A 72,089-nucleotide genomic window follows, 5' to 3' on the forward strand; every position below is an offset into this window, starting at 1 on the left:
TAGCTTCCACAACCGACGAACCGAGCAAACGTACGATTCAATCTTGGAAAGACATGTTACAGACTGGTGTTGTCACCTTTAGTAGTTCCTTTTACGATGACAGCTATCACTCGTATATTAACGCAACACTTCCAAAACCCTATATGACCGCTAATGTCATACCCCTGTTCATTTAACCAAAGCATGCGGCAAGCAAATCGCCGAATCTGAACTCCATCAAGAAACAACAATTGAGATCGTTCAAGTCCGAGGAGGGCTCGAGGCAACCCATTGTCGCCAGAAGAGTTATACCAAACTTAGATGAAAACCCCACAAATCCCAGTGTGTAATCGCGTGATATTGAGAAACCGCACCTTGGAAAGGTGAAATCCATTTTAGGAAATCGAGAAAGGCTATATCTGCAACATTGAACCTTTTGAAACCTTGGGGTGTATTGGAACCGCTTCCTACCGTTTAGAACTTCCGATGCAATTAAGTTTCTGTTTACCCTACATTTCGTGTAACAAACTTAGAAACGTGTCCTGCGGAACAGGAACGTGCAATCCTGCTGAATACATCAACTATCAATGACAAACTTCTCTTCATAGGAAAACCAGTTGAAACCGGGGATCGTAAAAACCGAACCTTAATGCAACGTAAAACCCTGACAATCCAAATTCATGAGAACACTCAAGGACGTACCTTCACTTATTCATAGCATTGACATCTCCGGTCTCGAGTGAGAGGCATCGATTATTACTTCCAACTAAATTTCGGGACGAAATTTCTTTTGAGGTGTGGATAATGTAACATCCCGCATTTTTCCGTTAAATTATTTTAACGCCCGTCTTTTTCTTTTTAAATAATACCCTTCGTATCTAGATTCGTATCCTTTGTTAAGTAACATTTTAAATATTCTCGTTATCGGAATTTAATATCTCCCGTACTCTCGTGAAATTTAAAATAATTCGTTCGGTTAATTCCCGCACCCGATTCATAGTTGAGGGACTAAACTTGACAAGGGATCAAACCCTTGAGTAGGTCAAAGGGTCAAACCCCTTTCACCCATTCATTTCCACCTCCATCTCTCTCTCTTTCTCTCTAGCAAGAACACACACTCAAAAACCAAATCCATTCATTCATCATCTAAATCCGGATTAGGGAGCTAGCAACCAAATAAATTACATATTCGTGATCCTCTCTTCATCCTCTTCGTTTTGGTACCAACTTCATCTCATTTGGGTAACTTTCTAAAATCACTAGATTTTGTGTTCTTGATGCTTTTAACTTATAAAAGTGTTAATTAGTGTCTATGGCTCAAGTCTAACATGAATATATAATTTGTATGCTCGATCTCGTTGTTTTAGTGTAACTAGCATGAACTTGAATTTTGTTGTGTTGTTCTTGAATTTTGGATGATCATATGTTGTTAGATGTTAAAAGTTCATGTTCTAATTGTGTTCCTAGTATCATTAGCTTCGTTTTGATGTATAGGTTGATTAAGGAAACTCCAAGAACATGATTAGTGATTTTGTGAACTTGGATTAGGGTTTGATAAGCTTTAGATGAACTTTTGATGCGCCAAATGCTATGAAATATTGTAGATAATAATTTTGTTGCAATGTGTGTATGATTACCTTCGAAACGGCATATCATACATGTAAATTGGTTGCCCGAATCATGAAATGCATATTTGGAACTTGAACCTTGATTATGGACGTTTAAATGCGGTTTTGGGGTGTGTAAGTGTTGAATTGCTTGATGAAATGTGTCTAGGTGTTTTCCTCGTCAAATTACCTTTCCGGTGATATAAAACACATGTTCTAATTGTTTGCGGTTTGTAATTTGGGTTGGTTTGATTGTTAGTTCGTGCACTTAGAAACAACAGGGCCTGGAAACCAGCCGGGACGCCGTCTAGCTTCTCGGGACGCCGTCCCAGCCTTCAAGCCGGGACGCCGTCTAGATTCTCGGGACGCCGTCCCAGCCTTCAAACCGGGACGCCGTCTAGCTTCCCAGGACGCCGTCCCATTTAGCTAAAACTGGCTGTTCGCTTGGTCATTTGACATGAAAATGTTTGCTATGCTACGGACTTCCGATTAACATGAAAATTGGCCAACATGCTCATATATGATTATGTAACTTAGAAAAATTGTCGGATATCCAACCCGACCCCGTTGACTTTTCTGTTGACTTTGACCCGACCAAGTTGACTTTTAATCAAACTTAACCAAATATTTGTGCAATCGTTCTAACATGTTTTTATACTTGTACCTTGCATGAAACATGACAATTTGATTCACATGCTATTATGATTGAGTCGTAACGAGCCATAGGACTAATTGAACATCTTTGACCTATCGTGTTTACCGTTATTGATACAACCTATTGTTTAGGTCAAGACTAGCATTGTTCTTTGCACACGTTTACTTGTTGAAGTACTTTACTACTCGTGCACTCAAGGTGAGATCATAGTCCCACTTTTTACTCTTTTGAACTTACTTTTGGGATGAGAAAACATAAACGATTCTTTTGAACTAAGTGAACACAAGAACGGGAAAACAAACATTCTACATACGAGTTTAGAACGAAAATCCTCAATCCGATTATCATTAGTTACATCAGATGGTGTAAGCGAGAACTTATGTTATATGGCCATATGGGTTTGACAAACCCTCATTCAAACGGTTCGCTACCGTTTACGAATGAAATATATTTTCGGGAACAGTGTTGTTCTAGCACTAATTGATGGGGTATTCAACGGACGGAACGTTAAGCTTTGATAATTGGGTGCTCGTGAATATTAACTTTTAGAATGTACTATGACTTTATCAATATTGCAACTCTTGTGGTTCAGCTTGCTTTTACTCATTTACTTATTTAAACCTATGATTTCACCAACGTTTTCGTTGACAGATTCTCTATGTTTTTCTCAGGTCCTTGAACCTAGGTGATACATGCTTCCGCTCATACTATTTGATACTTGCATTTGATGTCGAGTATACTTGCTTACGTGGAACGTCTTTTTGGACTACTTTTAATCGTGTCGCGCGTGTTTCATACCAACTTTAAACATTGTTATGTACTTGTTATGGAAACTACTTTTGTAAACTTTGAAACAATCTTTATTTTGAAATGAAGGCGACATATTTTGGTCAAACATTATCTTAAAGACTTATAATCAGGTAATGGGACCCACGTAGCCGACGCCGTCACTTGACGATTTGTCGGGGTCGCTACAAAAACAACCTCTTTTATTGACATTACACATGCATACACAATCAAACAAAGTTCAATTAATTATTTTGATATCATATCAAAATACACTTTTCACTAAATAAGTTTTCACTTCGAAATTGAACCATCAATGTTAGATGTTGAATAACTAAATGATGAAAATATAAATGAAAATGAACCACCATTTTCCACCAACTTCTACATGCATGATGATTGCAATTTCATAAATTGAGTAAAAAGTAATCGCATGAGTTGTTGGTTATCGACAACATCAACATATTTTATCTCATAATATTTTGCATTTTCCAGGAAATATAGTTTTAGATATGATTAAAATAATCCTCCATGTATTTAAGCGGTTTCAATCGCAATTGAGGATAACAATTTAAATATTATCCACAAAGGATTGTTGCCCAGCAACAAAACGGTGGATTAGTATCATATTCCAAGTATGGCATCCATCCATACATATTTCGATACTTACATAAATTAATATATCCATGATGGTTACCTGTTAAACTTGATGAACATCACCCATCATATTAATTCGCCCCTTTTAATTCCACCATACTTGTTCGCGAATCATTATTATAAATATATAATAACATGCAATTCATGGCATAGGATACTAACATGTACAATAAACTAGAGAAAAGCAGTAACCGTCAAATTCATGAGAATTGTCACAAATTTGATATTAATTTCTCTGATAAAACGTACATGTAGCAACCATATATATATTTATCAAATAACATGATATATTTCAATCCGTAAATGTAAGATTCGTGAAAAATATATATACGGAGTAGTATATTCAGAACCGTAATCCACCGCTTCGTACACGATATCTCAGACACATATTTGAAAAACGTACTTATGAGTATATATTTATGAATTTAAGGCATACGATTCATGGTATATACATTTAAAGCTATATTCCATTCTTGAATCCATATTAAGAAATCCATACCATTAATATGAGTAGAAAAGGCGTACCTTTTTGTAGTATTATTCAATTGTTAATGAATCTCACTAGGCCAATATCCTGTCAAACGTTCTGAAACTCCTTCATACGAACCAGCCTTTTCGTTTCCACATATTTAGAAATCTCTTTAACGATTCACCATCATGATTATCCCAAAATACTTTATAGATTTGTTAGAAATAAGGGTTAGAGTTGACTGCCGGATTCGTTCTTGAATCGTGTAATCACTTTCTCTATAAAGTATTTCGACCCTACGATTGCCTCGGTTGCACGAAATCTTTACAGGGATAAGACAAGAACGCAATCAGTATTTTTGGCAATGAAATCACTGATTAAATTGTTAGAGAATATGTGTGTGTTTTCTGTTTTGTTAAAAAATGAAAGCAAAACCATATTCCTATATTTATAGGAAGCGAAAAGGTGCGAGTGAAAGTACGCAACCTTTCAACCAAAGGATGTAACCCTTCAACGAAAAGACGCAACCCTTCATTTACATCTTTTAGAAATAACATCACTCTTCATGAAGAGATGTAACCATTCGTGGTTACCTTTCCATGAAAAGATGTAATTTCTAATACCTTATCGAATTAACCCGAACGAGCGTGCACTCCGCACTCTCCAAACTCGTCATTGAGCTTAATTCGATAAGCCTTTGCTTTCTAGTAAATCCCAATTAACTAAAATGACTGTTGATAACACTAAAATCACCAACAAAGAATGTGATGTTTGATGATTATTTTGGGCTCTGATGATCGTCTTTCACTTTAACAATCAAGTGATCAACCAGCCCGACCCGGTCTTGATTGTTAATTAGCATGATTCACCTTGACACGATGTAAAAGTTTCTTGGGCAAGATCACAAGAGAAAATTACAAAGGTCCGGGCAAATGGCAGAAAATCAACAACCTATAAATGAGAGGCCAAACTCCCTATTTATAGTATTCAAAATATTTTCAGCGAATATTCCAAACATTTCGAATATACTTCGCGTAACTTCTACTTTTAGCCTTTAGTAAATAAAATATACATATACAATGCTATGTATATGATCAAGTCCCCCCAGTTTATTATGAGACATCTTGCGGAGTAAATGTGTCATGATAAACTCTAAAAATTCGCAGTTATCTTGACCATTATTCGCACTAAAACTTTTTCGCCTTGCCCTTGTTACCGTTACAGCAAATAAAATTACCGTTTGGCGAAAATATTACCGTTTAAATTATCACAACTGATACTTAACACGATTGATTAGCACCTTTAGTTCCCCTATATATATATATCAGCGTCCATAACCACTAATTTCCCACTCGTTACTCTGAAATATCTCGCAATTTAATCAAATATTCATTCCACCTTTTCAACTTCTTTCTTTCTCGTAATTCCCTTACATTCTACAATGAAGATTGACGAGGTTGATAGAAAAGTTAACCCGAAGACACTAATTACGAAGCTATTGACTAGCCCGGAGTCTAAAGCAACAACATCTTCTGGTAAAGAAAAGCAATCAATTCCAGTCGTCGATTTAACTTCCAAATCGCCGCTCACCAAACCAAGCTTCACCAAACGACCATACCAGACACCACCACCATCGCAGAGTAAAAAGCTAAAACAACACGACACCACCCTTTATGATAATCCGATCGTATCGGATTATGAAGGGGATCAGGAAATGGGTAAGTTATGAGCATTATTTTATACTTACAACATTCGCGATGTTTATATTTCTCCAACTAATTAATTGCTTTATTTTGTCGGCGATTCATCTTTTGACACTGTTTATCCCAGCCCAAACACTGTTGAGCAAATTACTGAGTTATTCCGCACTCCACCCGACTCTTATGGGGTGAGAGTTGACGGTTTAGCGGGATACACTTATGCTTCTTCTTCTGCGGCACTAGATCAACGCCAACAGATGAAGATGGCAATCCCAAACGAGCTTCGCTGCGAATTCTCGAAGCTCTCTGCGCTTGACGCACATAACAGTTTTGTGCAAAATTTCTACATGTCTTTCAATTCTGGTATGACATGATCTGCCGCCAAGAACAGTTCTTCAATGTTCTTGAGGCTGAAAAAGCGAAGTATCATACTGAGAAGGCCAAAACTGCAGACAGCGAAAAGCGCTGTGTTGACCTCTCTTATGAACTCACTGCAGCAAAAACAGCAGTTGACGATTTGAAACAACTAGTTTCCACTGCAGCTGAAAAAGAAAACAACCTTCAAACATCTGTTAAATCATTAACAGAGGAGGTTGCAAAATTGACCGCAGAGCGAGACAACGCTCTCACTGCCAAAGCTGCTGCGGAGCTTGAGTTTACAAAACTTCGCCAACATTTACCAGAGTTGGCGAGAAAAATTCTTAATTCGCAAACTGTTTCCACTCAACTTTCCACTTATGCAGCTGCGCTACAACTGCGCGAAAGAGTGGAATTCATGGATCAAATCGCTGCCCATTGCTCCCTACCAGAGCCACTACCATCTGCAATAGACGACCGCTTATGTTCTTTAGCAGATGCTCGAGATGCATGTGCTACTGCAAAAGAGAACATAGCGGATATTCCAATTTCAAAAATTACGACGATAAGCGAGCAGGATGATGCCACTGCAGATGACATCATAGCACTTGATTTATCTAAGTAATAATTGTATTGTAAAAATTATCACGCAGCTATCTCTGCTTTATTATTAATAAAATTTTCGCATATATTTGCAAGTATTTTTATTTATATAGCGCTTTCATTAGTAATATTCGTAACACGGTCTTGTCCTTTGCAATTTCCAACTTTTATTATCGTGCACATAATAAGTATGTACTTTTGCGAAACAATCTGTATGCGTGTATATTTGTACGTTACGAATCTTCTAAGTCCGCCAAAGCGATCCTTAGGCAATCAATTAGCATCGCGAAGCATCTAAGTATGGCAAAATCAAACACTTAGGTTTTTAAGTTCCTTTCGTAATAATTATTTTCTGCGTAAGTGGGCAATTTCATCACTTCGCCACTTTATCTTCGCGAAACATATCAGCAATATGAAACAAAAAATTATAGAATATTTCATAAACGTTGAGTATTTCGCAAACAAACTTTTTGCATATTCTTACAAGTGTTTCTTTTTATACTCTTACAAGTGTGATCAAGACTTGCAAAAATTAAAAATTAAAACACATAGAAAAAATATCAAGTATATGCCTCGCATTTCACTTTTCTCGTTGAATACATATGCATATTGATCAACTCATTATTTCCGCAAAGCTATGCATAATATCGCTTTAATAAAGCAGCATGCCACGCATTAGGGAGAGTTCGCCCCTCTACATCTGCGAGCTTATATGACCCTGCTGCATTGATTGCCACAACTTGATAAGGACCCTCCCAATTAGGTCCTAGCTTACCAAGTTTTTCTGCTCTACTTGCATCATTGTTCCGCAGTACCCATTTGCCTACATCAAAAGACAAAGCACGTACTCTTTTATTGTAATACTTGGCGATTTGTTGCTTATTATTTGCCTCTCTAATAGCAGCCATTAACCTTACCTCTTCTATGAAATTCAAATTTTCGCCCAATGCATCATCGTTTGATGCTTCATCAAAGTTAGCGACTCTATGCGTTGGCACAAGAATTTCAGCGGGTATTACTGCCTCAGAGCCATATACTAAACTAAAGGGTGTTTCCCCGGTACTTTTCTTGGAAGTAGTGCGATGTGCGCACAACACATTGGGCAATTCATCCACCCAACCAGTTCGCTTTTCGCATAACCTCTTTTTAATACCATTCATAATGTCGCGGTTGGTTACTTCACACAAGCCATTAGCCTGTGGATGTGCCACTGATGTAAACTTTTGGACTATATTTAAATCAGTGCACCATGTTTTAAAAAGATCTTTAGCTATTTGGGCACCATTATCGCTAACCAGTTCGCGTGGAATACCAAATCTGCAAATAATATACTCCCATATAAAATTACGCACTTGCACTCCAGTGATAGTGCAAACCGCCTTAGCTTCAACCCATTTTGTAAAATAGTCAATTGCCACAATTAAGAATTTGACATTGCCGGGACCTGCGGGAAATGGTCCTACAATGTCAATAGCCCACTTGTGAAATGGCCATGGCGAATTAACAGGGATCATATCGTGCCTTGGCATCCAATTCTGCGGAGCATGCCTTTGACAACTTTTGCAACGCTTAACAATATTTGCAACATCGCGGTATAAGGATGGCCAAAAATAACCCATCCACATAATTTTCGCCGCAATAGTTTTATAGCCTGAATGCAATGCGCAAGAACCGTTATGCACTTCATCAATTATCATTTCTGCTTCAATTGGGCCAACACACCACATCATTGGTCCGCAATAGGACTTGCGATACAATATGTCATTTTGAATGATGTACATTGGTGCTCACTCTCTGACTAAACGAGCTTCGCGCTTATCACTCGGCAAAACATCATTGCAGATATATTGTAAAATTGGTTCCATCCAATTTGGCTGTTCTTCTACAACAGACGACACCATTAAATCATTATCTATTGATTTGCTTGGCAACTCCTTAACCCAAACTTGTTTTTAAAAAGTGCGAAAACGTTAAAGCGGCCAACTTACTCAAAGCATCCGCCTTCTTATTTTGACTCCTTGGAACTTGTGCAAGTTCAAAATGCTCAAACCGCACAGCTAATTCTTTCAACAACTGCAAATATTTTTGCATTGAGGAATCATGTGCTTCAAAAGAGCCATTAAACTGATTTGCCACTAACTGCGAATCTGTAAATGCTCGAAACTTGGTGATATGCATTTTACGCGCAATATTTAAACCAGCAAGCAACGCTTCATATTCCACTTCATTATTTGTTACATCAAAATTGAAACGTAATGCGTATGTATGCTCCTCACCACTTGGGCTTGCTAACACTAAACCAGCACCAGCGCCTTCTACACACGAGGCTCCATCAGTAAATAAATCCCATATTTCGACAATCACTGGCTTTAATTCTGTTCGCTCATTAATCACCTCCAACTCCCCAGTCATTTCGGCGAGATAATCTGCCAAAACTTGGCCCTTTACAGCATTGCGCGGAAGGTAAGAAATTTTATAAGCTCTTAACTCTACTGCCCACAACGCGAGCCTACCAGATATCTCTTGTTTTGTTAAGACTTGCTTGACTGACATATTAGTTAGCACATGAACTGGATGCCCCTGAAAATACCTTCTTAACCTTCACGATGTTAATATGAACGCATACACAAATTTTTCAATGGGCGCATAGTTTATTTCGCTTCCAGTAAGAGCTTTACTGACAAAATACACAGGTTTTCGTATTTTATCCCTTTCTGCAACTAAAACTAAGCCAAAAGCTTCATTTGCTACCGATATATAAAGGTAAAGAGTTTCGCCATCAATTGGCGTTGTTAACATAGGCAAAGTTTTCAACAACTTCTTCATTTTCTGAAATGCGGTCTCAGCCTCACTTGTCCAAACAAAACTTTTTTGTTTTAAGCAACCCTTTAAAGTTTTGAAAAATGGTAATTGTCTTTCAGCGGCTTTTGACAAAAAACGCGTTAATGCGGCTAATTTTTCCGTCAAACTTTGCACTTCTTTGACTGTCTTAAGCGCAGTCATATTTTCAATAGCCGTAATTTTCTTTGGATTAGCTTGAATACCTTGCTTAGTGACAAGATATCTCAAAAACTTCCCTTCAGTTTCACCAAAACTACACTTTAGCGGATTAAGCTTCATGTTTATTTTGCGCAATGTATCAAACGTTTCCCGCATATCAGCAATAATACGCTCTTGCATTGTACTTTTAATTACCAAATCATCCATATAAGCCTCGAGATTACGCCCAATTTGGTTTTCAAACGCAGTGTCAATTAAGCGCTGATATGTCGCACCCGCATTGATTAAACCAAAAGGCATCATTATGTAGGAAAATATGCCTTTACCTGTATGGAAAGCGGTTTTATCTGCGTCTTCCCTAGCCATTAGGATTTGATGATATCCTCTCGCCGCATCCAAAAAACATTTATATGGAAAAGCATGCAATGATTCCACTTTCAAATCAATTTCTGGAAGTGGATAATTATCCTTAGGGCTCGCTTTATTTAAATCCTTGAAATCAATGCACATTCGCCACTAGCCATCGGACTTTTTCACCAAAACTGGATTTTCAATCCATGATTGGTACTGAACTTCGCGTAAAATTCCAGCTGCTACCAATTTCGTTACTTCTTTGCATAACCATTTAGCGTGATCTGTAGCCATGCCTCTACGCTTTTGTACTACAAGTTTTAAAGCAGGGTTTATATTAAGCCCGTGCTCCGCAATATGACGTGGAACACCAGTCATATCGTTTTCGCACCAAGCAAAAACATCCATATATTGCACAAGTAACTGCACAATCTGTTTCTTGGTATCCGCACTAACATTGCATCCCACTTTAATTTTTTGATCGGGATATGCAGGATTAACCACTACCATGTTGTCCGTGGCATCTGCGGTTTCTTGAACTGCACTTTTCACATTAACAGCCGCACAAATAGGCATGATGCTTGCTGAACTGATCGTCGCAACACCTTTATGCGTTGTGAATTTAATCATACCATGAATGATAGATGGAACAATTCCGAATTTACCCAGGGCAGTTCTACCTAACAACGTGTTATAGCGAGAAGAAGTCCGCATAACATAGAAATCTAGCCGCGCTTGCCGCACTAAACTATCATCATTTTCGTCAAAAAGCTCAACATCCAACGGCAATATTCTCATAGGCAACGAAGATTCTCCCGCAAAACCAGTTATGGAGGCTGCGGTTGGCTGTAATTTGCTCTAATACCTTCTGGCAGTTGAACAAAACATTGCTCATAAATGAAACAACCCAACCCGTATTCCATACGATAAATTTTTTTTTTTAACATAATACACATTTATGCGCCAATTAAATATGTAAATCATTCCACACGTTTCGTTAAAACATACAACAAGTTTAGTGTTTACAAAAGGCACGAAGGCCATTAATAAATGTGATACAAGTTTGACCTATCCAAATACGATAGTTTTAATCCAAACAACACTTCGAGCATGGTTTGGGGATAAACTATCCAAAACGCTAGGCCAACTTCAAAACCTCCAACGAAACATCATCAAAGGACACCTAGTGCCCAACAACCCCTTTTCACTTATTCACACCTGCATCTAAAAAGATAAACAACGAGAGGGGTAAGCTAATGCTTAGTGAGTGCAACAATTATACGATTACATATACAACCTACTTACTTGCAATCACTTACGCATTTACCGCATACATGCTAGCAATATAAATAATCATACCATCACAAGTATAATACTAAACCTTCCACCATACGAGCTAGCATAACACCTCGTACACTAACCCCACAGGTGGCATCTTAACACATCGATACTTTACCCCGGGTGGTGCCTTAACACTTCGACACTTCACCCCGAGTGATGTCTTAGCACATCGATACTTCACTCGTTACATCTCTCGAAGTGGCATCTTAACACATCGATGCTTCACTCCCGAGTGGTATCTTAGCACATCGACACTTCATTCGTCACGTGAGAAGTGGTGTCTTAGCACATCGACACTTCACAACTCATACTACACAAATAAATACATCATATATGCATGCATATAATTATTCCACTCACCTTAACACTTCGGTGATGATTAAATGCTTCCGTATGCTTCGAGCAAAGTACCTAATACATAAGTACACATTCAATACACAATAAGTGAAATTAACCACCTTACTCACTCTTGATCATTTAATGACCCAATTTGCATTAAATGGCTCAACTACACCAAAACCGCCCATAAATGGCCAAGACTCAACTTTAATCACTAAAGCTAGTGAATTAAAGTCTACTAACTTCAACTAACACAAACTTGGGGTATTTCCTACCCATTTCACCCAATTAGGTCAACTAGTACTCATTTGACCCATTTTAAATACTTAGACTCATAATCGAGTCAAACTTACCCATTAACACTTCTTTCATCAATATAAAGGTGTATTAGTGACTAACAACACCATTTAACACTTACAACCTCAAATCATAAGACCAAACCCTAGGTTATAGCCATTAGGGTTTACTTTCATCAATCTAACCCCAAAACCCACCCATTTAACCCTCAAATTGGTCATACAAGTTCCAAATGAACAAAACCCTAGCATAAACTAATTAAAACTCAAACATAGAGTTAAAACTTACCAACACTATCCACTCGTAGCTAAGAACGAGGAGAACAACTTTAATTCTTGCTCCAAAGATCAACTCTCAATTCTTCACTCACAAATCTCACTTGAATTCAAATGGGTTTTTATGTTTGAGAGTAAAATGGAGAAAGAAAATGGAAAAGAAATGAGGAAAGTGGATAAGTGGTGGAGATTAAATGCTCCCATCAGATCTATATGCCAAATTACCAATTTGCCCTTAAAATCACTTAAAATGAGCTAAATCCGGAATCAGTCCAGTAGAACTTCCGCGAAGCAGCTCCATTTGTCGCGGCGCGACACATAAAGGAAAAACTGACCCTCCTTAGCATGCCTCTTGACTTCGTTTTGCTTGAGATGCCGCGGCGCGGCAGAGGCCATTGCGGCGCGACAATACGAAGATATTTCGACCTGTTTAACAGGCCTCCTAACCTTGATTTCAGTTGGATACCGCGGCGCGACCTGGACTTCCGCGGCGCGGCAAAGGTCTGTGCCTGATCGTTTTCTCGACAACAAATTTAACGATTAAATATTTGGCTTGTACTGTAACACCCCGTTTTCCCCGTATATGATTTATAGGTGTATTGTGTATGTACGATAGGCGTATGAAGGGTTCGGGACATGTTTGGGTGTTGAGGTCTTGTATGCAAGGAAAGGTGTCAGACCACGTTGAACGTCACGGCGCGACGAAGGAGGCCGCGGCGCGGCAATTAACTGGAATCCAGATCAGAAGTCCGATTAAAAATGATCCCAGACCTAGGCAAATGTCGCGGCGCGACACTTAAGGCCGCGGCGCGGCGATACGGGCAAACTGGTACCAGATTTTTGTAATTTTAAATAAGGTTCAAGGGCAATTTGGTCATTTTGCGTTTGAGCCAGATTTGAGGTTTTAACCTCATCCACTCATTTCATTTTCCTAATTTCCTTTTCCTTTTCTTTTCATTTTTCTCTCGAAACTCAAACACCCAATTGAATTCAAAGGGATTTTTGGAAAGGAAGAAGCGGGATTTGATCTTTGGCGTAGTTGACAAGTTTGTTCTCCTCGTTCTTAGCTACATGGTGATACTAGTGGTAAGCTCTAACTCTGAATTTCGTTTTTGTGTTCATCATTCAAATTTAGGGCTTTTGATTGTATGATTCATAGATGGAACCCATTTAGTTGTTAATTGAAGATTAACACCAAGATTCGGGTTTATATGTATTAAGGGCGGGTTTTGGGTTGGTTAATGATTTAACCATGTATAAGACTTGAGAATGGTGTATAATCACTAGTATTAGTGATTATTGATGTTTTGGAGACTTCTAGGGTTCTTGTGGTTGACTAATTTTGACTAGAGTCAAAATTAGGGTTTGTTGATGGTTATGACCCGAATGTCGATTCGTTGAGGTTTATAAACTTAAGATGGATTAAGTTGAGGTATGAAGTTAAATATGTTTTGGTGTTAAAACTTGTAAATGGTGAGATATTGACTTAGTGGGTCAAAATTAGGGTTATGGGCGATTTTGAGAACGATAAGTGTTTAACACTTGTGTTCGGGTTTCATTGACATATTAGGACCATTGTCACTCGTGTTAATGATTATTGGTTAGTTTGGGCGCGGTTTGTGCTTGGAAGTGCAGTTGGGTTGAAATTGCACTAGTTGTCAATTTGGGTTGATTTGTAAGTCCACCCTAATTGTGTTGCTTGTATTGTGATAATGGAATAGGTACTTTCCATTGACGAGTTGCGGATTACTTGGAAGCATTCTTCAAGGCGACAAGGTGAGTGTTAATATCCTATATGCATATGTATGTGTAGGATGGATTCGGGTCGGGTGAAGTGGTTCTCGGTTATAGAGCTCACTTCACATATAGGTGGAATTGATGGACTTGTGTATATGTCCAATTGGCACGAATGTGCGTTTTGGTTGACCACCTTTGGCGAGGTGCACACTTCGTGTGTACATTGGCTTGTGAGTGGAATAATTATATACGTATGTATATGAGTTATTTATTTGTGAGGTATGGGTTGAAGTTCATTGTTGACGATACCATACCCTAGAGTATATTATGTTGTGGATGAGGGTTTAAAGTTCGTTGTTGACGATACCTCATACGTATGGACTTAAAGTTCGATGTTGACGATGCCATACGATTATTATAGTGACGTTGATGAGGGTTTAAAGTTCGTTGTTGACGATACCTCATATGTGGGTTTAAAGTTCGGTGTTGACGATACCACATTAATATAGGCGAATGGGATTTAAGTTCGATGTTGAGGATACCATTCGTTGGGCTAGCCATGAGATCTTGAGTACTATGGATGTTGTGAACATCGATGTTTGTCGTATTGTTGTATATATATATATATATATATATATATATATATATATATATATATATATATATATATATATATATATATATATATATATATATTAATGTATTATTGTGGTGTAGCTAAACCTGCGGGTGTTGCTTATTGGCGTTGTTCATATCGTCGTTGGTGAACTTATATTTTGTTGATGTATCTTTAGCTCGTTGCTTAGTGATCGTACGGTATGCTTAGTATTAGCTTGCCTTTATGCTTGGATGCTCCGGTATGCGGTATTTGATATTTTGTGGCGTGTCCATTTTATGCATATATATGTATGTAGTATATTTTCACTCACTAAGCGTTAGCTTACCCTCTCGTTGTTGATATTTTTATAGGTTCGCATGCTTGGCCGCTCGGGTGAGCTTGGGGATTAGAGATCTTGGCTAGGTTTCTTTAGAAGATCTTGCTTTTGTACTCGATTAGGATTTGGGTAGCGTAGTCCCAAATCACCATGCTCGGTTTTGGTTGGAAACTAAACTAGTCGGGTCGTGTATGTTCGTTTGGACAATTAACTAAAGTATTATTTAAAGCGTATTAAAAGGAAAAATTTTATTGGGCCGGTTTTAATACGGGTTGGGATGTTTCAAGTGGTATCAGAGCATGGTTTAAGGGATTTAGGTGACTTGAGATAGGTGCCTAGACTTAGAATTTTGTGTGTGCTTAATTTGTTGCGGAACTTGTAGGATTACGGGTTGGAATGGATTATAGTTAGTGCCTTGTTTGTAGGTAGACTAACGTTATATTAGTAATGCAGATATTATTAATATATTATTGTGTTGTGATGATAATTCTCGCGTGTGTTTATATCGCGTAGAATTTTGTTTGTGTTTGTTTATAACATCGAGCGAGACGGTCATTGTGCTAACAAGCCGATACGGCGTGTGTGCGTAATAAGGACTTGCAAACCTTATTACGGGTGCAAATCGTGCCTAACAAGTGATGTACGACGAGTATTTAGCAAGATGGGGCGGTGTTGTGTGCGTGGTTTTATACGTTCGTGATCTAATCGCTTTGCATTCCTTAGAATGGTGACGGGAAACGGGATCGAGATGAACGACATGGAGTTTAACGCTAGAGTTGCGGCCGCCGTTTCGGAGCAAATGAGTGCGTTTCGAGAAGAAATGGATAGGAAGTATTCCAAATTTCGGGGTAGTAGTGAAATGGAGCGTTGTCTTAAGAGCTTCATGAGGACTAAACCCCTGATGTACGACGGGAAACCGGATCCTTTGATAAGCACAACTTGGATCTCAGATGTAGAAGGGTGTTTTCGTACTATTTATTGCCCTCCTGAGAAAAAAAACGAGAATCGCTACGAGTTTGTTGCGGAGCAGGGCGAGGGATTGGTTGGATGGTAAGATTGATCTTGCCGGTGGTGAAACGTTTATGGCTTTATCGTGGAACGAGTTTAAGAAGGAATTCTTCGAGGGGTTCCGAACTTCAGCCGATTTGTCGAAAATGCGAAACGAGTTGCGAAATTTGCAACAAGGTTCTATGGACTTGAATACTCTCAAGATGACCTTTATGTCGAAGGCTCGTTTTTGCCCGGAGTATTTGGGGAATGATCGTTTGTTGATGGGGGATTTCTATCGGACCTTGAATGACGACTTGAAGAGTAAGATTAGTCGGGGTCAAGCGAAATTGTTTGCGAAATTATTTGACTTGGCTAGAGGTTTTGAGTCGTATTCGCGATCCAAGAAGGGTGAACCTTCAAGTGAGAGAAGGGTTGTTTCGTATGGTGCTCCGAGTAAGAGGACTAAGGGTCCGAGTGTGAGCACGGGTGGTACGCGGATGGGTATACCGGATTCTAGTGCATCTAGATATTACAATTGTGGCATGAGGGGTCACAAGTCTTGGGAATGTTCGGTACCAAAGGGTGATGGCGTGGTGTGCTTCAATTGCCAAGAGGAAGGACATCGTAAGTCGAAATGTCCCAAGTTAGCGGGGACGGGTGCGGCAAGGAGACGTTAAGGTACATTTCAATTTAATAAATATGTCTTTGATTATTTATTAAGTGCCGTTGAGTTTGAGTTGCTAAATGCATTGAGTTGTGCATATTGTTGTTATGGGTGACGTTCCTAATGGAAGTACCCTATGGTGACGTTTGATTGTCTGGTGGAGGGCGTAAGACTTGGTGCAACCAAGAGTTCCTTAGTATTTGGGAAATGTTTCTACCAAGCCATGGAAATGGGTTTTGGTGTTCGGTTGTCTAGCGCGTGTTCGCTTTTGTGTTGAAGTTGATGAACCATGAGGTTCGACGGGTGGGATGAAACCCGAGAAATCGAATGTTTTGGGTCTCGATGTATGTTGGTAAAGGAGTCTACGTGACGCGACATTAGGTGCCTCTTTTATACCTACTAGCGTGGTGTTCGACTCCGATTATGTTGCGGTTTCATTGTACTTAGGGTACCGAAGTGAAACCCTTAGTTACATGAGTGACTGGGTGAAGTTTGACAAGCTATAGCAATTGGATGATTGCGAGGGTAGAGTTATGTAATTTGCGGTACACTTTTCGTTCGAAGTGTTAAGGATTGGTTGAAATCCTTCATGTGCTGAAGATTGGAGCGAGATGTAGTGATGGGTCGTGTGAACCCAATTGTTGGTAAAGTCTACCTTTGGTAGCAATGTACGGTTGTACAAAATGCGGTTATGGAACGTAGTTCCAAGTGGGGGAGTTTGTCATAACCCGTCCTTAACCATAAGAACGTGTTAGATAACGTATGATTTCATTGCGAGGTATTGACCTCTATATGCGACATTTTTAAAAAAGAAAACTGCATATATTATACATTACAAACCAAACCATTATTTTTGTTACAAGCTTTAGACAATAAAAAGATGATTATCGTTTAACGATAATCTTCGACTTACAAACTTTACAAATGATAATAACAACACGATTTCTAGCATATTTTACAACACACGTCCTCGGATATGCAGTTTTATTTTTGACACAAATATGAGTACGCATGATCCTGCTTAGATTCAACATAATGCAGCGGAAGCTTTAATTATCACCTGAGAATAAACATGTTTAAAAACGTCAACATAAAGTTGGTGAGATATAGGTTTAGTGCGCAGCAATATATATATATATAGACCACAAGATTTCGTATATAAACAGTTTCATAAAAGTATTCTAAGTGGTTGAGCACTTGGTAACCATACTTAACATTTTCACGTCGCATATTCCCTTTAATATGAAATCTTACTACACCGTACCAAGTGTAGTCACCAAACGAAGTACTGTGCAACCGTTGAATACTGGTCGTCCAGTCCGGTTGGGGTTGTCAGGCCCGATAGATCTATCAACAGGATTCGCGTTTACAATACCGCTGTAAATATTAGTTACCAAGCTACAGGGAAGTATGCCAGTGGTACAACTCAACGTAGAACATATTTTTCAGTTACTTGTGTCCATATCGTAAATCATAAAATACATGTATTCTCATCCCGAAATATTTAGAGTTTAAAAGTGGGACTATATACTCACCCTTGTCTTGATGATATATATATTTTGACTCGGTCTTCCGGTTGATATCACGAACCTATCCATATATAATATATCAATATGTTTTCATTTTAAAACAAACGTTATATATATATATACTTGTTATACTTTTAATATTTTGAATATTTCCTTAGTCCGTAGTTAGCATTCCGATGTTAGTAATTCAATTTTTAATGGTTCATTTTTAGATGTTTAATATACCCGCAATAAACAAAACCCCCAACGAAATAAATAAAACCCCATCGTATATGTATTGGTCGAGATTAATCTTGACCCATGGTACCGGTGTTGTCAAATGACGTGTTGCGTACATAAAGTACCGGTGTTGTCAAATGACGTGTTGCGTACAATCATGGGATCTTATGATTAATCTTCTCGTGTTGCTTACGGGTGATCCTGAACCATATGAAATTGAATTATGAGTACATATATATAAAATATCATGTTATCTTAGAAGTATGTGATTTTATGTAAATTTTTCCAATGAATCCCGAAGTCAATTAAGTCTTGGATAACCAATTTTGTTTCGGTCATAGTTTCTTCGTTACAAGTCCGTTTTCGTTGATTCAAATTGCCATCTTCTTGGATCGAGTTCTTCTTTAAGACTATGAACTGTAAATACCTTGGTTTGTATTCAAAATCATACGGCATAAGTGAAAGTTTAGTGAAACATATGAAGTTAAACATTTTTGTTACAACAAAATCATTTAATGACCATTTTTCCAAAAATACTTATACTTTGAAAAACCAAGTTTTACCTTGTTAAATTAACATATAAATAAGTTATATTACATGTCTTGAAGTATTTTAAAAGTTAAGTTAGAAGGATCTATTTAGTTTGCAAACAAGTTTGAAAACATTCAAACTATGTTCTTGTTGTTAAACTTTTGTACCACAAAATAAGATAGCTATATATATATGAATTGAATAAGGTTATGAACATAGATTCTACCTCAAGTTCCTTGGATAAGTTTGCTGTAAAAGAGGAGTAAGAAGCTAGAATCAAAAGGGTGATAGAAGTGGATGAAAGATTGGAAGTAAGTTGGTGTTCTTGGAAGGTTTTCTTGAAGTGTTTTTGTATGGTTTTCTTATGGTGTTTTAGTATGGTTTTTGAAGCTAGATCTTCATGGAACTTTGCTGGATTGTTGAAGGTGTTTAAGGATTATAAGTGTGTGTGTTTTAGCTAAGAGATTGAAGTAGTAAATGAATCAAAATGATGGTGCATATATACACCTCAAAAACGTGTTCCATGGGAGACATGGACAAAATTCCCATGTTGTATTTTTGTGTATTTGTCATGCTTGCTTCCAAAATCTAATTACCTAGCTCCAAGGGCAGTAACAAGGGTTGGTTAGGTGGTGATTTGATATGTATTTACTATTAGTAAATACGTATAGAAGCTAGGTATGATACGAGTACTTATACACTAGATATACGTATAGAAATTTTGTGAAAAATGGAATGAGGATTCAAATATAGCTATCTTTTGTGAATACACTTATATGATTTTATGTATTTAAGTTCTTAAAAGTGATTAAATACATTACTTATACAATATATGTATAAACATTATAGTCTTAAGTATTTAAGTCAAATAACGTTACGTATTGTTATCGTTTTGAAAACTTAAGTTAGTAGTTTCAAAATACACATATAACTTGTTGTTATTAATACAAAATGAGATATTAAAACATTCATTAATCATGTTAAATATGTATATATACATATATATACACAAACGTATAATTATCATATATTGTATAGTTCGTGATATCATCGGTCAAACTAGACGGTCAAACGTTGTGTAAAACTCTTTTCGGAAATATAAGTCTCGACAATTTGGATTGCTTATCATGTTGGCAAGGTTTAATTTATGTGAATATTAATCTTATAAGTATAGAATGATCGAAAAAGTGCGGGTCGTTACATTACCTCCCCGTTAAATAAATTTCGTCCCGAAATTTTAAAATTGTACCTATTTTGCGTCATCGAGAAACAAGTGTGGATACTTTTGCTTCATCTGATCCTCTCGTTCCCAAGTAAACTCGGGACCTCTTCTAGCATTCCAACGAACCTTAACAATCGGTATATTACTCTGTTTGAGCTGTTTAACTTCACGGTCCATGATTTCGATTGGTTCTTCGACGAATTGTAGTTTCTCGTCGACATGAATTTCTTCAAGAGGAATGGTGAGGTCTTCCTTTGCAAGACACTTCTTAAGGTTTGAGACGTGAAAGGTATTATGTACTCCGGCGAGTTGTTGTGGTAACTCGAGTCGATAAGCTACCGGTCCAATGCGTTCGATGATCTTGAACGGGCCTACGTACCTTGGGTTCAGTTTACCCCTTTTTCCAAAACGTATCACACCTTTCCAAGGTGACACCTTTAGCATAACCATGTCCCCGACCTGAAACTCTAATGGTTTCCTTCGGACATCGGCGTAGCTCTTTTGGCGACTGCGGGCTGTTTTCAATCTCTCCTTGATTTGCACTATCTTCTCAGTCGTTTCATGTATGATCTCGGGACCAGTTAATTGTCGATCTCCTACTTCATTCCAACAGATAGGAGATCTACACTTCCTTCCGTACAATGCTTCGAATGGCGCAGCTCCAATGCTCGCATGATAACTATTATTATACGAGAATTCTGCTAACGGTAGATATTTATCCCATCCGTTTCCAAAATCGATCACACATGCCCTGAGCATGTCTTCGAGAGTCTGAATCGTTCTCTCACTCTGTCCATCGGTTTGTGGATGATATGCGGTACTCATATCCAACCGAGTTCCTAGTGCCTCCTGTAGTGATTGCCAGAATTTTGAGGTAAATCTACTATCACGATCGGATATAATGGAAATAGGTATTCCATGCCTTGAAACAACTTCCTTTATATACAATCGTAATAGTTTCTCCATTCTATCCGTTTCCTTTATAGGTAAGAAATGTGCAGATTTGGTAAGACGATCAACAATTACCCAAATGGTGTCGTATCCCCAGGCAGTCTTTGGTAACTTCGTGATGAAATCCATGGTAATACCGTCCCATTTCCATTCTGGAATTTCTGGTTGCTGAAGTAACCCTGACGGCTTCTGGTGTTCTGCTTTAACCTTGGAACAAGTTAAACACTCCCCAACGTATGTTGCAACGTCTGTTTTTAAATTAGGCCACCAATAATGCGTCTTAAGATCTTGGTACATCTTTCCAACTCCAGGATGTATCGAATATCTTGTCTTATGTGCCTCGTTCAATATCAACTTCCTTAATCCACCCAACTTCGGTACCCAAATACGATTTGCAAAATATCGAATTCCATCTTCCCGCATAACGAGTTGCTTCGCATACTTCTTCATTATTTCATTTCCTATATTTTCTTTAGTAAGTGCTTCTCGTTGAACTTCTTTGATTTGTGAGTTGAGATTCATGCGAATTTTTATGTTCATCGCTCGTACTCGAATTGGTTCTCGTTCTTTTCTGCTTAAAGCATCAGCCACCACATTCGCCTTCCCGGGATGATAACGAATTTCACAATCATAGTCGTTTATTAACTCGACCCACCTACGTTGCCTCATGTTCAATTGTTTCTGATCAAAAATATGTTGAAGGCTTTTATGATCAGTAAACACAGTGAATTTAACCCCATACAAGTAGTGTCTCCACATCTTCAATGCAAACACGACTGCTCCCAATTCTAGATCATGCGTCGTATAATTCCGCTCGTGAATCTTCAATTGTCGGGATGCAAATGCAATTACTTTCTTTCGTTGCATAAGAACACAACCAAAACCTTGTCGCGAAGCGTCACAATATATTTCAAAATCATCGTTCCCTTCTGGTAACGATAAAATAGGCGCCGTAGTTAATTTCTTTTTCAGTAATTGAAATGCACTCTCCTGCTCCGAGGTCCATTCGTATTTCTTCCCTTTTTGCGTTAATGCTGTCAACGGCTTAGCTATTCGGGAAAAATCTTGAATAAACCTTCTATAATAACCGGCTAAACCCAAAAATTGGCGTATCTGTGTTGGTGTCTTAGGAGTCTCCCATTTTTCAATAGCTTCAGTTTTTGCTGGATCAACCTGAATTCCTTCGCTATTAACAACGTGACCAAGAAATTGCACTTCTTTCAACCAGAAAGCACACTTAGAAAATTTAGCATAAAGTTGTTCTTTTCTCAACAACTCCAGTATCAACCTTAAATGCTCTTCATGCTCTTGCTCACTCTTGGAATAGATAAGAATATCATCAATGAAAACGATAACAAACTTATCTAAATACGGACTACAAACTCGATTCATGAGGTCCATGAATACAGCTGGCGCATTCGTCAATCCAAACGGCATAACCAAAAATTCGTAATGACCATAACGTGTCCGAAAAGCAGTTTTCGGAATGTCCTCTTCTTTGACGCGTAGTTGATGATAGCCCGATCTTAAGTCGATTTTTGAATAAACACATGATCCTTACAATTGATCAAATAAGTCATCAATTCTCGGTAGTGGATACCGATTCTTGATAGTTAACTTATTTAATTCACGATAATCTATACACATCCTGAAAGATCCATCTTTCTTCTTAACAAACAAAATTGGAGCTCCCCACGGTGAAGTACTTGGTCGTATGAATCCACGGTCCAGTAATTCTTTTAACTGACTTTGAAGTTCTTTTAACTCGGATGGTGCAAGTCTATATGGAGCACGAGCCACTGGTGCAGCTTCTGGTACTAAATCTATTTGAAATTCTACCGATCTAAATGGAGGTAATCCCGGCAATTCTTCCGGAAAAACTTCAGGAAAATCTCTTGCTACAGGCACGTCGTTGATGCACTTTTCTTTCTTTTCGACTTTATTAACATGTGCTAAAATAGCGTAACATCCCTTTTCTAAACACTTCTTGGCTTTCAAACAGCTAATGAGTTTTGGCTTTGAATTACCCTTCTCTCCATAAATCATCACCGGTATTTTATCCTTACCAGGAATACGAATTGCCTTCTTGGCACAAACAACTTCCGCTCCTATTTTGGACATCCAGTCCATGCCGACTATTACATCAAAACCTCCTAATTCTACGGGTATTAAGTCGATTTTAAACGTTTCTCCGGCTAGATTTATTTCACAATCACGACAAATTTTATCGGCTTTGATTAGTTTACCATTAGCTAACTCAATCAAGTACTTAGCATCTAGAGGTAATGATGAACAATTCAATTTAGTGTAAAAATTTATACACACGTAACTTCTATCGGCGCCAGTATCAAATAAAATAGATGCTGATAAGTTATTGATGGTAAACGTACCCGTAACAAGCTCCGGGTCTTCACGTGCCTCTCTAGCATTAATAACAAACGCTCTTCCACGTGCAGGTCCGCCATTCTTTTCTAGATTCGGGCACTGACTCTTATAATGACCTTGTTTTCCACACCCAAAACAAGTAACGTTAGCCAAAGCAGTTCTATTTGCGTTGGTAGCAGGAGTCTTGTTACCATTCGTAACGAGAGCCTTACAATCTTTAGCAAGATGACCCTGTCGATTGCATTTGGTGCACAACACACTACAGTAACCAAAGTGATGTTTGTGGCAACGGTTGCATAAAGGATTTTGTCCTTTATAACCAAAGCTTAAACCACTACCCGCACCTTGCGTGTTTTCTTGTTTCTTAAAAGATTGTTGTTGGTTACCTCGATCATAATTTCCATTCCACTTTCTTTTGTTACCTGATACCTTCACATCAGTATTGGATACTTTCTTATCCATGATGACCTGATCCATTAGCTCGTTTGCCATGGTTATAGCTTCATGAATTGTCTTAGGTTTCGATGCTGTAACATTTGCCTTGACCTTTTTGGGCAAACCAGCTTTGTACATTTCAATCTTCCGTTCTTCGGTTGGAACCAATTCAGGACATAGCAAAACTAATTCCATGAATCGCTGGTTGTAGTTGGTGATTTCAGTACCAACCACCTTCAAACTTCGTAACTCATCTTCTAACTTAATAACCTCATTCCTTGGACAATACTCGGTGATTATCATTGCTTTGAATTCTTCCCATGGAGTATCATAAGCTACATCTCCTCCTACCGCCTTCACATAATTCTTCCACCATGTGAGTGCACTATCTTGTAAAGTGCACGATGCAAACTTGGTCATGTCTTTTTCATCACAACCGCTGATTTTGAACACCGTCTCCATCTTTTCTATCCATCGGGTTAAACCGATAGGTCCTTCCGTTCCACTGAATGATGATGGCTTGCAAGCTTGGAACGTCTTGTAGGAGCATCCTACACGAGGATTTGGATTAACTGCAGCAGCTCTTGCAGCCTCAACCCATAACATTCTGTCGTTCACTCGCTGGTTGATGAGTTCCTCGAGTTCTTGTTCCGTCATTCGATTCAATCGCGCCATTTCCTAATGAAAGAAAATAATTATTCACATGGATTATTATAGATGTAGTGTGTATTTATAGTACATTATAGCTTATTAATAATATGAACTAGGTATTATTATAAAAGCCTTTTCTTCTTATTAGCGTTTTATAATTATATCTTGGGTAGTACCTACCCGTTAATGTTCATACTTAATAGCTTAGTACAGAATCAATTACTACAATCTAAATAATACTTAACCATGGAAAATTATTGCATTTCATACTTCAATATTTTACATATGCTTATCTTACATCGAACATTAAGCAAACCACACTATTACTATTATACAAAACATTATTCGGTTCCATGGTTTGACACAGCAGCGCATCGTTTGATCTATTTTCTAGGACGTTTAGACACAAAGATTTACTTAACGCTTATCCTAACTGTCTGCCTATATTTTGGCTGTGGGACTGAAGAACTGGATGCCGGGACAGAACGAATAGGAATAGCGGGGATAGGGGTGGTAGTGTTGAGTGGAATTGGTGCCACATCATTCTCATTAAACTCGGGATTTGGATTTTCTAATTCATTAGCCTTTCGTTTCTTTCCTAGTTCGAACTCGTCTTTTGTAATTTCCTGTATTTCTTCCTCGGGTTCACTTTTCGTTCGAAGTGTTAAGGATTGGTTGAAATCCTTCATGTGCTGAAGATTGGAGCGAGATGTAGTGATGGGTCGTGTGAACCCAATTGTTGGTAAAGTCTACCTTTGGTAGCAATGTACGGTTGTACAAAATGCGGTTATGGAACGTAGTTCCAAGTGGGGGAGTTTGTCATAACCCGTCCTTAACCATAAGAACGTGTTAGATAACGTATGATTTCATTGCGAGGTATTGACCTCTATATGCGACATTTTTAAAAAAGAAAACTGCATATATTATACATTACAAACCAAACCATTATTTTTGTTACAAGCTTTAGACAATAAAAAGATGATTATCGTTTAACGATAATCTTCGACTTACAAACTTTACAAATGATAATAACAACACGATTTCTAGCATATTTTACAACACACGTCCTCGGATATGCAGTTTTATTTTTGACACAAATATGAGTACGCATGATCCTGCTTAGATTCAACATAATGCAGCGGAAGCTTTAATTATCACCTGAGAATAAACATGTTTAAAAACGTCAACATAAAGTTGGTGAGATATAGGTTTAGTGCGCAGCAATATATATATATATAGACCACAAGATTTCGTATATAAACAGTTTCATAAAAGTATTCTAAGTGGTTGAGCACTTGGTAACCATACTTAACATTTTCACGTCGCATATTCCCTTTAATATGAAATCTTACTACACCGTACCAAGTGTAGTCACCAAACGAAGTACTGTGCAACCGTTGAATACTGGTCGTCCAGTCCGGTTGGGGTTGTCAGGCCCGATAGATCTATCAACAGGATTCGCGTTTACAATACCGCTGTAAATATTAGTTACCAAGCTACAGGGAAGTATGCCAGTGGTACAACTCAACGTAGAACATATTTTTCAGTTACTTGTGTCCATATCGTAAATCATAAAATACATGTATTCTCATCCCGAAATATTTAGAGTTTAAAAGTGGGACTATATACTCACCCTTGTCTTGATGATATATATATTTTGACTCGGTCTTCCGGTTGATATCACGAACCTATCCATATATAATATATCAATATGTTTTCATTTTAAAACAAACGTTATATATATATATACTTGTTATACTTTTAATATTTTGAATATTTCCTTAGTCCGTAGTTAGCATTCCGATGTTAGTAATTCAATTTTTAATGGTTCATTTTTAGATGTTTAATATACCCGCAATAAACAAAACCCCCAACGAAATAAATAAAACCCCATCGTATATGTATTGGTCGAGATTAATCTTGACCCATGGTACCGGTGTTGTCAAATGACGTGTTGCGTACATAAAGTACCGGTGTTGTCAAATGACGTGTTGCGTACAATCATGGGATCTTATGATTAATCTTCTCGTGTTGCTTACGGGTGATCCTGAACCATATGAAATTGAATTATGAGTACATATATATAAAATATCATGTTATCTTAGAAGTATGTGATTTTATGTAAATTTTTCCAATGAATCCCGAAGTCAATTAAGTCTTGGATAACCAATTTTGTTTCGGTCATAGTTTCTTCGTTACAAGTCCGTTTTCGTTGATTCAAATTGCCATCTTCTTGGATCGAGTTCTTCTTTAAGACTATGAACTGTAAATACCTTGGTTTGTATTCAAAATCATACGGCATAAGTGAAAGTTTAGTGAAACATATGAAGTTAAACATTTTTGTTACAACAAAATCATTTAATGACCATTTTTCCAAAAATACTTATACTTTGAAAAACCAAGTTTTACCTTGTTAAATTAACATATAAATAAGTTATATTACATGTCTTGAAGTATTTTAAAAGTTAAGTTAGAAGGATCTATTTAGTTTGCAAACAAGTTTGAAAACATTCAAACTATGTTCTTGTTGTTAAACTTTTGTACCACAAAATAAGATAGCTATATATATATGAATTGAATAAGGTTATGAACATAGATTCTACCTCAAGTTCCTTGGATAAGTTTGCTGTAAAAGAGGAGTAAGAAGCTAGAATCAAAAGGGTGATAGAAGTGGATGAAAGATTGGAAGTAAGTTGGTGTTCTTGGAAGGTTTTCTTGAAGTGTTTTTGTATGGTTTTCTTATGGTGTTTTAGTATGGTTTTTGAAGCTAGATCTTCATGGAACTTTGCTGGATTGTTGAAGGTGTTTAAGGATTATAAGTGTGTGTGTTTTAGCTAAGAGATTGAAGTAGTAAATGAATCAAAATGATGGTGCATATATACACCTCAAAAACGTGTTCCATGGGAGACATGGACAAAATTCCCATGTTGTATTTTTGTGTATTTGTCATGCTTGCTTCCAAAATCTAATTACCTAGCTCCAAGGGCAGTAACAAGGGTTGGTTAGGTGGTGATTTGATATGTATTTACTATTAGTAAATACGTATAGAAGCTAGGTATGATACGAGTACTTATACACTAGATATACGTATAGAAATTTTGTGAAAAATGGAATGAGGATTCAAATATAGCTATCTTTTGTGAATACACTTATATGATTTTATGTATTTAAGTTCTTAAAAGTGATTAAATACATTACTTATACAATATATGTATAAACATTATAGTCTTAAGTATTTAAGTCAAATAACGTTACGTATTGTTATCGTTTTGAAAACTTAAGTTAGTAGTTTCAAAATACACATATAACTTGTTGTTATTAATACAAAATGAGATATTAAAACATTCATTAATCATGTTAAATATGTATATATACATATATATACACAAACGTATAATTATCATATATTGTATAGTTCGTGATATCATCGGTCAAACTAGACGGTCAAACGTTGTGTAAAACTCTTTTCGGAAATATAAGTCTCGACAATTTGGATTGCTTATCATGTTGGCAAGGTTTAATTTATGTGAATATTAATCTTATAAGTATAGAATGATCGAAAAAGTGCGGGTCGTTACAGAGTTACACTCCCGCACAAGGGAATTTTAGTGTGAGATTGCGGATGATGCTTTTGATAGATCCGAAATTCTTGTCGGGACCTAGTTTTGGTCGATTTGTAGTAGAGTACGATTTTGGTTAAATTGTACTTATGAATTTGGATTTGAAATATCACCGGGGTGGTAATGTGGTGAATCTCGTTGGGAGATAATGGGCGTATTTGACGAGCAAGGTGAAATCCCTCGGTTAAGGGATGTGTGTGTCGGGTTCTCTTCTAAGAGAAATATTGTTTTGTGCCTATGGGCGTGATAGGTGGTTCTTGCTCGATCTTGTTAGCAATGTTTTATGCCTACGTATGGTTCGTGTGCGGGAGATTCCAAGTTGAGTGGAATGATTCTATGTATGCGTATATACTTAGTTTGCTTGTTGTATTGTGGCAAGTGCTATCCAATGGCGAGGATTAACTTTTCATTGACCACGGTTGGAATGTGATAAGTAGTAAGTGTTATCCGTTAGGATTCGCTTTTCGTTGGCTACTTATTGGTATGTGGAATGCGTTTTCCGTTAGGAATCGCTTTAGTTTGGCCATGTGTGAGGCATGTGACGAGTGATTAATGTTTGACTTATCGCTCTTCGTCGGTCACATGTAGGTAGTTGGTTATGTGGCGAGTGATTAACATTTGACCTATCGCTCTTCGTTGGCCACATGTGTGATTGAGGTAAGTGTTAACGTCTCGGTGGCACTTTTCGTCAGCCTCGTCGGTCACGTGCGCGTTACGATGGTTGGTGAGTGGTTAACGTATTTGACCTACCGCTCTTCGTCGACCAACATCGAGTCGAATGTCGACATTGCGTATTGTTGTTGATGTGTGATCTATTGGGTGTTTTATACGCCAATGGTGGGGTCGTGAGGACCATGTTGTCTGATTAGTGATGCGATAGCCGTGTTTCGCTCACCTGTTGCTATGGGTGTGACGATAGTCGATTTTGTACACCTTGGGTTAGCGTTGCCATGGTCGTTTTGGGCGCTAACGGTTTTAGCCGTTGCTTGTGATGTTGTACGGTAGTTGCGTATTGGTCGTATTGCGCATTACAAGGGATGTTTAGTGATTGGTGTTATCCGTAAGGATTCGTTTGGTTCGGTCTTCATTGTTTCGGGTTGTTGACCTTAGGTTTAGACTGGTTGCTTTTAGCGTTGTACTCGGTAAGGGTACGCTAAGGGATCGATATCTTAGTAAGAGATTGGTTGAGTTTCTCGATGTGAGGGATTGAGCAAGTTTTAGTGCTCGGATTGTGGAATTGATAAATCGCGGGTGACGATTTAGTTGGTAAAGGCAATTCATTGGGAAGAATTGCTTAGAAAAGTCGGTTGGGACTTATGTTTGAGGACCGTGAAGTGTGCTCCGTTTGGTTAAGTGACGATGATCACGAGGACGTGATCGAGTCTAAGTGGGGGAGAGTTGTAACACCCCGTTTTCCCCGTATATGATTTATAGGTGTATTGTGTATGTACGATAGGCGTATGAAGGGTTCGGGACATGTTTGGGTGTTGAGGTCTTGTATGCAAGGAAAGGTGTCAGACCACGTTGAACATCGCGGCGCGACGAAGGATGCCGCGATGCGGCAATTAACTGGAATCCAGATCAGAAGTCCGATTAAAAATGATCCCAGACCTAGGCAAATGTCGCGGCGCGACACTTATGGCCGCGGCGCGGAGATACGGGCAAACTGGTACCAGATTCTTGTAATTTTAAATAAGGTTCAAGGGCAATTTGGTCATTTTGCGTTTGAGCCAGATTTGAGGTTTTAACCTCATCCACTCATTTTATTTTCCTAATTTCCTTTTCCTTTTCTTTTCATTTTTCTCTCGAAACTCAAACACCCAATTGAATTGAAAGGGATTTTTGGAAAGGAAGAAGCGGGATTTGATCTTTGGCGTAGTTGACAAGTTTGTTCTCCTCATTCTTAGCTACACGGTGATACTAGTGGTAAGCTCTAACTCTGAATTTCGTTTTTGTGTTCATCATTCAAATTTAGGGCTTTTAATTGTATGATTCATAGATGGAACCCATTTAGTTGTTAATTGAAGATTAACACCAAGATTCGGGTTTATATGTGTTAAGGGCGGGTTTTGGGTTGGTTAATGATTTAACCATGTTTAAGACCTGAGAATGGTGTATAATCACTAGTATTAGTGATTATTGATGTTTTGGAGACTTCTAGGGTTCTTGTGGTTGACTAATTTTGACTAGAGTCAAAATTAGGGTTTGTTGATGGTTATGACCCGAATGTCGATTTGTTGAGGTTTATAAACTTAAGATGGATTAAGTTGAGGTATGAAACCGAGTTAAATATGTTTTGGTGTTAAAACTTATAAATGGTGAGATTTTGACTTAGTGGGTCAAAATTAGGGTTATGGGCGATTTTGAGAACGATAAGTGTTTAACACTTGTGTTCGGGTTTCATTGGCATATTAGGACCATTGTCACTCGTGTTAGTGATTATTGGTTAGTTTGGGCGCGGTTTGTGCTTGGAAGTGCAGTTGGGTCGAAATTGCACTAGTTGTCAATTTGGGTTGATTTGTAAGTCCACCCTAATTGTGTTGCTTGTATTGCGATAATGGAATAGGTACTTTCCATTGACGAGTTGCGGATTACTTGGAAGCATTCTTCAAGGTGATAAGGTGAGTGTTAATATCCTATATGCATATGTATGTGTAGGATGGATGCGGGTCGGGTGAAGTGGTTCTCAGTTATAGAGCTCACTTCACATATAGGTGGAATTGATGGACTTGTGTATATGTCCAATTGGCACGGATGTGCGTTTTGGTTGACCACCTTTGGCGAGGTGCACACTTCGTGTGTACATTATCACATGGGCTAGTGAGTGGAATAATTATATACGTATGTATATGAGTTATTTATTTGTGGGGTATGGGTTGAAGTTCGTTGTTGACGATACCATACCCTAGAGTATATTATGTTGTGGATGAGGGTTTAAAGTTCGTTGTTGACGATACCTCATACGTATGGACTTAAAGTTCGATGTTGATGATGCCATACGATTATTATAGTGACGTTGATGAGGGTTTAAAGTTCGTTGTTGACGATACCTCATATGTGGGTTTAAAGTTCGGTGTTGACGATACCACATTAATATAGGCGAATGGGATTTAAGTTCGATGTTGACGATACCATTCGTTGGGCTAGCCATGAGATCTTGAGTACTATGGATGTTGTGAACATCGATGTTTGTCGTATTGTTGTATATATATATATATATATATATATATATATATATATATATATATATTAGTGTATTGTTGTGGTGTAGCTAAACCTGCGGGTGTAGCTTATTGGCGTTGTTCATATCGTCGTTGGTGAACTTATATTTTGTTGATGTATCTTTAGCTCGTTGCTTAGTGATCGTACGGTATGCTTAGTATTAGCTTGCCTTTATGCTTGGATGCTCCGGTATGCGGTATTTGATATTTTGTGGCATGTCCATTTTATGCATATATATGTATGTAGTATATTTTCACTCACTAAGCGTTAGCTTACCCTCTCGTTGTTGATATTTTTATAGGTTCGCATGCTTTGCGGCTCGGGTGAGCTTGGGGATTAGAGATCTTGGCTAGGTTGCATTAAAAGATCTTGCTTTTGTACTCGATTAGGATTTGGGTAGCGTAGTCCCAAATCACCATGCTCGATTTTGGTTGGAAACTAAACTAGTCGGGTCGTGTATGTCCGTTTGGACAATTAACTAAAGTATTATTTAAAGCGTATTAAAAAGAAAAATTTTACTGGGCCGGTTTTAATACGGGTTGGGATGTTTCATGTACGCCCCGCTCTCGCTTCCTACATATGTCTAAACTTCACATTTAAGTCTCACATGATTTATCACCATTAAAACTTATGTACAAACTCATGCATGCACACATTCCCAAGTATTTATACATATACGTTTATACAACAACTAACACAACAATTTATTTAATCACATAAACGAACGAGTTACAAGCGTACTAGGATTAAGTATGTACCTTTAGATATGTACGGGAAAAACGGGATGTTACAACTCTCCCCCACTTGAATCGGAGCGCGTCCTCGCGATCCAAGCCGCATGACATGCCGGAAGATAAACTAAGACAAACTCTTCGGATTCCCACGTAAACTCGGAACCCTTTCGATGTCGCCATTGCACTTTGAAAGTTCTAACTTCCTTGCTCCGCAACATTTTAACCTTCTCATCAAGGATTGCAATCGGTTCTTCCGCATACTCTAGCTTGTTGTTCAAAGTAATCTCATCTGATGGCACCCAATTCAAGTCATCCGCAAGACACTTACGGAGATGGGAAACATGAAACGTGTTATGAATCCCCGCAAGCTCTTCGGGCAACTCTAGTCTATAGGCAACTGTAGTGACCCGAACTTTTCCATGTTTATATATATTAATTGAGATTGATATTTACATGATTAAATGTTTCCAACATGTTAAGCAATCAAACTTGTTAAGACTTGATTAATTGAAATATGTTTCATATAGACAATTGACCACCCAAGTTGACCGGTGATTCACGAACGTTAAAACTTGTAAAAACTATATGACGACATATATATGGATATATATATATAGTTAACATGATACTATGATAAGTAAACATATCATTAAGTATATTAACAATGAACTACATATGTAAAAACAAGACTACTAACTTAATGATTTTTAAACGAGACATATATGTAACGATTATCGTTGTAAAGACATTTAATGTATATATATCATATTAAGAGATATTCATACATGATAATATCATGATAATATAATAATTTAAAATCTCATTTGATATTATAAACATTGGGTTAACAACATTTAACAAGATCGTTAACCTAAAGGTTTCAAAACAACACTTACATGTAACGACTAACGATGACTTAACGACTCAGTTAAAATGTATATACATGTAGTGTTTTAATATGTATTTATACACTTTTGAAAGACTTCAATACACTTATCAAAATACTTCTACTTAACAAAAATGCTTACAATTACATCCTCGTTCAGTTTCATCAACAATTCTACTCGTATGCACCCGTATTCGTACTCGTACAATACACAGCTTTTAGATGTATGTACTATTGGTATATACACTCCAATGATCAGATCTTAGCAGCCCATGTGAGTCACCTAACACATGTGGGAACCATCATTTGGCAACTAGCATGAAATATCTCATAAAATTACAAAAATATGAGTAATCATTCATGACTTATTTACATGAAAACAAAATTACATATCCTTTATATCTAATCCATACACCAACGACCAAAAACACCTACAAACACTTTCATTCTTCAATTTTCTTCATCTAATTGATCTCTCTCAAGTTCTATCTTCAAGTTCTAAGTGTTCTTCATAAATTCCAAAAGTTCTAGTTTCATAAAATCAAGAATACTTTCAAGTTTGCTAGCTCACTTCCAATCTTGTAAGGTGATCATCCAACCTCAAGAAATCTTTGTTTCTTACAGTAGGTTATCATTCTAATACAAGGTAATAATCATATTCAAACTTTGGTTCAATTTCTATAACTATAACAATCTTATTTCAAGTGATGATCTTACTTGAACTTGTTTTCGTGTCATGATTCTGCTTCAAGAACTTCGAGCCATCCAAGGATCCATTGAAGCTAGATCCATTTTTCTCTTTTCCAGTAGGTTTATCCAAGGAACTTAAGGTAGTAATGATGTTCATAACATCATTCGATTCATACATATAAAGCTATCTTATTCGAAGGTTTAAACTTGTAATCACTAGAACATAGTTTAGTTAATTCTAAACTTGTTCGCAAACAAAAGTTAATCCTTCTAACTTGACTTTTAAAATCAACTAAACACATGTTCTATATCTATATGATATGCTAACTTAATGATTTAAAACCTGGAAACACGAAAAACACCGTAAAACCGGATTTACGCCGTCGTAGTAACACAGCGGGCTGTTTTGGGTTAGTTAATTAAAAACTATGATAAACTTTGATTTAAAAGTTGTTATTCTGAGAAAATGATTTTTATTATGAACATGAAACTATATCCAAAAATTATGGTTAAACTCAAAGTGGAAGTATGTTTTCTAAAATGGTCATCTAGACGTCGTTCTTTCGACTGAAATGACTACCTTTACAAAAACGACTTGTAACTTATTTTTCCGACTATAAACCTATACTTTTTCTGTTTAAATTCATAAAATAGAGTTCAATATGAAACCATAGCAATTTGATTCACTCAAAACGGATTTAAAATGAAGAAGTTATGGGTAAAACAAGATTGGATAATTTTTCTCATTTTAGCTACGTGAAAATTGGTAACAAATCTATTCCAACCATAACTTAATCAACTTGTATTGTATATTATGTAATCTTGAGATACCATAGACACGTATACAATGTTTCGACCTATCATGTCGACACATCTATATATATTTCGGAACAACCATAGACACTCTATATGTGAATGTTGGAGTTTGCTATACAGGGTTGAGGTTGATTCCAAAATATATATAGTTTGAGTTGTGATCAATACTGAGATACGTATACACTGGGTCGTGGATTGATTCAAGATAATATTTATCGATTTATTTCTGTACATCTAACTGTGGACAACTAGTTGTAGGTTACTAACGAGGACAGCTGACTTAATAAACTTAAAACATCAAAATATATTAAAAGTGTTGTAAATATATTTTGAACATACTTTAATATATATGTATATATTGTTATAGGTTCGTGAATCAACAGTGGCCAAGTCTTACTTCCCGACGAAGTAAAAATCTGTGAAAGTGAGTTATAGTCCCATTTTTAAAATCTAATATTTTTGGGATGAGAATACATGCAGGTTTTATAAATGATTTACAAAATAGACACAAGTACGTGAAACTACATTCTATGGTTGAATTATCGAAATCGAATATGCCCCTTGTTATTAAGTCTGGTAATCTAAGAATTAGGGAACAGACACCCTAATTGACGCGAATCCTAAAGATAGATCTATCGGGCCCAACAAGCCCCATCCAAAGTACCGGATGATTTAGTACTTCGAAATTTATATCATATCCGAAGGGTGTCCCGGAATGATGGGGATATTCTTATATATGCATCTTGTTAATGTCGGTTACCAGGTGTTCACCATATGAATGATTTTTATCTCTATGTATGGGATGTGTATTGAAATATGAAATCTTGTGGTCTATTGTTACGATTTGATATATATAGGTTAAACCTATAACTCACCAACATTTTTGTTGACGTTTAAAGCATGTTTATTCTCAGGTGAATATTAAGAGCTTCCGCTGTTGCATACTAAAATAAGGACAAGATTTGGAGTCCATGTTTGTATGATATTGTGTAAAAACTGCATTCAAGAAACTGATTTCGATGTAACATATTTGTATTGTAAACCATTATGTAATGGTCGTGTGTAAACAGGATATTTTAGATTATCATTATTTGATAATCTACGTAAAGCTTTTTAAACCTTTATTTATGAAATAAAGGTTATGGTTTGTTTTAAAAATGAATGCAGTCTTTGAAAAACGTCTCATATAGAGGTCAAAACCTCGCAACGAAATCAATTAATATGGAACGTTTTTAATCAATAAGAACGGGACATTTCAGTTGGTATCTGAGCGTTGGTCTTAGAGAACCAGAATTTTGCATTAGTGTGTCTTATCGAGTTTGTTAGGATGCATTAGTGAGTCTGGACTTCGACCGTGTTTACTTGAAAAATGATTGCTTAACAAATTTTGTTGGAAACTATATATTTTTAACATGTGAATATTATGTGATATATTAATCTCTTAACGCGTTTGATATTATCTGATAGATGTCTACCTCTAGAACAAGTCCCATTGACTCACCTAATAATAATGAAGAGTCAAATGTAAATTGGAATGATTCGTGGACTGATTCACAAGTTCCCGAAGAGGAACCGGAAGAAGAGTCGGAACCGGAAGAAGAATCGGAACCGGAAGAAGAATCGGAACCGGATGAAGAAATAGAACCGGTGGGGGAAATAATAAAACGGTTAAGTAAAAGAAAATCCTCAACCAACCGACCAAGGTTAATTATGGTCAATGGTGTTTCCGCCAAGGAAGCAAAATATTGGGAGGATTACCAATTCTCCGATGAATCGGATTCCGACGAGAATTCCGATGATGTTATAGAAATTACCCCAACTGAATTTAAAAAGGCAAAAGAAAATAATAAGAGAAAGAGCATAAAAATAGAGAAATCTAATTCCAACCCCGATGAACTTTATATGTATCGTCAACCCCCGAAGTCCTTAAGTTGTAACAATGACCCGGGAACCTCTAAACCACCAGGTTTTTCTAAACCAATGTGGATCACGACGGCTCGTATTAGGGGAACATCATATATCCCTAGAAACTTGGCAAAACGAACCAAAACCAAAGAAGAAGAAACAAGCGAGTCGGAATAAAATAGTTGTATTCGTGTGGTGTAATATATGTAATATAGTGTGCTTATGCTTTATGATATATGTAAAAATTGCTTGTATTAATAAGTATTTTTTTTATGAATCTAACTCTTGTCTATTTTACAGTATAAAAACACAAAATGGATAGACAACCCAATATTTTAAGAGACCTACCCGGAGACATGATTGATGAAATCTTGTCTAGAGTCGGTCAGAATTCTTCGGCACAACTATTTAAGGCGAGATCAGTTTGTAAGACATTCGAAGAACGTTCCAAGAATGCCTTGGTTTATAAAAGGCTTTCGTTCGGAAGATGGGGGATATCACATTGGGAAATCCATAAGTTACGATGTGTTTACTTTGAAGCATATATTGCGGGGAACCCAAATGCTATTTTACGCAATGGGTTAAGAAATTATTTTGACTCAATATATCCGAATATTGGACTTCGTGATTTAGAAAAAGCGGCTAACATGCAACATAAAGAAGCATGTTATGCTTACGGATTAGTAATGTTCGCTTCTCACCAAAGTGAGAACAAGAACATCGGGCTACAACTATTAAACAAAACGTTCCCACAAGTGACGGAGTCGGTAATTGGGGTAAGAAATGAGGTTTTTAGATTGTTACGGGACTGTTGGACATTACGTAACCCTCGTCCCTTTGACGACGTTACAACACGCTGTCTTATCAACGGCCATAACGGTTATGTTCCACAAGACCAAGGATGGGAAGTAGTCCTAGTAAAACCAGAATGCATGACTTGTTTCTGGACGTATGAATTACGTGTCTTTATTGCCTTTGCTGAACGACTTGTGTACTAGCTAGAACTATCTTCACAACCATCTTGTATCAAATTTATTGTGTGCTATATTTCATGCTATATGTAAAATAAGCGGTATTGTAAGTTTGTAAAATGTTGTGTAAAAGTTTGAACGCGAAATATTATTATAATCAGTTTTTCATATAGAATTGTAGTAGTTGAATTGTATATTAGCTACTAAGTATGAACTTAACGGGTAGGTACTACCCGAATTTAAACTTATAAAACGCTAATATGAAGAAAAAGCTTTTATAAATGAGTTCATATTATGCTACGAAATACTATTAACTACTCTTAATATTCTGTATGATTAACTTGTTCCATTTAACTATTTTGAAGGAAATGGCACCGACTACTCGACACACCGTGAATATGAATGAAGAGGAATTCCGTACTTTTCTAGCTTCAAACATAGCCGCAGTACAGGCTGCGCTACATACCAACAATAACCTTGGATCTAGCAGTACAGGAAATCGTGTAGGATGCACCTACAAAGAATTCACTGCCTGCAAACCTTTGGAATTTGATGGAACCGAAGGACCGATCGGATTGAAATGGTGGACCGAGAAGGTCGAATCGGTGTTTGCCATAAGTAAGTGTACTGAAGAGGACAAAGTAAAGTACGCTACGCATACCTTCACAGGTTCTGCGTTAACATGGTGGAATACCTATCTAGAGCAAGTGGGACAAGACGATGCGTACGCACTACCGTGGTCAGCATTCAAGCACTTGATGAACGAGAAGTACCGTCCCAGAACCGAGGTCAATAAGCTCAAGACAGAACTTAGAGGGTTACGAACCCAAGGATTTGATATTACCACGTACGAAAGACGATTCACAGAATTGTGCCTATTGTGTCCGGGAGCATTCGAAGATGAGGAAGAGAAGATCGACGCGTTTGTGAAAGGATTACCGGAAAGAATCCAAGAAGATATAAGTTCACACGAGCCCGCCTCCATACAACAGGCATGTAGAATGGCTCACAAACTCGTGAACCAGATTGAATAAAGAATTAAAGAACAGACTACTGAAGAGGCCAATGTGAAGCAAGTCAAAAGAAAGTGGGAGGAAAACGGTGATAAGAATCACCAATACAACAACAACAGCAATTACAACAATAATCGCAACAATTATCCCAACAATTGCAACATCAATCGCAACTACAACAAACGGCCCAACAACAACAACAACAACAACAACAACAACAACAGCAACTACAACAATCATCCCAACAACAATAATAACCGCAACAACAACAACAATCAGAAGCAGCTATGCCAAAGGTGTGAAAAGAATCACTCGGGGTTCTGCACCAAATTTTGCAACAAGTGTAAAAGAAATGGTCATAGCGCGGCGAAGTGTGAGGTCTACGGACCAGGGGTTAATAGAACGAAAGGAACAAATGGTGTCGGAACGAGTAATGGCGGAGCAAGTAGTGTCGGAGCAAGTTATGCCAATGTAGTTTGTTATAAATGTGGAAAACCGGGCCACATTATTAGAAATTGCCCGAACCAGGAGAACACGAATGGACAAGGATGTGGAAGAGTTTTCAATATTAATGCGGCAGAGGCACAGGAAGACCCGGAGCTTGTTACGGGTATGTTTCTTATTGACAATAAATCTGCTTACGTTTTATTTGATTCGGGTGCGGATAGAAGCTATATGAGTAGAGATTTTTGTGCTAAATTAAGTTGTCCATTGACGCCTTTGGATAGTAAATTTTTACTCGAATTAGCAAATGGTAAATTAATTTCAGCAGATAATATATGTCGGAATCGAGAAATTAAACTAGTTAGCGAAATATTTAAGATTGATTTGATACCAGTAGAGTTAGGGAGTTTTGATGTGATAATCGGTATGGACTGGTTGAAAGAAGTGAAAGCGGAGATCGTTTGTTACAAAAATGCAATTCGCATTATACGAGAAAAAGGAAAACCCTTAATGGTGTACGGAGAAAAGGGCAACACGAAGCTACATCTTATTAGTAATTTGAAGGCACAAAAACTAATAAGAAAAGGTTGCTATGCTGTTCTAGCACACGTCGAGAAAGTACAAACTGAAGAAAAGAGCATCAATGATGTTCCCGTCGCAAAAGAATTTCCTGATGTATTTCCGAAAGAATTACCGGGATTACCCCCACATCGATCCGTTGAATTTCAAATAGATCTTGTACCAGGAGCTGCACCAATAGCTCGTGCTCCTTACAGACTCGCACCCAGCGAGATGAAAGAACTACAAAGCCAATTACAAGAACTTTTAGAGCGTGGTTTCATTCGACCAAGCACATCACCGTGGGGAGCTCCTGTTTTGTTTGTCAAGAAGAAAGATGGTACATTCAGGTTGTGTATCGACTACCGAGAGTTGAACAAACTTACCATCAAGAACCGCTACCCACTACCGAGAATCGATGACTTATTTGATCAACTACAAGGCTCGTCTGTTTATTCAAAGATTGACTTACGTTCCGGGTATCATCAAATGCGGGTGAAAGAAGATGATATTCCAAAGACTGCTTTCAGAACACGTTACGGTCATTACGAGTTTATGGTCATGCCGTTTGGTTTAACTAATGCACCAGCTGTGTTCATGGACCTTATGAACCGAGTGTGTGGACCATACCTTGACAAGTTTGTCATTGTTTTCATTGATGACATACTTATTTACTCAAAGAATGACCAAGAACACGGTGAACATTTGAGAAAGGTGTTAGAAGTGTTGAGGAAGGAAGAATTGTACGCTAAGTTTTCAAAGTGTGCATTTTGGTTGGAAGAAGTTCAATTCCTCGGTCACATAGTGAACAAAGAAGGTATTAAGGTGGATCCGGAAAAGATAGAAACTATTGAAAAGTGGGAAACCCCGAAAACTCCGAAACACATACGCCAGTTTTTAGGACTAGCTGGTTACTACAGAAGGTTCATCCAAGACTTTTCCAGAATAGCAAAACCCTTGACTGCATTAACGCATAAAGGGAAGAAATTTGAATGGAATGATGAACAAGAGAAAGTGTTTCAGTTATTGAAGAAAAAGCTAACTACGGCACCTATATTGTCATTGCCTGAAGGGAATGATGATTTTGTGATTTATTGTGATGCATCCAAGCAAGGTCTCGGTTGTGTATTAATGCAACGAACGAAGGTGATTGCTTATGCGTCTAGACAATTGAAGATTCACGAACAAAATTATACGACGCATGATTTGGAGTTAGGCGCGGTTTTTTTTGCATTAAAGACTTGGAGGCACTACTTATATGGGGTCAAAAGTATTATATATACCGACCACAAAAGTCCTCAACACATATTTAATCAGAAACAACTGAATATGAGGCAGCGTAGGTGGATTGAATTATTGAATGATTACGACTTTGAGATTCGTTACCACCCGGGGAAGGCAAATGTGGTAGCCGATGCCTTGAGCAGGAAGGACAGAGAACCCATTCGAGTAAAATCTATGAATATAATGATTCATAATAACATTACTACTCAAATAAAGGAGGCGCAACAAGGAGTTTTAAAAGAGGGAAATTTAAAGGATGAAATACCCAAAGGATCGGAGAAGCATCTTAATATTCGGGAAGACGGAACCCGGTATAGGGCTGAAAGGATTTGGGTACCAAAATTTGGAGATATGAGAGAAATGGTACTTAGAGAAGCTCATAAAACCAGATACTCAATACATCCTGGAACGGGGAAGATGTACAAGGATCTCAAGAAACATTTTTGGTGGCCGGGTATGAAAGCCGATGTTGCTAAATACGTAGGAGAATGTTTGACGTGTTCTAAGGTCAAAGCTGAGCATCAGAAACCATCAGGTCTACTTCAACAACCCGAAATCCCGGAATGGAAATGGGAAAACATTACCATGGATTTCATCACTAAATTGCCAAGGACTGCAAGTGGTTTTGATACTATTTGGGTAATAGTTGATCGTCTCACCAAATCAGCACACTTCCTACCAATAAGAGAAGATGACAAGATGGAGAAGTTAGCACGACTGTATTTGAAGGAAGTAGTCTCCAGACATGGAATACCAATCTCTATTATCTCTGATAGGGATGGCAGATTTATTTCAAGATTCTGGCAGACATTACAGCAAGCATTAGGAACTCGTCTAGACATGAGTACTGCCTATCATCCACAAACTGATGGGCAGAGCGAAAGGACGATACAAACGCTTGAAGACATGCTACGAGCATGTGTTATTGATTTCGGAAACAGTTGGGATCGACATCTACCGTTAGCAGAATTTTCCTACAACAACAGCTACCATTCAAGCATTGAGATGGCACCGTTTGAAGCACTTTATGGTAGAAAGTGCAGGTCTCCGATTTGTTGGAGTGAAGTGGGGGATAGACAGATTACGGGTCCGGAGATTATACAAGAAACTACCGAGAAGATCATCCAAATTCAACAACGGTTGAAAACCGCCCAAAGTCGACAAAAGAGCTACGCTGACATTAAAAGAAAAGATATAGAATTTGAAATTGGAGAGATGGTCATGCTTAAAGTTGCACCTTGGAAAGGCGTTGTTCGATTTGGTAAACGAGGGAAATTAAATCCAAGGTATATTGGACCATTCAAGATTATTGATCGTGTCGGACCAGTAGCTTACCGACTTGAGTTACCTCAACAACTCGCGGCTGTACATAACACTTTCCACGTCTCGAAATTGAAGAAATGTTTTGCTAAAGAAGATCTCACTATTCCGTTAGATGAAATCCAAATCAACGAAAAACTTCAATTCATCGAAGAACCCGTCGAAATAATGGATCGTGAGGTTAAAAGACTTAAGCAAAACAAGATACCAATTGTTAAGGTTCGATGGAATGCTCGTAGAGGACCCGAGTTCACCTGGGAGCATGAAGATCAGATGAAGAAGAAATACCCACATCTATTTCCAGAAGATTCGTCAACACCTTCAACAGCTTAAAATTTCGGGACGAAATTTATTTAACGGGTAGGTACTGTAGTGACCCGAACTTTTCCATGTTTATATATATTAATTGAGATTGATATTTACATGATTAAATGTTTCCAACATGTTAAGCAATCAAACTTGTTAAGACTTGATTAATTGAAATATGTTTCATATAGACAATTGACCACCCAAGTTGACCGGTGATTCACGAACGTTAAAACTTGTAAAAACTATATGATGACATATATATGGATATATATATAGTTAACATGATACTATGATAAGTAAACATATCATTAAATATATTAACAATGAACTACATATGTAAAAACAAGACTACTAACTTAATGATTTTTAAACGAGACATATATGTAACGATTATCGTTGTAAAGACATTTAATGTATATATATCATATTAAGAGATATTCATACATGATAATATCATGATAATATAATAATTTAAAATCTCATTTGATATTATAAACATTGGGTTAACAACATTTAACAAGATCGTTAACCTAAAGGTTTCAAAACAACACTTACATGTAACGACTAACGATGACTTAACGACTCAGTTAAAATGTATATACATGTAGTGTTTTAATATGTATTTATACACTTTTTAAAGACTTAAATACACTTATCAAAATACTTCTACTTAACAAAAATGCTTACAATTACATCCTCGTTCAGTTTCATCAACAATTCTACTCGTATGCACCCGTATTCGTACTCGTACAATACACAGCTTTTAGATGTATGTACTATTGGTATATACACTCCAATGATCAGCTCTTAGCAGCCCATGTGAGTCACCTAACACATGTGGGAACCATCATTTGGCAACTAGCATGAAATATCTCATAAAATTACAAAAATATGAGTAATCATTCATGACTTATTTACATGAAAACAAAATTACATATCCTTTATATCTAATCCATACACCAACGACCAAAAACACCTACAAACACTTTCATTCTTCAATTTTCTTCATCTAATTGATCTCTCTCAAGTTCTATCTTCAAGTTCTAAGTGTTCTTCATAAATTCCAAAAGTTCTAGTTTCATAAAATCAAGAATACTTTCAAGTTTGCTAGCTCACTTCCAATCTTGTAAGGTGATCATCCAACCTCAAGAAATCTTTGTTTCTTACAGTAGGTTATCATTCTAATACAAGGTAATAATCATATTCAAACTTTGGTTCAATTTCTATAACTATAACAATCTTATTTCAAGTGATGATCTTACTTGAACTTGTTTTCGTGTCATGATTCTGCTTCAAGAACTTCGAGCCATCCAAGGATCCATTGAAGCTAGATCTATTTTTCTCTTTTCCAGTAGGTTTATCCAAGGAACTTAAGGTAGTAATGATGTTCATAACATCATTCGATTCATACGTATAAAGCTATCTTATTCGAAGGTTTAAACTTGTAATCACTAGAACATAGTTTAGTTAATTCTAAACTTGTTCGCAAACAAAAGTTAATCCTTCTAACTTGACTTTTAAAATCAACTAAACACATGTTCTATATCTATATGATATGCTAACTTAATGATTTAAAACCTGGAAACACGAAAAACACCGTAAAACCGGATTTACGCCGTCGTAGTAACACCGCGGGCTGTTTTGGGTTAGTTAATTAAAAACTATGATAAACTTTGATTTAAAAGTTGTTATTCTGAGAAAATGATTTTTATTATGAACATGAAACTATATCCAAAAATTATGGTTAAACTCAAAGTGGAAGTATGTTTTCTAAAATGGTCATCTAGACGTCGTTCTTTCGACTGAAATGACTACCTTTACAAAAACGACTTGTAACTTATTTTTCCGACTATAAACCTATACTTTTTCTGTTTAGATTCATAAAATAGAGTTCAATATGAAACCATAGCAATTTGATTCACTCAAAACAGATTTAAAATGAAGAAGTTATGGGTAAAACAAGATTGGATAATTTTTCTCATTTTAGCTACGTGAAAATTGGTAACAAATCTATTCCAACCATAACTTAATAATCTTGTATTGTATATTATGTAATCTTGAGATACCATAGACACGTATACAATGTTTCGACCTATCATGTCGACACATCTATATATATTTCGGAACAACCATAGACACTCTATATGTGAATGTTGGAGTTAGCTATACAGGGTTGAGGTTGATTCCAAAATATATATAGTTTGAGTTGTGATCAATACTGAGATACGTATACACTCAGTCGTGGATTGATTCAAGATAATATTTATCGATTTATTTCTGTACATCTAACTGTGGACAACTAGTTGTAGGTTACTAACGAGGACAGCTGACTTAATAAACTTAAAACATCAAAATATATTAAAAGTGTTGTAAATATATTTTGAACATACTTTGATATATATGTATATATTGTTATAGGTTCGTGAATCAACAGTGGCCAAGTCTTACTTCCCGACGAAGTAAAAATCTGTGAAAGTGAGTTATAGTCCCACTTTTAAAATCTAATATTTTTGGGATGAGAATACATGCAGGTTTTATAAATGATTTACAAAATAGACCCAAGTACGTGAAACTACATTCTATGGTTGAATTATCGAAATCGAATATGCCCCTTTTTATTAAGTCTGGTAATCTAAGAATTAGGGAACAGACACCCTAATTGACGCGAATCCTAAAGATAGATCTATTGGGCCTAACAAACCCCATCCAAAGTACCGGATGCTTTAGTACTTCGAAATTTATATCATATCCGAAGGGTGTCCCGGAATGATGGGGATATTCTTATATATGCATCTTGTTAATGTCGGTTACCAGGTGTTCACCATATGAATAATTTTTATCCCTATGTATGGGATGTGTATTGAAATATGAAATCTTGTGGTCTATTATTATGATTTGATATATATAGGTTAAACCTATAACTCACCAACATTTTTGTTGATGTTTAAAGCATGTTTATTCTCAGGTGAATATTAAGAGCTTCCGCTGTTGCATACTAAAATAAGGACAAGATTTGGAGTCCATGTTTGTATGATATTGTGTAAAAACTGCATTCAAGAAACTGATTTCGATGTAACATATTTGTATTGTAAACCATTATGTAATGGTCGTGTGTAAACAGGATATTTTAGATTATCATTATTTGATAATCTACGTAAAGCTTTTTAAACCTTTATTTATGAAATAAAGGTTATGGTTTGTTTTAAAAATGAATGCAGTCTTTGAAAAACGTCTCATATAGAGGTCAAAACCTCGCAACGAAATCAATTAATATGGAACGTTTTTAATCAATAAGAACGGGACATTTCATCAGCAACCTCACCAACACGTGCCAAAACCCTGAAAGGACCAATAAATCGAGGAGCTAACTTTCCTCGTTTTCAAAATCGGATAACTCCTTTCCATGGCGAAATTTTAAGCATCACCATGTCACCTTCTTGAAACTCAATCGTTCTCCTACCTTTATCTGCATAAGACTTTTGTCTATCTTGCGCCGCCTTAAGTCGAGTCCGAATCATCTCAATCTAACCATTCAACTCTAGGACCAAATCGGTACTCCCGATTTCTCTTTGACCCACTTCTCCCCAACAAATGGGAGTTCGACATCTACGCCCATAGAGCATCTCATAAGGTGGCATTCCAATACTAGTGTGGTAACTATTATTATACGAGAATTCCACCAATGGTAAGTGCTCATCCCAACTACCGCCGAAATCAATAACACACACCCTTAACATATTCTCCAACGTTTGGTTCGTACGTTCGGTTTGACCTTCCGGTTAAGGATGATACGCCGTGCTCATTTTCAATTGAGTACCCATATCTTCATGAAATTTATTCCAAAACCGAGACGTGAAACGAGTATCTCGATCCGAAACAATAGATATAGGAACCCCATGTCTCGATATCACCTCCTTGATAAACAACTTCGGCAAAGTCTCTGACGATATCGTTTCCCGAATGGAAAGAAACAAAGCACTCTTCGTCAATCGATCAAGGATCACCCAAATCGTATCATATTGGGTTCTCGCCATCTTTGGTAACTTGGTAATGAAGTCCATGGTAATGTGCTCCCATTTTCATTTCGGGACTTCCAATGGTTGTAACTTACCGTACGGCTTTTGGTGTTCGGCTTTAACTTGCAAACATGTGACGCATTGTTCAACATACTTAACAACATCACGTTTCATGACCGGCCACCAATACTCCTTCTTTAAATCAAGGTACATTTTCGTCGCGCCCAGATGAATGGAATACTTTGACTTATGTGCTTCATCAAGTAGCACCCGTCGGTAATCACCCATCTTAGGCACCCACACTCTTCCTTGAAAAGACAACAAACCATGCGGGCCTAAAGTAATGAACTCCGTTTGCCCCACGATTCGTTCCTCATGCTTGTTGTGAACGTAAGCCTCTATTTGAATCTCACCAAACTTTTACAAGAAAATCGTTAGTAATAATCATGCGCAACGATCCTACTCGTATTGCCGGATGTTGACTCTTTCGACTTAACGCATCCGCGACCACATTCGCCTTCCCCGGATGATAAAGTATTTCACAATCATAATCCTTTACCACATCCATCCACCTACGTTGACGATAATTCAAATCTCGTTGATCAAAGAGATGTTTCAAACTCTTATGATCCGAATAAATCGTACACTTGACACCGTACAAGTAGTGGTGCCAAATTTTCAACGCATGTACCACCGCCGCCAATTCAAGATCATGAGTCGGGTATCTCTTTTCGTGTTCCTTTAATTGTCGAGAGGCGTAAGCGATGACTTTACTCCTTTACATTAGAATACACCCGAGCCCATTTAAAGAAGCATCACAATAAACCGTCATTTTTTCTACCCCTTCCGGTAACACTAACACCGGAGCTTGACACAACTTCTCTTTTAGTAATTGAAAAGCAATTTCTTGCTCGTTTTCCCAATTGAACCTTACGTTCTTCCTTGTCAACATCGTCAAAGGAGAAGCAATCTTAGAAAAGTCTTGGATAAACCGACGATAATAACCGGCCAATTCTAAAAAAGTTCGGATTTCCATAGGCGTAGTCGATCGTCCCCAACTCTTCACCGTTTCTATCTTCCCTGGATCTACTTGAATACCTTCTTTATTCACAATATGACCAAGGAATTGAACTTCCCTTAGCCAAAATTCACATTTGGAGAATTTAGCATACAACTTCTCCTTCCGCAATGTCTTCAACACTTCACGCAAATGGTGTTCATGTTCCTTCATACTCTTAGAATAAACAAGTATGTCGTCAATGAACACAATTATCGACTTGTCCAACATAGGTTGCCACACTCGGTTCATAAGATCCATGAATGCCGCCGGTGGATTCGTAAGACCAAAAGGCATAACTACGAACTCAAAATGCCCATAACGCGTTCGAAAAGCCGTTTTCTCTATGTCTTCCTCACAGACCCGTACTTGATGATAGCCGGACTGTAAATCAATCTTAGAAAAATACGTTGAACCTTGGAGTTGGTCAAACAAATAGTCAATCCGAGGTAATGGATAACGATTCTTGATCGTCACTTTGTTCAACTCCCGATAATCGATGCACATTCGCATACTACCGTCTTTCTTCTTCACAAATAAAACCGGAGCTCCCCATGGCGAGAAACTCGGCCGAATGAAACCCTTTTCAAGCAACTCTTGGGTTTGATTTAACAACTCTTGCATTTCCGTCTGTGCTAAACGATAAGGAGTTTTAGCAATGGGGGTAGCCCCCGGAACCAACTCAATGCGAAATTCAACTTGTCTTTCCGCCGGGACACCCGGTAACTCATCCGGAAAAACGTCTTCAAATTCATTTATCACCGGAATTTTACAAATGGGTGGTTGCTCATCACGAGTATCAACAACATGGGCAAGGAAAGCCATGCCACCACTAACAAGGAAACGACGTGCCCGTGCATAAGTGCATATCGGCACAAGTCTTCTTCGTTTGTCACCATGAATAATTAAATCTCCCCCACTCGGGGTCTTCACCCGAATAGATTTTTCAGGGCATGCAATATCAGCTCTATTATGATCGAGCCAATCCATACCAACAAAAAAAATCACCAAAGTCATCGGAATGAGATCGATCTTAAACGTTTCGGTACCAAACACAACATTACAATCATTACAAACATCAACCCCTAGCACCGTCTTACCATCCGCTATTTCGACTTCTACCGGATGACTTAACTTAGCTAGCAGTTTATTTAACTTAGGCACAAATCTTGGAGACACAAACGACAAATTAGCACCACTATCAAAAAGTATTCGTGCCGGATTAGAGTTAACCATAAAAGTACCTGAGACAACTTCATTGGAATGCTTGGCCTCATCATTGGTCATCAAATAATTTTGTCCCCTTGCCGTGCCCGCCGCCTTCTCTAACCTCTTAACATGATCACCCCGTAAATCGGGACACTCTGGCTTCTTATGCCCTTCTTTACCGCAATTAAAACAAGTGAGCTTGGTTGTGGATGATGGTTTCGGGCACTCACGAGCCATGTGCTCCCTTTGTCCACAATTGTAGCAAGCATAAGTAAAATCACCGAAAGCACCCTTCCTCACACTACCAACACTCTCGGAGCCCTTCTTGTGCATCTTGTTAGAAAAGTTCGAATGACTAGTGGCTTCAAACTTCTTTTTGCCTAAGGTAAAGCCACTCTTTCTCAAGATGAGCGACTCAAAACCTTTGGCCATATCAAACAACTCATCAAAACTCTTCACCACGTTCACGCTAATCTTTTCTTGATAATTGTAATTCAAGATTCGGTAAAAGTCTTCCTTCAACATTTTATCATTCCCGACATACTCCGGGCAAAATTGGGTTTTTGACAAGTAAACGGATTTAAGAGTGTTCAAATCCATTGACCATTGCCTCAAGGAACGCAACTCGTCCTTAAGTCTAGTAAGATCGGCTGAAGTTCGATACTCTTGGAAAAACTCTGCCTTAAACTCGTCCCAAGTAAAATCCATGCATTGCTCTTCACCATAAACTTGGATTTTCGCATCCCACCACAACTTAGCATCACCTCTTAACATGCTACTACCATACCTCACCTTTTTATCAAGAGGGCATTCACAAGTTCGAAAAGCCCCCTCCATATCAGAGATCCACCGGGCACTCTTTAACGGGTCTCTTTCGCCCTCAAAAGTAGGAGGTTGAGCATCTTTAAAATTCTTATAGAAAAAGTCTCGTCTCCCGACATTGTCCCCTTGAAGGACAACTTTAATTTGCTCCTTTACTACGTTGACTAATTGCTCGTCAATCGTATCTAGAAACATTTTCTTAACATCTTCAAGGAAAGATGCATGATGACTTTTCAAAATGGCCTCAACTTTGGCCTTGAATTCGGGGTCCTCGCTCGTGCCCCCATTGTCGGTGTCGTGTCCGTTTCTCATTTTCATTCTATAAAACGGAAGAGATTAAACAACGTACAAAAGACATGACACAACATAAACACATATACATCATACCGCTCCACCTTGCTCCACAATCGTCGTACATCGCTCGTTTGACATGATTTGCACCCGTAACAATGGTAGCTAGTCATTGCTACACGAGCACGTCGCATTAACTCGTTAGTACAACGTCTATCTCACTTGATGATTACAACTACAACACAAAACAATTAGCGCAAGGTTAGATCACATGAACCTAAGCACTAACAATTCCCGATCCGACTCGAAGTCCTACAAGTCCCGCATAAAAGCGCATACACAATAAAGTCTAAGTCTAGGCACCTATCTCAAGTCACCTAAATCCCTTAGACTATGCTCTGATACCACTTGAAACAACCCAACCCGTATTCCATACGATAATTTTTTTTTAACATAATACACATTTACGCGCCAATTAAATATGTAAACCATTCCACACGTTTCGTTAAAACATACAACATGTTTAGTGTTTACAAAAGGCACGAATGCCATTAATAAATGTGATACAAGTTTGACCTATCCAAATACGATAGTTTTAATCCAAACAACATTTCGAGCATGGTTTGGGGCTAAACTATCCAAAACACTAGGCCAACTTCAAAACCTCCAACGAAACATCATCTAAGGACACCTAGTGCCCAACAACCCCTTTTCCCTTATCCGCACCTGCATCTAAAAAGATAAACAACGAGAGGGGTAAGCTAATGCTTATGAGTGCAACAATTATACGATTACATATACAACCTACTTACTTGCAATCACTTACGCATTTACCGCATACATGCTAGCAATATAAATAATCATACCATCACAAGTATAATACTAAACCTTCCACCATACGAGCTAGCATAACAATAGCATATAGTACAAACAATATAATATGCTACAATCCACACACAACCATGGTTAACCAATCGAACGAGGGAACGGTATTTAAAGGACCGTCGGAGTTCATAACAACCATTAGTACACTTAACACCTCGTACACTAACCCCACAGGTGGCATCTTAACACATCGATACTTTACCCCGGGTGGTGCCTTAACACTTCGACACTTCACCCCGAGTGGTGTCTTAGCACATCGACACTTCACTCGTTACATCTCTCGAAGTGGCATCTTAACACATCGATGCTTCACTCCCGAGTGGTATCTTAGCACATCGACACTTCACTCGCCACGTGAGAAGTGGTGTCTTAATACATCGACACTTCACAACTCATACTACACAAATAAATACATCATATATGCACGCATATAATTATTCCACTAACCTTAACACTTCGGTGATGATTAAATGCTTCCGTATGCTTCGAGCAAAGTACCTAATACATAAGTACACATTAAATACACAACAAGTGAAATTAACCACCTTACTCACTCTTGAGCATTTAATGCCCCAATTTGTATTAAATGGCTCAACTACACCAAAACCGCCCATAAATGGCCAATACTCAACTTTAATCACTAAAGCTAGTGAATTAAAGTCTACTAACTTCAACTAACACAAACTTGGGGTATTTCATACCCATTTCACCCAATTAGGTCAACTAGTACTCATTTGACCCATTTTAAATACTTAGACTCACAATCGAGTCAAACTTACCCATTAATACTTCTTTCATCAATTTAAAGGTGTATTAGTGACTAACAACACCATTTAACACTTACAACCTCAAATCATAAGACCAAACCCTAGGTTATGGCCATTAGGGTTTACTTTCATCAATCTAACCCCAAAACCCACCCATTTAACCCTCAAATAGGTCATACAAGTTCCAAATGAACAAAACCCTAGCATAAACTAATTAAAACTCAAACATAGAGTTAAAACTTACTAACACTATCCACTTGTAGCTAAGAACGAGGAGAACAACTTTAATTCTTGCTCCAAAGATCAACTCTCAATTCTTCACTCACAAATCTCACTTGAATTCAAATGGGTTTTTATGTTTGAGAGTAAAATGGAGAAAGAAAATGGAAAAGAAATGATGAAAGTGGATAAGTGGTGGAGATTAAATGCTCCCATTAGATCTATACGCCAAATTACCAATTTGCCCCTTAAAATCACTTAAAATGAGCTAAATCCAGAATCAGTCCAGCAGAACTGCCGCGGCGCGGCTCCATTTGTCGCAGCGCAACACATAAAGGAAAAACTGACCCTCCTTAGCATGCCTCCTGACTTCGTTTTGCTTGAGATGCCGCGGCGCGGCAGAGGCCATCACGGCGTGACAATACAAAGATATTTTGACCTGTTTAATAGGCCTCCCGACCTTGATTTCAGTTGGATACCGCGGCACGACCAGGACTTCCGCGGCGCGGTAAAGGCCTGTGCCTGATAGTTTTCTCGACAACAAATTTAACGATTAAATGTTTGGCTTGTACGCCCCACTTTCGCTTCCTACATATGTCTAAACTTCACATTTAAGTCTCACATGACTTATCACCATTAAAACTTATGTACAAACTCATGCATGCACACATTCCCAAGTATTTATACATATACGTTTATACAACAACTAACACAACAATTTATTTAATCACATAAACGAATGAGTTACAAGCGTACTACGATTAAGTATGTACCTTTAGATATGTACGGGAAAAACGAGATGTTACAATAAACAATGTCAATGCTGATGCCGTTATCGACGTGAACTTTCATAATTGCGATTCCAGTTTGCGTGATGTTGCACGATACTACTATCGACATTTCAGAGAAATCGTCGCTTTTCATTTTTGGAAAACTTATCGGCGCAGATTGCCAGTTTTGATACATTTTTGCTGACTTGCGTTTTCTTCCTCTTTTCTGAGCATTCGCTTGCATAGCGACAGGAATACCGCAATCAATTCCCTTATTGGTCATTATTTTAATTAAACAAGCAAATTGCTGTCAATTATGAATGTATGCACCTATGAATCATCAAATTAACACATGATTAGAATTAAACAAGCCAATTAATTGTTTGATAGCAAGAAACAAAAAATTCCGAGTTTAATTTTAAAACGTGTCCCACGGATGGCGCCAATTGATCAATCCATAATTAATGAGTTACTTAATTAAGGATTGAGTGCAATGAGATTAAGATGAAGGATGAGATGTTTGATGATTATTTTGGGCCCTGATGATCGTCTTTCACTTTAACAATCAAGTGATCAACTACCCCGACCTGGCCTTGATTGTTAATTAGCATGATTCACCTTGACACGATGTAAAAGTTCCTTGGGCAAGATCACAAGAGAAAATTACAAAGGTCCGGGCAAATGTCAGAGAATCAACAACCTATAAATGAGAGGCCAAGCTCCCTATTTATAGTATTCAAAATATTCGCGGTCTGCGAATTGCTTAACTATCCGTGAAAACTTAGCGAAATGACCCGCAGTCTTTTATTAACGCGGAAACTTATCCGCTATCATTATTTTCAGCGAATATTCCAAACCTTTCGAATATACTTCGCGTAACTTCTACTTTTAGCCTTTAGTAAATAAAATATACATATACAATGCTATGTATATGATCACGCAACTCATGCCATTTTCCTTTAAAAGGCCGATCAAAGAATAACAGATACCATCCAAATGTTTATGGATGAAATCTTCAATATATATTTAAGAAATATCTAAGCCACACTTAATCATATTAGGGACGAGCTCGTCTACCGAACGGAAATCACCAGCTAAACGTAACGCGTAAACATCATCGTATAAAGCTGATGATCAGGAAAAACGCCATTAACAAACATCAAATTGAAAAAAATCTTAGCTTCATTCGTTAATCCTCTTTTGCACAATCGATTATTAATCGAACTATAATCTCTAATCGTTACATTAAATCCCATCTTCATCATTTCAAAAAACACAACCAATGCTCTATTCACATACCCCTTTACACAATGTGCTTTAATAAGTGTAGTATACGCCGCTTTTTTTAACCGAAAATTACTCTTTTGTAAATTCATAAACAACTTATCAGCATCATGTAAATTACCATACACACACAAACCATTAATAAGAATATTATACGTAACCGCATCCCGCTTCAAATCCCATGTTATCATTTTGTTATGTAACTCAAACGCATTTCCTATTTTATGCGCTTTACAAAAACGTTGAATTAAAACATTGTACAAAACTTCATCGGGATACAAACCTCGCGAGAACATTTCATTAAGAACAATTAAAGATTCTTTAAGCTTCCATTGTATACAAAGATCCTTTATAATAACCGTATACGTAACGCAAGTCTGTTCTACACCATTCGCTACCATTTCCACCTCTAAATCACGCATCGCTCGTAAATTTCGCGCTTCGCAAAAAAAGTTCATAAGCGTCGTATACATTATAACATTAGGTACTAATCCATAATCCCTAAAGTTATCGAAGGTCCTTAACGCCTCGTTTAATTGTCTACTTATGCAAAATCCATAGATTAAAGAATTAAATGTGACGATAGTAGGATTAATCCCTTTCTCCATTATCTTATCAAACAAATGTAGAGTTTCACAAGTCATACTGAGTTTCGCGTATTTATTGATCATGATATTGTAAAGAACAATATCCCGATTATCGCAATTACTAGATAAGGTATCGAAATACATCCTTGCCTTCGATAACGATCGGGTCCCACAGAGGCCGATCAAAATCGCCCGTTGAGAAAACGTAGCAGGAAATATCTTCTTACTAAACATTTCGACGTAAAGTTTACGCGCCGTTTGAATGTCACCTTGTTTGCATAGATGATATATGACGATCGAATACATGACATCATCGGGTTTCAAACCGACCATTTCCATCTCATACAACAAAAACAAAGCTTTCTCAAGACAACCAATCTTACATAAACTGCTCACCAAAATGCTATACGATATATAATTTAGGTTATATCCATTTGAAATCATCTCGTCTCGTAGTTTAAGGCTTTCCTCAACGTTGCCAGTCCCGCATATAAGTAATGTATATGTGATACTATCTGGCTTCAACTCGTTTGTTACCATCTGTTGAATCAAATTAAGTGTCCCATCTATTATACCGAGTACACGAAAACCTTTAGAAATCCTGTTGTAACACTGTATCGGGCCCCACACCATGTTTATCCATGTGATACGTCAATTTCAATGCGTCTTCAATTGACCCGCTAAACATAACCCATTAATAAGAATATTATAACTGTATGTATCAGGATGTACTCCAAACTTCAACATTAAACACAAAATCGATTGCGCGATATCAATGAACCCAATTTAGAGAAACTTGACATAATAGTATTGAACGAAACAACATCGCTTGTTTCGTGAAGATGGGTCACCGCTTCTTGCATCATAGATTGCTTACACAAGGCGTCTATAAGTATGGAGTTCGTCTGTTTGCTAGTGTGGACCCCACTTTCTTTGATGTCGTTGTACACATCCAAGATGATATTAGTGTGTCTTAAGTTATATAATAAACTGTTGTAAGTCAATATTGATGGCTGAATAGTCAAATCTTTCATCTTAGCTATAACGTAAAGAGCATCATACATCATCTCTAATTTAGCGTACGCAAACGCCAACATGTCCCAAATAATTTCATTAGCATCCTAACCCTTAAAATGCAACGAAAGCAGCTCACAATGTGAAGGCCCGAGCCAGCACCTATTATAAGATACAACAAACAAAAATTTTGGTAGCAATTCAATCAATGAACCTCGTGAATGTTGACTTTTTATTATTAACATTATACTAACACTAGATCAAACACTCTTGGTAAATTTAAAAATTAAATTGACTAATGTGTAGGTTAAGGCAATTCCTACATTTTACATATACATAAATATTAGATTAACATTGAAAAAAGGCTACCATCTTCTTGCAGCATTTGCATGAAACTCGAACGCAACGACTTAAGTCGACGTTGACTAGCCAAAGAATGAGCAATAATGAACTGAGAAACTTTCGAATGCTGAAATCCGTTTTCATTCTTCAACGATTTGGGCATTATCGCCATCATGTCATTATAATCTATCCCTTCTTTCACCAATTCCGGCTGTTTCAGGTTATCTAAATCGTTACTATTAGATTCAACCACATTGATCTCCTTATTCAAATTTTGTACCAACTCTAGAATTTCATCAGTATCTTCTTCTGTAGATACAATCTCTTCAGTTGTAGGTGAACTATTAGCAGAACCCTCATAATATCCATGTAACAAACCTAAAGAAACCCTACAACTCCCAAAATTAGAATCACCCAAGATACAATTTTGTCGAATACCCTCGACTCCAAATGATGAATTATGATATGGGTGTAGCTCAAAATATCTAATTTGTGAAAGAAATTTAGTTTCTTTATATATTATTCTGTCAGCAAGGAGGGGTTTTAGCTTATTAATTGAAGGTCGGTTACATATGTTTCTCCACATGCTAATTTGGGGCTATTTATTACATTATTGAAGAAATATAAATGGATTTGTAAGCATGTATGCATAGATAATAAGTATAGGTCGATATATTACCAGGATCTGATAATTAGAGTCTTTGAATTTAAGGGGTTTGTGTTTGTGAGGGAGGTAAAGTGATAGAAGCGTGGCGTTAAACCCTGCTAAACCTAATCTTGTTTTCGCCTATTGTTGCAGCCAAATATATTCAACTGGAAATAAATACTCGTATTCTTTATTCACAAATTGATATAAAATTGGATATTGCTAGTTTGCTTTTGGATGGATTTGCATCGGAGGTGATATCGTCTTCAAATCGAGACGTGTTGATAGGCATTTTTTTAGAGTTCTGGCGAAGTTAGAATTCGTATGTTTGTAAATTGTAATCAAAAGGGGTGGTTCGGTTGGGGTGTCTCTTAGGTTTACTCAAACCCTAAAAGTTGGGAAGAGCTTCGTGTTAATGGTGGTGTCAAAGTTGCTGAAGATGCTGACCGTACGCATGTGAATGTGCCAGTTGAAGTCAGCCTTGAATCTTCATGGATGGATTTATGGATAGATCGAATGTTGTAAGTTGTTGTAACAGAGGTCAGGTCAGAGAGGTTGGATACAGGTTCATTGGATGGGGCTGAGCCCACTGTTTCTGCTGGGCCGATTATGGGCCGAATGAATACTAAATAAATTTGGCATTTTCGAGAAATATCTTGGTAAGTTATCAATTTTTGCATCTTGTGATATCTAATTTTATAAATACTAGTGAAATGGCTCGTGAAATCACGTATTTATTTAAACAAAACAGTTTAACGATATGTTTTAGTGTTTTAGGTATTAAGTGAACGTAAATGCTAAAGTCATTTAGTTTAATGACCTGTGGAACCACATATTCCGACTAAGAAACTTGTCGTCATTATTACAAACATATTGATATACTTAAGTTAGTGAGAATAAATGAACTACATTTATTCTCCCACCACTTTCTTTCAATTTTGATCAAAATTATTATTTTTCTTATCATAAAAGCTACATTACAACATTTTATTGAGACATGTATTTCGCAAGCATATGTAACGTAATTAATATCGTAAAAAACCTATATTTGAATAACAATAATATAATAATAATATTTTCTCCGTCCCACTACAATTGTCCAATTATTTTTTGCACAAAGTTTTAGAAAATTTCACTAACTTCATTCTCCACCAATCAAAAATCTTCTCTCTCCATAATAACCTCTTCTGATTGGTTGAAACATCAAGTGAATACTTGAAATGGGACAGTCCAAAATAGAAAGGTGAATACTTAAGATGTGACGGAGGTAGTAATAAACTTTGCTCTAAATTGAGTATTTATATTTTTAATAATTATTATTAGTAATAATTATCGTAATTTCAAAAGTTCAATATTCACCTTTAGAAACTGCAAAACTACTTTTTCGGCATCAAAACTATTTCGAATGAAAGAAAGCCTTCAGGAAGTCTTGATCATAGCATCGTCATCTATTCATCGTGCGAAAGTGGGTCAATTTTCAACCCAATTTTTTTAGCACGATGGCCACATAATTCGGCCCAATTATGTGGCCAACGTAATGTGCTCAAAAATGTGTTTTGCGGACATGAATTATTAACGAAACGAAGCTATAGTTAAATATATTTGCATTCAATATGAAATTTTAAAATAGAAACAATTATAGAGTTATGAATTGAGAGATATTAAAAAGTGTCACAAAATAATCGAACCATTAAACTAAGATGTCACTAAACGTGTAAGGATTTGTCCCCAAAAATATTTACAATCTACCTGAATAAAGTGTTACATAAAAAATAAGTATCAAAATAGTATTTAAATATGCATAAGAGTTCAAATCCAAAGGTAATAATTATCGTAATTTCTAAAAGTTCAATATTCACCTTTAGAAATTGCGAAACTACTTTTTCGGCGTTAAAACTATTTTGAATGAAAGCAAGCCTTCAGGAAGTCTGGATCATAGCCTCGTTATCTATTCATCGTGCGAAAGTGGGTCCAATTTTCAACTGAAGTTTTTTTAGCGCGCTGGCCACATAATTCGGCTCAATTATGTAGCCAACGTAATGTGCTCAAAAATGTGTTTTGCTCCCTTGAATTAATAACGAAACAAAACTATAGTCAAAATATTTGCATTCAATATGAAATTTTAAAATAGAAACAACTATAGAGTTTTGAATTGAGAGATATTAAAAAGTGTCACAAAATGATCGAACCATTAAACCAAGATGTCACTAAACGTGTAACGATTTGTGGCTAGTGGGGATATATTAGCCCCAAAAGTATTCACAATGTACCTAAATAAAGTGTTACATATAAAGTAAGTATCAAAATGGTATTTAAATATGCATAAGAGTTCAAATACAAAGGTAATAATTATCGTAATTTTCAAAAGTTCAATATTCACCTTTAGAAATTGCAAATCTACTTTTTCGGCATCAAAACTATTTCGAATGAAAGAAAGCCTTTAGGAAGTCTTGATCATAGCGTCGCTATCTATTCATCGTTCGAAAGTGGGTCAATTTTCAACCCAAGAATTTTTAGCACGATGGCCACATAATTCGGCCCAATTATGTGACCAACGTAATGTGCTCAAAAATGTGTTTTGCGGATATGAATTATTAACGAAACGAAGCTATAGTTAAATATATTTGCATTCAATATGAAATTTTAAAATAGAAACAATTATAGAGTTATGAATTGAGAGATATTAAAAAGTGTCAAAAAAATAATCTAACCAATAAACTAAGATGTCACTTAACGTGTAAGGATTTGTGGCTAGTAGAGATATATTAACCCCAAAAATATTTACAATCTACCTAAATAAGGTGTTACATAAAAAATAAGTATCAAAATCGTATTTAAATATGCATAAGAGTTCAAATCCAAAGGTAATAATTATCGTAATTTCTAAAAGTTCAATATTCACCTTTAGAAATTGCGAAACTACTTTTTCGGCGTCAAAATTATTTCGAATGAAAGCAAGCCTTCAGGAAGTCTGGATCATAGCATCGTTATCTATTCATCGTGCGAAAGTGGGTCCAATTTTCAACCGAAGTTTTTTTAGGGCGCCGGCCACATATTTCGGCCCAATTATGTGGCCAACGTAATGTTCTCAAAAATGTGTTTTGCGTCCTTGAATTATTAACAAAACGAAACTATAGTAAAAATATTTACATTCAATATGAAATTTTAAAATAGAAACAATTATAGAGTTATGAATTTAGAGATATTAAAAAGTGCCACAAAATGATCAAACCATTAAACAAAGATGTCACTAAACGTGTAACGATTTGTGGCTAGTGGGGATATATTAGCCCCAAAAGTATTCACAATGTACCTAAATAAAGTGTTACATATAAAGTAAGTATCAAAATAGTATCTAAATATGCATAAGAGTTCAAATCCAAAGGTAATAATTATCGTAATTTCCAAAAGTTCAATATTCACCTTTAGAAATTGCAAAACTACTTTTTCGGCATCAAAACTATTTCGAATGAAAGAAAGCCTTCAGGAATTCTTGATCATAGCATCGTTATCTATTCATTGTGCGAAAGTGGGTCAATTTTCAACCCAAGTTTTTTTAGCACGATGGCCACATAATTCGGCCCAATTATGTGGCCAACGTAATGTGCTCAAAAATGTGTTTTGCGGACACGAATTATTAACGAAACGAAGCTATAGTTAAATATATTTGCATTCAATATGAAATTTTTAAATAGAAACAATTATAGAGTTATGAATTGAGAGATATTAAAAAGTGTCACAAAATAATCGAACCATTAAACTAAGATGTCACTAAACGTGTAAGGATTTGTGGCTAGTGGAGATATATTAACCCCAAAAATATTCACAATATACCTAAATAAAGTGTTACATAAAAAATAAGTATCAAAATCGTATTTAAATATGCATAAGAGTTCAAATCCAAAGGTAATAATTATCGTAATTTTTTAAAGTTCAATATTCACCTTTAGAAATTGCAAAACTACTTTTTCGGCGTCAAAACTATTTCGAATGAAATCAAGCCTTCAGGAAGTCTTGATCATAGCGTCGTTATCTATTCACCGTGCGAAAGTGGGTCCAATTTTCAACCGAAGTTTTTTTAGCACGCTGGCCACATAATTTGGCCCAATTATGTGGCCAACGTAATGTGCTCAAAAATGTGTTTTGCGGCCATGAATTATTAACGAAACAAAACTATAGTCAAATATATTTGCAATCAATATGAAATTTTAAAATAGAAAAAATTATAGAGTTATGAATTGAGAGATATTAAAAAGTGTCACAAAATAATCGAACTATTAAACAAAGATGTCACTAAATGTGTAAGGATTTGTAACTAGTGGGGATATATTAACCTCAAAAATATTCACAATGTACCTAAATAAAGTGTTACATAAAAAATAAGTATCAAAATAGTATTTAAATATGCATAAGAGTTCAAATCCAAACGTAATAATTATCGTAACTTCTAAAAGTTCAATATTCACCTTTAGAAATTGTGAAACTACTTTTTAGGCGTCAAAACTATTTTGAATGAAAGCAAGCCTTCAGGAAGTCTTGATCATAGCGTCGTTATCTATTCATCGTGCGAAAGTGGGTCCAATTTTCAACCGAAGCTTTTTTAGCGCGCTGGCCACATAATTCAGCCCAATTATGTGGCCAACGTAATGTGCTCAAAAATGTATTTTGCGGCCTTGAATTATTAATGAAACGAAACTATAATCAAAATATTTGCATTCAAAATGAAATTTTAAAAGAGAAACAATTATAGAGTTATGAACTGAGAGATATTAAAAAGTGTCACAAAATAATCGAACCATTAAACCAAGATGTCACTAAACGTGAAAGGATTTGTAGCTAGTGGGATATATTAACCCGAAATTTTTTCAAAATGTACCTAAATAAAGTGTTACATAAAAAATAGGTATCAAAATGGTATTTAAATATGTATAAGAGTTCAAATCCAAATGTAATAATTATCGTAATTTCTAAAAGTTCAATATTCACCTTTAGAAATTGCAAAACTACTTTTTCGGTGTCAAAACTATATCGAATGGAAACAAGCCTTCAGAAAGTCTTGATCATAGCGTCGTTATTTATTCATCGTGCGAACGTGGGTCCAATTTTCAGTCGAAGTTTTTTTAGCACGCTGGCCACATAATTCGGCCCATTTATGTGGCCAACGTAATGTGCTAAAAAATGTGTTTTGCAGCCATGAATTATTAACGAAACTATAGTCAAATATATTTGCATTCAATATGAAATTTTAAAATAGAAACAATTATAGAGTTATGAATTGAGAGATATTAGTAGGTGTCACAAAATAATCGAACCATTAAACCAAGATGTCACTAAACATGAAAGGATTTGTAGCTAGTGGTGATATATTAACCCGAATTGTTTTTCACAATTTACCTAAATAAAGTGTTACATAAAAAATAAGTATCAAAATGGTATTTAAATATGCATAAGAGTTCAAATCCAAATGTAATAATTATAGTAATTTCTAAAAGTTCAATATTCACCTTTAGAAATTGCAAAACTACTTTCTCGGTTTCAAAACTATTTTGAATGAAAGCAAGCCTTTAGGAAGTCTTGATCATAGCGTCGTTATTTATTCATCGTGCGAAAATGGGTCCAATTTTCAATCGAAGTTTTTTTAGCATGCTGGCCACATAATTCGGTCAATTTATGTGGTCAACGTAATGTGCTAAAAAATGTGTTTTACGGCCATGAATTATTAACGAAATGAAACTATAGTCAAATATATTTGCATTCAATATGAAATTTTAAAATAGAAACCATTATAGAGTTATGAATTGAGAGATATTAAAAAGTGTCACAAAATAATCGAACCATTAAACCAAGATGTCACTAAACGTGTAAAGATTTGTGGCTAGTGGGAATATATTTACCCGAATTTTTTTCACAGTGTACCTAAATAAAGTATTACATACAAAATAAGTATCAAAATGGTATTTAAATATGCATAAGATTTCAAATCTAAAGGTAATAATTATCGTAATTTTTAAAAGTTCCGTATTCACCTTTAGATATTGTAAAACTACTTTTTCGGCGTCAAAACTATTTCGATTGGAAGCAAGCCTTGATGAAGCCTTGATTATAGCATCTTTATCTATTCATCGTGCGAAAGTGGGTCCATTTTCAACTGAAGTCTTTGATAATGCTAAAAACGAACATATATTTCATAGCATTATCCCTCAAGAAAGACAAGCTTTTAGTTGCAACTGTTCTATTTACAAGTGATATTCGTTTAAATAATAAAAGGTGAAGACAAAAGATAGATTCGACGAAATGAAGACGCAAACGACCAAAAAGCTCAAAAGTATAAAAGTACAATCAAAGTGGTTCCAATTATTGATAAGAAACGTTTCAAAATTACAAGAGTACAAGACACAAAACGCAAAGTACAAGATATTAAATTGTACGCAAGGACGTTCGAAAATCCGGAACCGGGACCAAAGTCAACTCTCAACGCTCGACGCAACGGACTAAAAATTACAAGTCTACTATGTACATGAATAAAATATAATATTTAAATAATTATATAAATTATTTATATATTATATATTATAATAAAAACCGTCGGCAAAGCTAGGATCCAAAGTCTGTGAGCTGGTTTTCAGACCTCCGCACTCGCGGTACTTTTGTAAAGGAAACCTCAGCACTCGCGGAGGTCTACAGTGAAGTCAGGATCTATAAATTCAGCATTTTCGGACGTTTTATTTACACACATATTTTTATTTTTATTTTCTTTTTCTTAAAAACCCCATGTACCAAGTATCACTCCAATTAGTAATCTCAATTTGTAATTTTAATTTTAAGTTAGTGATAATAATAAGGTTGGGTTAGTCGAATGTTTTAAGGTCTTGTAAGTCGGAACTCTGTCCGTGTAATGCTACGCTATTTTTAACCACTGCAAGTTATGTTTATGTTATTTTCATTAATGTCTCGTAGCTAAGTTATTATTATGCTTATTTAAGCCGAAGTAATCATGATGTTGGGCTAAAAATATTAAAATTGAGTAATTAGGCTTTGTACCATAATTGGGGTTTGGACAAAAGAACGACACTTGTGGAAATTAGACTATGGGCTATTAATGGGCTTTATATTTGTTTAACTAAATGATAGTTTATTAATTTTAATATAAAGATTTATAATTGAACATACCTATAAATAACCATATACACTCAATCGGACACGATGGGCGGGGTATTTATATGTACGAATAATCGTTCATTTAACCGGACACGGGAATGGATTAATAGTCTATGGAATTATTAAAACAGGGGTGAAATTATGTACAAGGACACTTGGCATAATTGATAACAAAGTATTAAAACCTTGGGTTACACGCAGTCGATAACCTGGTGTAATTATTAAACAAAGTATTAAAACCTTGTTACAGTTTAAGTCCCCAATTAGTTGGAATATTTGACTTCGGATATAAGGATAATTTGACGAGGACACTCGCACTTTATATTTATAACTGATGGACTGTTATGGACAAAAACCAGACAGGCATATTAAATAATCCAGGACAAAGGACAATTAACCCATGGGAATAAACTAAAATCAACACGTCAAACATCATGATTACGGAAGTTTAAATAAGCATAATTCCTTTATTTTCATATTTAATTGCACTTCTAATTATCGCACTTTTATTTATTGTCCTTGTATTTAATTGCACTTTTAATTATCGTACTCTTTAATTATCGCAATTTTATTTTATCGCACTTTTATTTTATCGCACTTTCGTTATCGTTATTTACTTTACGTTTTAAATTAAGTCTTTTATATAATTAATATTTTACATTAGGTTTTAACTGCGACTAAAGTTTTAAAATCGACAAACCGGTCATTAAACGGTAAAAACCCCATTTTATAATAATAATATTACTTATATATATATTTGTATTTTTATAAGTTAAAACTAATATAGCGTTAAGCTTGTTTAAGTGTATCCTTGTGGAACGAACCGGACTTACTAAAAACTACACTACTGTACGATTAGGTACACTGCCTATAAGTGTTGTAGCAAGGTTTAGGTATATCCATTCTAAAAATAAATAAATATCTTGTGTAAAATTGTATCGTATTTAATAGTTTTTCCTAGTAAAATATAAGCTATTTCATATACACCTCGCATAACATCAAGTATTTTTGGCGCCGCTGCGGGGGAGAATTATAAACGCCGAAAGCGCAACGCTATATATAAAAAAAAGATTTTTATAAAAGTTTTTATTAAGTTCTTTTTATAAAAATATAAGTTTTAAAAATAATAAAAATATAAAAATACAAAAAGAAAGAAAAATACATTTATATTTTTAAGAGTTTATAATATTTATAAAGTGAATAATTATTTTTATTTTAGTTTTAAAATTAAATTTTTATTTAAGTTACCACTATATTTTTATATATATTGAAAAAAAAAATAAAAAAAAAATTGAACCTGAATAAAAATCGACCTGCATATTATTTGAAACCGGGGTATCCGCACTCGCGGTACTTTATGCCAGCTGGGATCCGCACTCGCGGAACTTTCTGACAGGTCAAACCTCAGACTGTAATTAATGCGAAATTAGGGTTAATTTTATTATTATTAATATTAATTAGGGTTTTAATTAAATTATTATTTAGTTTAAGTTTTTAATCTATTTGTATTATTAAGTTATAATTAGTTTTATTAAATATATAAACTAATACTTTTATAAAATATTAATATAAAAACAATATTTTTATAAAAATTGTACTTTTTACAACTATAAGTTTTATTTTTAAAATTTCGTATCTTTTTAATTGTTTATTCGTAATATTTGTATTTTTCGGTCGTATTTAGTTTTAAGATATAGTTTTTGCCATAGTTATTTTTATTTCTAGATTTTTAGGCTTTGCCGTAAAATCCCTTAAGTACTTTTTCTTTAGACTAAGATTTAGATGCTTTAGAATTTTGCGACGCCTTTTTAAGTTTTAGTACCTTTTTAAGTTATTGCCGTTTTGGGATATAGTATTCTTTTAAGCTTTAATATTTTTAGACGCAAATTTTAATTCTTAGTTTTTAGTTCCTTTTTAAGTTTCGACGCGCTACTTTCTTATTTTTATTTTTCGACGCCTATTATTTTTCGACTTTTTATTTTTCGACGTTTTTCGACGCGCTCTTTTTCTTTCTTATTTCTCGACATTCTAGTTTTAGGACTTAGATTTTTTTTTTTCTATTTCTTCTCTAAAATTTCTTTAAATTACGAAAAATTATTTTAAGCTGTTAAATTGATAGACATCAAAATTTTCTGGTTCGTAGTAATAGTTGAATTTGTACGTGGACCGGGTTATTGGAGCCAAACAGTACTCAATTATATTGAGACCAAACGAATCCTGCCCCTCTGCTGCATCTTTTGGCTATTCGAAACGTGTGCAAAATCAGAAAAGTCTATTAATTTGATAACTTATATAATTTTTCTTATTTTTACAACTAATAGGATATTCAGTGAATGCACCGAGCAAAACGTTCACCACCTTTTGTACGTTCACCACCTGTAACTCGATCAAGACATCTCGCAAATATTGTCGCCGTTGATTTTTCTTTAGAATCGTCAACCCTTCGACCAATTACTCCAATTCAAATTTCCGATAATCCATTTTTTGAACCCGACCTCACAATTGAGAATCCGAAAAATATTCAGGGACGATTCCCAGATCCTGAACCACTAATCTTTCCTCCGGAACCACCAATCATTCAAACAGAGATTGTTGAGGAACGAACCATTAAATCAGAATCCTCTAGTGATTCAGATTCAACAAATTCAATAATGGATAATCTGGAACCTCTAAGTATGGAAGACCGAATGAGAGCTAAACGCACTGGCCAAGGTCACGCAATTACTCAACCAGACATTAATGCGCCAGATTATGAAATCAAAGGACAAATTCTACACATGGTGACTAATCAATGCCAATTTAGTGGTGCGCCGAAGGAAGATCCAAATGAACATCTTCGTACCTTTAATAGGATCTGCACACTATTTAAAATAAGAGAAGTGGAAGATGAAAAGATATATCTCATGTTATTTTCCTGGACTTTAAAGGGAGAAGCCAAAGATTGGTTGGAATCGTTACCTGAAGGGGCAATTGACACATGGGACGTTTTAGTTGAAAAATTTCTTAAACAATTCTTTCCGGCATCTAAAGCCGTGAGACTTCAAGGAGAAATTGTTACGTTCACACAAAAGCCAAATGAAACTCTATATGAGGCGTGGACCAGATTTGGAAAGTTATTGAGAGGATGTCCGCAAAATGGTTTAGATACGTGTCAAATAGTATAAATATTCTACCAAGGATGCGACATCACTACAAGGAAAGACATATATATAGCAGCTGGTGGTTCTATTATGAAGAAAACAGAAACTGGCGCATACAAAATTATTGATAACACTGCTTCCCACTCACATGAGTGGCACCAAGAAAAAGATATTGTTAGATCATCTAAAGCAGCTAGAGCCGATTCTAGCCATGACTTAGATTCCATTTCTGCAAAGATAGATGCTGTCGAGAGACGAATGGAAAAGATGACTAAAGATATCCACTCAATACGAATTAGTTATGAGCAGTGTGGAGGACCACATTTGACAAAAGATTGTCTTAGTATTGAACTAACAATGGAACAAAGTGAGAATGTTTCATATCTAAAACAAAGGCCTGGAAATAATTATCAGAATAATTATCAATCGTCAAGACCAATTTACAATCAAAACTAGAATTATAACCGAAATGTTCCATACAACAACCAACAAGGTCCTAGTAATCAACAAGTATCCAATAATACTTACAATCAGCAAAGACCTAATTTTCAAAACAAACCACCATAAACCGATGATAAAAAGCCAAATTTAGAAGACATGATGATGAAGCTAGTTGAATATCAAACTCAATTTTTCACATCTCAGAAACAAACCAATGAACAAAATGCTCAAGCATTTAGAAATCAACAAGCTTCTATTCAAAATCTGGAACAAGAAGTAAGTAACCTAGCAAGGTTAATAGGTGAAAGAAAACCAGGAAGTCTACCTAGTGATACAAATGCTAACCCCCGAAATGAAATAGCTGAAGCTATTACCACAAGAAGTGGTATTACACTTAAACCACCTGAAATACCTGTAATTTCTGATGAAGCTATTCCCATTCCACAAGAACCACAACCTGAGCAAGATAAGGAAAAAGAACCGGTAGTTGAAAAGGTTAATGAAGATAACACAGTTAAGGCTAAACCTTATGTTAAACCATACCAACCACCACTTCCTTACCCGAGTAAAATAAGAAAAGAGAGACTTGAAGCCGAGCAATCCAAATTCTTGGATATGTTTAAACAGATAAATGTAAATCTTCCTTTCATTGATGTGATTTCAGGAATGCCTAGATATGCTAAATTTCTGAAAGATCTAATATCAAATAGAAAGAAAATGGAAGAACTCTCGGCTGTTACTATGAATGCAAATTGTTCTGCAGTACTGTTGAATAAGATACCAGAAAAATTATCAGATCCAGGAAGTTTCACAATTCCATGTTTTCTGGGTAGTCTTAGTTCAATAGAAGCATTGGCAGACTTAGGTGCTAGTATAAATCTAATGTCGTATTCACTATACGCTAAACTAGACCTTGGAGAATTGAAACCAACACGAATAAGCATACAACTAGCCGATCGATCAATAAAATATCCTAGAGGGATAATGGAGAACATGCTAGTTAAAGTTGGTACTTTAGTATTTCCAGTAGATTTTGTTGTTCTGGACATGGAAGAAGATTCTCAAGTTCCTCTCATATTAGGAAGACCATTTTTAAACACGGCTAAAGCAATGATAGACGTGTTTGGTAAGAAACTGATCCTAAGTATAGAGGACGAGAGTGTTACCTTTTTAGTTGATAGAGCCATGCAACAATCGCAATCTGCAGATGATACATGTTATTATATTCAAACTATAGAATCACATGCAGAATTGTTAGAAGAATTTCCAGAATTACAAGGAACAGGAGAATGTTCTTTAGGAGAAGGAACTGAACCAATTGATGAAATTGAAATGTTAGCTACACTTATGGCTAATGGATATGAACCAACAACAGAAGAAATTCAAATGCTAAAAGAAGAAGACAGATATCGATATAAATCATCGATAGAAGAACCACCGACATTAGAGTTAAAGACACTTCCAAACCATTTGGAATATGCTTATTTACATGGTGAATCTGAATTACCTGTAATAATATCGTCTTCTCTTACTGAAAATGAAAAATCTCAACTCATTTCTGTGTTAAAAGCTCATAAACTAGCCATTGCATGGAAGATTCATGATATTAAAGGAATAAGTCCTTCATATTGCACACATAAAATCCTTATGGAAAAAGGTCATAAAACGTATGTCCAACGCCAACGAAGACTAAATCCTAATATGCAATTGTTAAGAAAGAAATTATTAAACTGCTTGATGCAGGTTTAATTTATCCAATTTCTGATAGTCCATGGGTAAGCCCAGTTCAATGCGTGCCTAAGAAGGGTGGCATGACTGTCATCACAAATGAGAAAAATGAGCTTATTCTGACTAGGACTGTAACGGGATGGCGTGTTTGTATTGATTATAGAAAATTGAATGACGCCACCAGAAAAGATCACTTTCCCTTACCTTTCATTGATCAAATGTTGGAAAGATTAGCCGGAAATAGTTACTATTGTTTTCTTGATGGTTTTTCCGGATATTTTCAAATTCCAATAGCACCCGAAGACCAAGAGAAAACCACATTCACGTGCCCTTATGGTACTTTTGCTTACAAACGCATGCCATTTGGACTTTGCAACGCCCCTGCAACCTTTCAAAGGTGCATGATGGCAATTTTTCACGACATGATAGAAGAATGCATGGAAGTTTTCATGGATGACTTTTCAGTCTTCGGTGATACATTTGAATCATGTCTAGTTAATCTTGAACGAATACTTATTAGATGTGAACATTCAAATCTAGTACTTAATTGGGAGAAATGCCATTTCATGGTTAAAGAAGGCATCGTTCTTGGACATAAAATTTCAAAGGAAGGAATTGAAGTGGATAGAGCTAAAGTAGATGTAATTGCTAAACTTCCACATCCTACCAATGTTAGAGGAGTTAGGAGTTTTCTAGGGCATGCCGGTTTTTACCGACGTTTCATAAAAGATTTTTCTAAAATTGCCACTCCTATGAATAAACTCCTAGAAAAGGATGCTCTATTCATCTTTTCAGATGAATGTATCAAATCTTTTAATATACTTAAAGAAAAACTCACTAATGCGCCGATCATGATAACTCCAAATTGGAATCTACCATTTGAACTTATGTGCGATGCAAGTGATTTTGCAATGGGAGCCGTTTTAGGACAAAGGATTGAAAAACGATTTCAACCTATATATTATGCTAGTAAGACGTTACAAGGAGCACAAACGAATTATACAACAACTGAAAAAGAACTCCTTGCTATTGTCTTTGCTTTTGACAAATTTCGATCATATCTCGTTCTAGCTAAAACGGTGGTCTATACCGACCATTCTGCTCTTAGATACCTATTTTCGAAACAAGATGCCAAACCACGATTAATCCGTTGGATCTTACTCTTACAAGAGTTCGATATTGAAATCCGAGATAAAAAGGGAGCAGAAAATCTCGCCGCTGATCATCTTTCTCGTCTTGAAAATCCTGAATTAGAAGTTCTAAATGAATCGGCCATACAAGACAACTTTTCTGATGAATATCTATTGAAGATAGATTATAATGAAATTCCATGGGTTGCAGACTATGCAAACTACTTAGTATGTGGATTCCTTGAAAAAGGATTATCGTACCAAAAACGAAAGAAATTCTTTAGTGATATAAAACACTATTTCTTGGAAGATCCACATCTGTTTAAAAGTTGTCCCGATGGAATAATACGCCGATGTGTATTCGAAGATGAAGCTAGTCAAATCCTAAACCATTGTCACACAGGACCAACAGGAGGGCATTATGGGCCTCAACTTACAGCAAGAAAAGTTTATGATGCTGGATTCTATTGGCCTACAATTTTCAAAGACGCACACCTTCTTTGCAAATCCTGTGATGCTTGTCAAAGGGCCGGAAAAATAAGTCAACGTGATGAAATGCCACAAAATGTCATTCAAGTATGTGAAGTATTTGACATTTGGGGTATTGACTTTATGGGTCCATTTCCAAAATCTCATGATAATCTCTACATTCTCGTTGCCATTGATTATGTATCTAAATGGGCGGAAGCACAAGCTTTCCCAACTAACGATGCACGAGTCGTAGTCAACTTTTTAAAACATCTTTTTGCAAGGTTTGGAACACCGAAAACTTTAATAAGTGATCGGGGAACTCATTTCTGTAATAATCAACTTGAGAAATTTCTTAAAAGATATGGAGTAACTCATAAAATCTCCACTGCTTATCATCCACAAACAAGTGGACAAGTTGAAAATACCAATCGAGCTTTAAAACGTATTCTAGAGAAAATCGTAGGATCAAATCCGAAGGAATGGTCCATGAAATTGGAGGATGCACTCTGGGCTTTTAGAACAACCTACAAAACTCCAATTGGAACCACACCTTTCAGACTCGTTTATGGAAAAGCATGTCATCATCCAGTAGAAATTGAACACAAAGCATTTTGGGCTTTGAAGACATGTAATCTTGATTTACATGAAGCCGAACGTCTGTGGTTAAGTCAATTAAACGAATTAGAAGAATTAAGACGTGAAGCATACGAAAATTCGTTAATCTATAAGGAAAGAACGAAGAAATGGCATAATAAAAGAATCAGAAGTTCAAAAGAATTTAAAGAAGGAGACAGAGTTCTTCTTTTCAATTCACGATTCAAGCTATTTCCTGGAAAATTGAAATCAAGATGGTCTGGACCATTTATAGTCAAAAGAGTTTCCCCATACGGAACAGTAGAATTAATAAATTCAAATGGGATTGAATTTAAGGTTAATGGTCACAGAATTAAACATTACATAGATAGTCCAATGGAAGTTGAAGATGAAGTTAATCACAATTTCGACACCACAGCTAACTAAGTGTGGGGAGAATCAAATCTTTAAAGGATAATATGTATTTCTGTTAGAGTTAGATTTTTTGTTTTCGTGTAGTTCTCGAGAATGGAATCCGAATGGTCTTTCCCTAGCAGACCCTAAAGAACTAGTCTTCTCCCCCCATTCTGAATTTTTATTTTTTTAGGTTTTACGAGATGAAGACTTCCTGTGAACTAAACCATGGTCTAATGCTACACGCTTTGATCACTAAACGTAATAATGACACCCTTCCAAGTGAAATAGTATCATTAATCAAAGGTAAACTGGACGGAGTAAGAAAAGAATCCAGAAACAAAAATTATAAGTTACAATTTGGTAAACGAAAATCAAAATCTGCAGCGAAAAGAAGAGCACGACACCTTGAAAGATGTCACAAATGCGGAAAATGGTCACACGAAGGTAAATGTTCAAATAATCAAACCTATTCAAACACCGAATTCGTTACTTTATGCAGAGATGGACCGTTCATATGTTTAGAAGAAAAAACGTTGAATGCTCAAGGTTACGCCTATGTAGCTATGGAAAACCAATTAGTCCGACTATCTTATGAGTGGGCTAGAGCATATCACTAAGAAATCTATCTCACAGGTAAGTATGTACAGTTTTTATTTTTATTTTTAACCTTTTGATAATAAACGCT

The 72,089-nt window shown here is 36.3% G+C and overlaps 2 protein-coding genes and 1 pseudogene across 2 annotated transcripts; all 3 read right to left on the bottom strand.

Annotated features, from left to right (window-relative positions):
* Nucleotides 1–8,600: 8,600 nt before the first annotated feature.
* Nucleotides 8,601–9,366, bottom strand: LOC139855345 (uncharacterized). The gene is made up of 2 exons (XM_071844571.1): nucleotides 8,802–9,366; nucleotides 8,601–8,695 (listed from the first exon to the last, which is right to left on the bottom strand). The coding sequence occupies exons 1-2, from the start codon at nucleotides 9,364–9,366 to the stop codon at nucleotides 8,601–8,603; spliced, it is 660 nt and encodes a 219-aa protein (XP_071700672.1).
* A 963-nt stretch (nucleotides 9,367–10,329) lies between these two features.
* LOC139855346 (uncharacterized) lies at nucleotides 10,330–52,756 on the bottom strand. Its single transcript, XM_071844572.1, has 2 exons — nucleotides 52,477–52,756; nucleotides 10,330–11,000 (listed from the first exon to the last, which is right to left on the bottom strand). The coding sequence occupies exons 1-2, from the start codon at nucleotides 52,754–52,756 to the stop codon at nucleotides 10,330–10,332; spliced, it is 951 nt and encodes a 316-aa protein (XP_071700673.1).
* A 743-nt stretch (nucleotides 52,757–53,499) lies between these two features.
* Nucleotides 53,500–56,756, bottom strand: LOC139855348 (uncharacterized; annotated as a pseudogene).
* Nucleotides 56,757–72,089: the final 15,333 nt, after the last annotated feature.

Source organism: Rutidosis leptorrhynchoides, chromosome 6 (assembly GCF_046630445.1).
Source record: "Rutidosis leptorrhynchoides isolate AG116_Rl617_1_P2 chromosome 6, CSIRO_AGI_Rlap_v1, whole genome shotgun sequence".
NCBI classification, from domain to species: domain Eukaryota; kingdom Viridiplantae; phylum Streptophyta; class Magnoliopsida; order Asterales; family Asteraceae; genus Rutidosis; species Rutidosis leptorrhynchoides.

Excerpts from the sequence above, each read along its gene's own strand:
- LOC139855345 (XM_071844571.1), bottom strand. The coding sequence starts at position 9,366 with ATGTCAGTCAAGCAAGTCTTAACAAAACAAGAGATATCTGGTAGGCTC. Across the intron at positions 8,696-8,801 it reads TAAGAAGGCGGATGCTTTGA|AAGAACAGCCAAATTGGATG; the intron begins GTAAGTTGGCCG and ends CGTCTGTTGTAG.
- LOC139855346 (XM_071844572.1), bottom strand. The coding sequence starts at position 52,756 with ATGACCAATAAGGGAATTGATTGCGGTATTCCTGTCGCTATGCAAGCG. Across the intron at positions 11,001-52,476 it reads TTTCCCGTACATATCTAAAG|CCTCCATAACTGGTTTTGCG; the intron begins GTACATACTTAA and ends AGCCAACCGCAG.